Raw genomic sequence first — 72,089 nt, forward strand, 5'->3', positions numbered from 1 at the left:
ATTGTGTCCCCTTATTCTGGGAGTATCATCAATACGGGCGTGGGTAACCCAACCGCACCCATTGGTATGTTTTCTCGATCAAAGGCGAGTCCCAAACGGTCACGGGGAGGGCCCTTGGTATTCAACCTCTTATAAAGAGACCAAGGCCTTACTCCTTTCTTTCAATCTCAAACGAGTCCGCCCTTCGCCTCGAGTTCCAACACCCAAGGCTCCAGATTTCAGGCACTTCGGACCTTCGACAATGTCTGGTTCCGACCTTCGAGGCCGATGGATGCCCTCCTCCATCACGGAGGAGGACGTGCTGAAGTTGAGAGAGGCTAGGTTCTTGACCGGAGAAATCTGGCATAGGCTGCCTGCTCAAGGGCAGGTCATTCCCACTCCCAAGCCTGGTGAGAGTGTGGTGTTCATGTCTCACTTCCTTCGGGGGCTAGGCTTCCTGACGGATCCCTTCGTGAGGGGGCTCATGTTTTATTATGGGCTGGAATTTCATGACTTAGCTCCGCAGTCCATCCTCCATATTTCCTCATTCATCGTCGTGTGTGAAGCCTTCCTCCGTATTACTCCTCACTTCGGACTATGTCTCAAGACCTTCAAAGTAGAGCCGAAGATGATCGAGGGGCAGCACGCGGAGTGCGGAGGTGCTTTTATAAGCAAGAATGCTGGTGCTCCATGGCTCGAGGGCTCTTTTCAGGAGGAGTCCAGCTTATGGCAACGATAGTGGTTTTACATCACAGCTCCCAGGAGCACCAAGTGGGTGGTGCCACCTGCCTATCGCTCGGGTCCCCCACCACAGCTAGTGTCATGGGTCAATAAAGGACTGGACTGGGGGCCGTCCAAGGACGCACCCTTGTTGCAGGGCCGCATTCGAGATCTCCTAGAAAGAGATATCAGTCTGGTCGCGGTGACACAGGTTATGCTGATTCGGCGAGCTCTGCCCTGCAAACATCGCCCCCTCCGCCTGTGGGAGTTCAATCCGGAGGGACCACGAGCTCTCCAACATTTTATGGGCGCGACGCCTGTGGAGATGTACAAATTGTTCTTCGAATCACAAGCAATGTGTCCGGACTTGAACGAGGACGTAGGTCTGAGCTACAACCGCCCGGATACTCAAGTAAGTAGCCTTGTGCCCGGACTCGCAATCCGCATATTTATCATAAAATTGCCCTTAAAAGAGTTGTCCTTTAAACAGGAGTGGTGTCGGATTTCGGGTTCCGGCTGACCCTTGAGGTTCGAACACTGGGGTGCGCACGGAGATTTCGCCTTCTACCTACCAGCACCCCTCCGCCTCGCTAAGATCTAAGCTATGGAAAGAACAGCACAAGAGACACAGGGTTTATACTGGTTCGGGCCACCGTTGTGGTGTAATACCCTACTCCAGTGTGTGGTGTGGTGGATTGCCTCTTGGGCTGATGATGATGAGCAATACAAGGAAGAACAGCCTCGTGAGGGTCTGTTCTTGGCTAGGGGGATGAACTGCTAGGAGGAGTTCAGTCACCCTTCTCTCTCTCTCTCTCTCTCTCTCTCTCTCTCTCTCTCTCTTCTCGATTCTCTCTCCGATTTCGATCCGATCTCCCATCTCTCTTCTACCCTGTGGGTGGCTAGTCCAATTTATAGGCAAAGGCCCTGGGCCACTTCCCAAATATTGAGCGGGAAGAGCGCCAACAATTGGCCATTTTGAAGGGGAACATCTGGTACACTTATCCTGACTAAAGTTGGTCCTCGCCTGCCAAAGGCTCTGGTGGTGACGCTGGCTTGGGTTCCACAATGACTTCCTCCCTGCCGTTGGACTGGTCTTGGTCTCGTTGCACCGAAATGGGTGCCTTTGCTTGATGCTCTCGCCTGCGCTTGCTCCCTTTGCACCAAAGAGGAAAGGAGGACACTGCGCGGCTGGCGCCCGCCTGGCGCCTTTGGTCGTCATGGCTTGCGTCACGGGCACCTCGTGAGGTACCCCGCCTTGATCTCTCCGCCTCCTCGCGAGCCAGCCTGATGAGGCCGTGCCTGAGGAAGCTCCGTGTCGTCCGCCTCGCGAGGCTTGGCCCCTCGCGAGGGTCTTGGGTCTGTGTTGATGAAGACGGGCCATGCTGGGCCCCCTTTTGACCACGCCGTAGGCCGCAGGCAGGCAAGTCTGGGGACCCCCGTTCCCAGAACGCCGACAATAGCCCCCGGGCCCAAGGCGCTCCTGGACTTGGACGTGCAGGGAGGCGAAAGGGCAAGAGCGAAGCGCCGCGGGCCCTAACAGCCTGCGGCCTTGGGCGCCGCGTGGCGGTTGATTGGACGTGGGCGTCTCCACTTCCCCATGGTGCCTCGGCAACTGCACGGATTGGACAAGTCCCTGCATGCAAAGCGTGTCATGATGACCTGTGATCATGGAGGTCGGCGGTTGTTGCCCCGGGCGAGGTCTTCATGACTCGAGGCTGGAGCGAAATCGCCCGGGTTTGCAGGACAAGAGGCGCCCTCGCGATCCACTTGGAGTACGACGGTGCTTCGGTGATGTTCTTCAAGGTCTTCGATGCTAACGGGCGCCGGCTGGAGTGCTGCCCCGGGAGAGGTGGTCGGGACCCTGCTACGGCGAGGACTGGGCCCGCCGACCGCTCCCTTGGCGGCTCCTCGGGCGGCGGAGGCGTCGGAGGTCCCAGCGACTCCGGCAAGCTCTTCACGACTCCGGAGACGAGCGACGATAGCTACGAGCCCCCGAGCCGGCGCCGCTCCTGGAGCAGGGCGGGCTCGTCAGGCCATCGCCGACTCTGATCTGGATGGGGTTGGCGTCGGTGCTTGATGGCCCACTGTTGATGATGGCGTCTTTTGCAGGGGCGCGTGTAGTTAGCGTCCTTTTAGGACCTGTTCCCTGCGAGGAATCAAAGACGCGTCCCGTGGGGGCTTGTAAGGTGCCTGTGATCCTGTTTTGTTAATATAACCCTTGTCGTAGAATTGTGCGAGTTGCTCATTCCGTCTTAGCTCAGTTCTCCCTTTCGAACCTCACGAGGGCTTGGTGCTCTGCACCGACAGGTCCCAGTCCCAAGGCGGCTTCAGCCGTTGCTGGTATGCCCGGTCGCGATGCCGTGGTCAAGGCCAGGAGGTGAGCGACCCGGGGTCTGGTAAGAGCCCCTGAGTCGCGATGCTCAAGAGGTCCCCTTTGGCACTCAAGCAGCCGTTGTTCGGTGAGAAAGGAGAGCGGCGTCGCTAACACGGGATTGCATTAGGTGCGGGGATGGTGCCACGGTAGATGGTGCTTCCGGGTGGTGACTTATCTCGAGAATCAGGGGCCGCTCTCTGGTGTGTCGCCGGGTCCGTGCATCGGCAGGCGTGAGGTTGCTCGGCGAGGTCCTCGCGTGTCCCTCCCCTCTCGCCTTTGCTCCCCTTTCTGCTCTACGTCCTCGGGTCCCGGCCCTCGAGCGAGTGTCAGCCATCGCTGGTATGCCAGGTCGCGATGCCGTGGACAAGGCCAGAGGGTGAGGGCTGGAGAGCCAGTAGGATCCCTGAATCGTGATGCTCAGGCACCCCCCCTTTAACGTGTAAGCGGTTCGCGCGGATGAGAGTGAAGGAGACACCGCAAGGGCCTCGCCTGACGCATCTCCTTTAGGAGATCCTGTAGACCCATCATAGAAAGAACGAGGGGTTGCCATGACAATTGACAGTCAGCCGTTGGTTCCTTCCGAGGGGCGATGAGGCACTGAAGGCTTGACGAGGTGGCGCCATGCGGGGCTGCCACGGCCAGAGCTCAGCCATTCAGGTTTGTCGGCATTGCAGGGACGGACCCATGCGCAAGCATCATGCCGTTTGGGAGCAGCTCCGTCAGTTGGCGTCAGTTGAGCGGGCAACTAGGTCAAACACATTAGCCGCGAAGGAGTGGATTCATTCAAATAGATGCTGGGAAGGCGGACATCACTGGGTCAGGCCCGAGCGACTTGGGGATGATGCAGCCCGAGGGGCGCCCCCAACAAGGTAAGCTAACAACATAAAATAAAAGGGATACATGCCGCAGGGACGGACCCACGCGGCCTAGGAATAATGCAGCCCTGGGGGGCGCTCCCAGCTGGAAATGAAACTTTAAAGATGTCACCTGATGATGTTGAGGACGAAGGAGTGTTGGCGTAGCAGACTCGGTGGGCTGCGAAAGCCGATCCTCATGAGCCCCCAGGCCCAGGGGCCTCGGGAGGCTCCGGAGACACTGGTGGCTCCTCGCGAACCATCTCCATCTCCGCCAGGGCTGCGGAACGCCTGGCCTCTTGAGCCTCCATGATGCCCCTCATGAGGCGCTGGTACGTGGCAGCCGCGTTCGGCAAGTCGTAAGGCATGCGAACGTAGCTGTGGGGTGGACCTTCGCAGCGCCCCACTCGTGAGGGCCAGAGGCGCTCCAGAGAGGCGACTCGATTGAGCCCTGGTATGTCGATGCAGACGTGCAGCCCACCATCCTCGCCTGGATGGGGAGCCACAGCTGGTAGGCGGCGGCCGCCTCTCATAACTCTTGACTCCTGTAGCTCCTGAATGGCCTTGCTGACGAACTCCTGAGGGCCCGGCCCTCCTTGCCTTACTCCTTCTTGAGGGAAACGTGCTTCGAAACACGCCTCCATGTGGTGCCCAAGCGCCTCCCTCGTGACCTTAGCCAGGTCGGTGGCCCTCCAGGGGAGAGCCCCCGAGCCCTGCCTGAGGAGGGCGCCGGGCGCGCTTTCCTATGCGATGGAAGGAGGTTCCTCCTGGGCAGGCGCGGGCCCTGAGGGGCCTGCCTCCTGAGGGGTCGGGCCGGACGATGTCTTCTTCTTGGGGGCGGTCTCGGGAAGCCTCCTGCTTCCGCGATCCGGGTCTTCCAGCGATGCGGTCTAAAAGGCTCGTTCCAGGGAACACACCGCGTCCTTCTCTTCACAGGGCACCGTGATGACTCCACCACTTCCTGGCATCTTGAGGACGTTGTAGCCGTGGTGAGTTACGGCCATGAACTTGGCCAGCGCTGGGTACCCAAGGATGGAGTTTTACGGCAGGCGAATGTGAGCGACGTCGAAGTCGATGAGCTCAGTGCGGTAGTTGTCGCGTGCCCCGAAGGTGACAGGGAGGCGGACCTGCCCAATCGGGACCGTGGAGCCGTCGGTGACTCTGGAGAAAGGCTTGGTTGGCTGAAGCTGGTTGTAGGGCACTTGGAGATTGTTGAATGTTTCCATAGACAGGACATTGAGCCCTGCCCCGCCATCGATGAGGGTCCTGGTGACCACCACGTTGCTGATGATTGGGGAACAAAGCATCGGGAGGACTTTGGCTGTGGCCGCACACTTGAGCTGATCTGCTGAGCTGAACGTGATGGCGCATGCCGACCACCTGAGAGGGCGCGTGGCTTCGAGCCTGGGGAGGATTGCATTCACTTCGCGGGCGGACTGCTTGAAGATGCATTGAGAGGCTGGGGCTTGAGCCCCGCCCAGGATGCAGGCGATCGCGCGTGGCTCCTAGAAGCCCCCAGCCCCCTCGTCCTGATGGCGGTCCTCGTTTCTCCTTGGCTGCGGCGACAGTGAAGGGAGGCATGCGTTGCCTGGCGGGCGATCCTCGCGAGGCTGATCCCTCCAGTCTCCCTCGTGAGGCGGGTCTTGCCAGCGATCCTCGCGAGGTCGATCACGCCACCCTTGGCGCGGGCAGCGGTCTTCCCAGCGTCCTGCGTTCCTTCCTCCTCCTCGACCGTAGCCCCGGTCACCGTGGTCGAGGCGACAGCCGATCCTTCCTTCTCGCACGGCTCGGAGCTCTTGACATTCGTTGGTGTTGTGGGTGTGGAGGTCATGGTACACACAGTACTGACTGCCCTTGGAAGATTCGGGCTGGTCTCTGCCCCGCTTGGTGTCTGGTTCTGCCGCGAGCATGGCAGCCCCCTTGCGCTTCACATCCTTGGCCTTGGGTTTCTTCTCTTCTGGGTCTGCGGCAGGCAGCTCAAGGAGGGAGAGACACCCTTCCTCAGCCCTGGCGCACTTGGTTGCCAAGTTGAACAACTCCAAGGAAGTGCACAGGTCTTCATGCATCGCCAGCTCCTCCTTCATCTTGACATCGCACACGCTGTCGGAGAAGGCTGAGATGATGGCCTCCTCGGACACCTTGGGAATCTTGAGGCATGTGTTGTTGAAGCGCTGGATGTACTTATGCAGGGTCTCTCCGGGTTGTTGCTTGATGCGGCGCATGTCGCTCACGGCGGGTGGCCGGTCGCGAGTACCTTGGAAGTTGGCGATGAAGCGGGTGCGCATCTCGTCCCAGGAGGAGATCGTGCCTGGAGCCAGGTTCAGGAGCCAGGTGCGGGCCCCATCCTTGAGCGCCATGGGAAACCAGTTCACCATGACCTTCTCATCTCCGTTGGCAGCTTCGATGCCCAGCTCATAGAGCTGGAGGAACTCCGCAGGGTTGGCCGTGCCGTCGTAACGAGCAGGCAGGTCCGGCTTGAACTTGCTGGGCCACGCGACGCTGCGTAGCTCGGTGGTGAAGGCACGACAGCCTGCTGTGGCCACGGGAGGCCTTGGATGACGGAGAGCTTGGTCTTGCATGTCCCCACGCGCTGCAGCTGGGAGCATCGCGGGGTCTTGACGTGCGGGAGCAGGAGCATGGTCGCGACGTGCTGGAGCAGGGAGCGCCCGGGCAGCTTCTTGCGGGCGAGGGACTTCTTGGCAGCTCTGCTCTTGCCGCGCTGGCACCTGACGGAGCGGGTTCCGCCCAGGGGCCACGCGCCTTGGAGCCATGGCGCCTTCTTGAGGAGGAGGCGGCTGGGGCGCCCCTGGAGCTTCGTCGCCCGCGCGGGGCGGGGTGCGGTGCAGCGGAACGAACGGCACAGGAGAGCCCCCTGCGGCGCGGACAAGCTCGGCGACGTGGTCGAGCCATTCTTCGTAGACGTCGTCGACGGGACGGTAGCGCAGGAGCTCGTTTGCCGCGATGAGCGCAGCTCGAGCCTCCATGGGTGCGCGGAGCACACGGGACGAAGAACCAGCTGGGGTGAGCGAGGGAGTAGCGGTGCGGCCGTCTTGCCGCATGGACGGATGCTGAGATGATGCTTGCTGCTCGTCCCCACCGGGCCGGTGGCGGTGTTGACGGCAGGTGACGGGGAACGGCGAGGACGCCCGCCGACAGGAGCCGTCTGGGCGACGCGGGAAGCGAGAGCGGCCCGGCGCTCGGTGCGGGCCCGACGAGCGTCAGACATGGACGCGATGGTCGGAGGAGAACGGAGTGGTGGAAGACGAATTCCGGCGCACCCCTACCTGGCGCGCCAAATGTCGGATTTCGGGTTCCGGCAGACCCTTGAGGTTCGAACACTGGGGTGCGCACGGAGATTTCTCCTTCTACCTACATGCACCCCTTCGCCTCGCTAAGATCTAAGCTATGGAAAGAACACCACAAGAGACACAGGTTTATACTGGTTCGGGCCACCGTTGTGGTGTAATACCCTACTCCAGTGTGTGGTGTGGTGGATTGCCTCTTGGCTGATGATGATGAACATACAAGGAAGAACAGCCTCGCGAGGGTCTGTTCTTGGCTAGGGGGATGAACTGCTAGGAGGAGTTCAGTCACCCTTCTCTCTCTCTCCTCTTCTCGATTCTCTCTCCGATTTCGATCCGATCTCCCATCTCTCTTCTACCCTGTGGGTGGCTAGTCCTATTTATAGGCAAAGGCCCTGGGCCTCTTCCCAAATATTGAGCGGGAAGGGCGCCAACAATTGGCCATTTTGAAGGGGAACATCTGGTACACTTATCCTGACTAAAGTTGGTCCTCGCCTGCCAAAGGCTCTGGTGGTGATGCTGGCTTGGGCTCCACAATGACTTCCTCCCTGCCGTTGGACTGGTCTTGGTCTCGTTGCACCGAAACGGGTGCCTTTGCTTGATGCTCTCGCCTGCGCTTGCTCCCTTTGCACCAAAGAGGAAAGGAGGACACTGCGCGGCTAGTGCCCGCCTGGCGCCTTTGGTCGTCATGGCTTGCATCACGGGCACCTCGTGAGGTACCCCGGCCTTGATCTCTCCGCCTCCTCGCGAGCCAGCCTGATGAGGCCGTGCCTGAGGAAGCTCCGTGTCGTCCGCCCCGCGAGGCTTGGCCCCTCGCGAGGGTCTTGGGGATGTGTTGATGAAGATGGGCCGTGCTGGGCCCCCTTTTGAGCCACGCCGCAGGCCGCAGGCAGGCAAGTCTGGGGACCCCCGGTTCCCAGAACGCCGACAAGTGGATAGCGAAAGCAAAGCTAATCAGGTGTCCGGCCCCCTCCCCGAGACCACGCCGGGTCCCGTGCTAGTCAGGATGTTGGAGGTTGTGCCTTCGGAGGAAAGCGAGGGAGGGGAGAAGGAAGCTACGGCCTCCTCGAAGGAGGCTGTTTGGAAGGGAGGAATCGAAAATTCCTCTCCTTAGGGGAAGAAGAGGACCGCCTCTGAAGACCCGGAGACCATGGCCTCAAAGCGGGGGAAGAAATGTTTGTCAGAGGGTCCTGTGCTGGGGGATACTTCGGCCGAATTATGCCCTCAAGGGGATCAGCCCTCCACCGAGTCGTAAGTAGAGAGGAGTTTTATTTTTAGGAAATGAGAGAAATCCTTGCTTTATATCTGAGAAAAGTAATCAAAAATTTACCTTGTAGCTTGGACCTTAGCCCTTGTCAACAGAGCTCGTCTTCGGGGGATCTTCTTCTGGAGATGATGGAGAGCGGAACGCCTCCCCCTGCTGTACCGCCTTGCGAGGCGGGCGACCCTAAGGTATCGTCGCGGAGGGTTTCTCCGAATCCGGCAGGGCCGGAAGGTAGTCATATGGCCCCCCAAAGCCCTCCGCGTCCGTCCTTCGAAAAGGGCCATCGGACGAGTCCGGCACCGTCTGGTGCACGGTCGGAGGAGCTGAAGGATCCGCTAGGGCGAGCATCTATCTCAGAGGAGCACCGTGCATTGATGGGTACGGTGATTGAGAGGATTTCATCCGTGGAGAGCGGATTGCACGAGGCCGTCAGGAGTTTACTAACAGGTTTTGAGGTACGTGAAATAATGTACCCTTTTTGGACAGTTGCGCATAAATAAGATGCGCCTTGTGTAGATAGTAGCCCCTGAGACTCTGTGCGTTGTCAAAAGTGACGGTGCGTAGAGGATCATAATCCCAGGTATAATATGCCGCCTTCATACGTAGGTGGCGAAGTGTCGGGTGGCCAACCGGACTGATGAATTTGCCGAGCTAAAGCGGCAACTTGATGTGGCAGATGCCGACATCGCGCTTGTCAACAAGCGGTTTGACGAGGCACAAGGTATGTAATTACTCCGGCGGCACCTGGTAAGAGGAGCTTTATGCCAGTATCTTACAATGTGTGCGCTTGATGCAGATGGTGCTGCTGCCATGGAGAATCTTTGGGCGGAACTTGCCCAAGCCAAGGAGCAAGCCAGAAAAAGTGATGCGGCTTCCGGAAAGGCAATTGAAGAGCTGAAAGCCGAACAGGCTGCTCACTGCCGAAGCAAGAAGGAAATGGCTGAGATGGCTGTGAAGCTGAAGAGCGCTGCTGACCGTTGCAAGCTTCTTGAAAAAGAAGATCAGGCGGAACAGACGGACCTGGAGAAGGCCGTTGCCGATGCCAAGGATGATCGCTCTGCGATGAGAGCTATGAAGGAGGAGCTGCGTCAGGCCGGAGAGATCGCGGCTGGAAAGCCCTTTATGCTGCGGAGGAAGTTCTGTGATCCTAAACATGCTCCGTTAAACCGGATGTGGAGTACGGCGGACACCTATCTGGACTTGGCAGTGAGTGCCGCAGATGCGGCCGAACACTTCCGAGATCAAGAAGATCGCGAAGTGGAAAAGCTCTTTTGGTCGCAGTTCCACAATCCAGAGCGTCCACTGTCATTAGCCGATCGTTTGGCCGAATGGGCCGAGCTAAATAGGTTGTCCAGACTCGCCATGAAGTATGTCATGAGTCATGTGGCCAGAGAGGCCAGAGCCGAGAAGTTATTTCAACTTGGTGCAGCGGTTCCTTGGTGCGGTGCCGCATATCAATGCGTTGAAGAGGTCAGCGTGCATAGAGGGTGCGCAGATGGCTCTTGCCCGTGTCAAGACATACTGAGCGGAAATGGAGGCCACCGCTGTTGCATCCCCAGACTCGGATGGAAGCCGAGTACCTGCCAAGCACTATTTTCAGGAAGTTCTGCAAGGCGCTCGTTTAATAGAGACGCAGTGCTCGAAGGATACTATATTCGAATAGCATATATTATTGTAAAACAATATTTTGATAAATTGTAGAAGCTTTTTATACTTGTGCCTGCAAGTATTATAATACCTCTTGTGCGGCCGTTTAACATATATGTATATATAATCTGAAAGATGGCAGTCGTCGGCTTCAGCCCCCACGCACATAATGCGGGGGTGTTCGCAGAAGGCACATTTTCACACTTGATCCAACGTCTTGGTCCTACAAAGGAGGTGATAGCGCAGCGAACTAGGCAATCGGACTATGATGCTTTATCACTTTCACTTAGCCATAGGAGTTTGACAGTGAGGCTACTTATATAGCCCCTGGTGGCGCCTGCGCTCACCCGAACTCGGGGCGCGTATGTGCCTGGCCGGGAAACGGCCCTTCGTTAATGCGGAGGATTCCTAAAGATTCCGGTAAGTCATCGAGTGGTTGACCAGTCTCACGCTATATCATGACAGTCAGTTTTCAGCTTTCTCTACTGAGGTGCTCGCCTGGCCGAACCGGGGCACAATCGCAGTAGTTCTCCTGGTGCCGCCTTAGCCGATAGGGAGGAACGTAAGGCAGCAAAACACAGGAGCCGGGCAAACCGAACATTTGACCAAAGACATGATTCGGAGCTGATGCATATACGGCCAAACTCGCGACGCTGAACACTCCCTAAGGTATTCGGTCTTTATGAGGGCGGGCGGGATAGCGCCCTTAGTAATAAGCCCCTAGTGTCCAGGTACGCGCAAAAACTCTGACGTGGCCACATGCCAAAACGCCAGCCTCCTCCTTGGTTATACCAAGAAACCAGGGGATGTGTATCAACAAGAGACAGTAAAAAAGGTTTACGCAGGGTCTTACTCTGAAAAGAATCCTTGGAACGAGTCCCTGCTGCACGTCTGCGCATGTGTCTCCGTTGTGCCGTATCCTGGACGGGCGTAGCACGGTGTTCATCTGTAAAAGAGAGGAACTTAGTTAAAGAAATATCGTGCCGAACATGAGTTATACTGAATAAACAAAGTATAAATCAAAATGGGTAAAATTGAGCTTTATTGTCTCTTGTTTTATATGCGCGGAGCCCCTAGTACAGGGGTATACGGCTATTAAGCCTTTATCAATTGTATGTTTATGCCGGATTCGTCTAGCCGTGTCCATGGTCTTGACGACCTGTTTAGGTGCTTTGGCTGGTGAAGCCGCTTTATTGTGGGGCTGTCAAGGCAGCCGCACTGTCTTCAGCACGGGAGGAACACTCAATGTTTTCCCTTTAATGTGATGATGCCTCGTGGACTGGGCATCTTAAGCGTAAGAGATGCATAATGCGGTATTGCGTTAAAGCGGGCGAAAGCTTCGCGCCCCAGCAGTGCTTGATAGCTACTTGAGAATGGGGCGATGTGGAAAGTTAGCTGTTCGTGACGGAAGTTATCGGGGGAGCCGAACATAACTTCTAGCTGGAGAGAACCCATACAACGGGCATCCGGGTCTGGCATTACCCCTTGAAAGGAGGTTTTGCAATGGCGAATTTTTGTTGGGTCTATCCCCATGTTGCGGATTGTGTCCTGGTATAACAGGTTTAGACCACTGCCGCCGTCCATCAGGACATTTGTAAAGTGGAGTCCGCTGATTATTGGATCTAATACCAAGGCAGTCCAGCCTGCGTTCCGGATACTTCTAGAGTAATCCTGATGGTCAAAGGTGATTGGTTTTAACAACCATTGGTGAGACTCCTTTGGGATAGGCCGTATGGCGCATATCTCTGTTGGCGCCATTCTGTTCGTCACGTGAAGTAAGTTTACTGTTTTGACTTCTTGTGGAAAATCCTTTTGTTTCCTGGTGCTCTGCTTGTGGGGTTCTTCGTCGTCCTCACTTGGTGTGTCGAGCCCCTTGTGTTCGGCATTGAGTTTGCCGGATTGCTTGAAAACCCAACAATCTCTATGGGTATGGTTCGCAGGCTTCCCGGGAGTACTGTGTATTTGACATATCTTGTCCAAGATTTTGTTTAAGTTGGATAGCTCGTCCTTGTTATCCTTGAGGGGCGGCTTTCTCTGATTCTACCGCGAGCTTTTGAATCCGGCATTGACCGCCGTGCTCTTTGGGTTGTTTCTCTTATTCCGGCGCTGTTCCTTGCTGCGTCGGGGTTTTCCGTTTCCACCCCTAACTTCGGATGTACTTGGGTAGCTGGTGCTATATCTTGTCAACCAGCTATCCTCTCCTGCGCAAAAGCAGGTCATGAGGCTTGTTAATGCAGCCATTGTTCTTGGATTTTCTTGGCCGAGGTGTCTGGCGAGCCATTCGTCACGAACGTTATGCTTAAAAGCTGCTAGGGCTTCGACGTCCGGACAGTCGACTATCTGATTCTTTTTAGTAAGAAATCTGTTCCAGAATTTCCGGGCTGACTCTCCGGGCTATTGAGTTATGTGACTGAGATCGACTACATCCGGAGGGCGAACATAGGTCCCTTGAAAATTTTCCCGAAAAGCATCCTCAAGCTCTTCCCAACTTCCAATGGTGTTTTCGGGAAGGCTTTTGAGCCAACGCCGGGCTGGCCCTTTAAGCTTGAGGGGTAAGTATTTTATGGCGTGGAGGTCATCTCCTCTGGCCATGTGTATGTGGAGGATATAATCCTCGATCCAGACCCCAGGGTCTGTTGTTCCGTCGTACGCCTCTATGTTTACAGGCTTGAATCCCGCTGGAAATTCATGGTCCAGCACCTCATCGGTGAAACATAGGGGGTGTGCGGCACCCCTATATTTGGGTGTGCCGTGATGTTCGGATATTTGTTGTGTTGCATTGCTTACTAGAGCTTGCTTTCTTGTCCCGTAGATAGATCTGGCTGGGCCATCTTTTTGATGCGGATCCTTTGGTGGATCGCGTGCTGGCTTGTGTGCGGCGCCGCTTGCCGCTCCATGCTGGCCATGCGGTCGTCTATCCGACCGGGTGGCTTTCCTATTTTTTGACTGCGGGGGCTCTAAGGCCTCCTCGTCAAATTCAGGCAGTAGCTTTCGCTTTGGATAGCTTTTTGTGCGGCGACTGCCGCCATATTTGTCTGCGGTGTTGCGTACTTTGCTCCATCTGATTCTGAGTGCATCTTCCGCAGTTTTGAGCTCCCGCTTCTGCTTTTTCAGGCTACGCGCAGTGGCGACGAGCCTTTTGTGGAGGTTCTTCTGCTCCATGTGCCTATCCGGCGTAAGGTCGTCCGGACTGTTGTTTTCGCCGGGGATGTGGTGTTCGGTTTGTTTATCCAAGTTGCCCTATTCGGACGTTTGCTCGAAGGGATTTTCGTCGGCCGCCGGCTCGTTCTGCTCTATGGTTGGGTCTGTATGGCTGCTATCTCTGTTGAGGCGGGGCTTGGAGCGGCGCTTACGTCGCCGCTTTGATTGCTTTTTGAGTGAACGATCCCTCATTGCATCCCTTTGTTCCTCGTCGTCGCTTCCTTTGGGTGTGTCCACCATGTATACATCATGAGATGAGGTGGCTGCCCAGTGCCTTATAGGCGTTGGTTCATGTTCATCTCCTACATCGTCGTCCATACCGTCGATGTCTTCGGAGTCGAAGTCGAGCACGTCATTTGAATTATCGACAGTGGCTACGAAGTGGGTGGTGGGTGGGCATCGAATTTCTTCATCGTCCACATCCTAATCCTTCCGGTCATAATCCGGCCAGGACTCTCCTGACAAAGAGAGAGACCTGAGTGAATTCAGAATGTCGTTGAAGGGCGAGTGCTGAAAGATGTCTCCGGCGGTGAACTCCATGATCGGCACCCAATCGGATTCGATCGGTAGGGGCGTGGAGGGCTCGGAGTCCGGAGAGGTGTCCGGCACCTTGGAGTCACGGGCTTCGCAGAGGACAAGGCTGGTGTTCGGCTTGATCGCCGTAGAGATTGCAGCCCCCGAGGCGGTGTCTAACCACCCATCCTCGATTGGTGTGATCGGCTCCGAGCTAGGGGTCGGAGCAGACATAGGTGCGGCCTACAGGGCACTGTTCGGCGGCAGAGCTAGATCATGCCCATCGTGACAGTGCGGTGCGCTCGGCTGTGGCTCAAATCCATCGAAGATCAAGTCTCCGCGGATGTCGGCCGTGTAGTTCAAACTTCCAAATCTGACCTGATGGCCAGGGGCGTAGCTTTCGATCTGCTCCAGATGACCAAGCGAATTGGCCCGCAGTGCAAAGCCGCCGAATACGAAGATATGTCCGGGGAGAAAAGTCTCACCCTGGATCACATCGCTGTTGATGATCGGAGAAGCCATCGGGCCTAAAAGTGACGACACAGAGGAACTCTCAATGAAAGCACCAATGTCGTCAAAACCGGCGGATCTCGGGTAGGGAGTCCCGAACTGTGCATCTAGGCGGATGGTAACAGGAGGCAGGGGACATGATGTTTTACCCAGGTTCGGGCCCTCTTGATGGAGGTAAAACCCTACGTCCTGCTTGATTAATATTGATGATATGGGTAGTACAAGAGTAGATCTACCACGAGATCAGAGAGGCTAAACCATAGAAGCTAGCCTATGGTATGATTGTTGTCTGTCCTACGGACTAAAACCCTCCGGTTTATATAGACACCGGAGAGGGCTAGGGTTACACAGAGTCGGTTACAATGGTAGGAGATCTACATATCCGTATCACCAAGCTTGCCTTCCACGCCAAGGAAAGTCCCTTTCGGACATGGGACGAAGTCTTCAATCTTGTATCTTCATAGTCCAGGAGTCTGGCCGAAGGTATAGTCCGGCTATCCGGACACCCCCTAATCCAGGACTCCCTCAGGTAACATGCTACACTAGTCTAATGCAAGTAGTAGAGAAAAGGAATAGGCGATATCTAGTGATCAAGGGGGGGCTTGCCTGGAAGCTCTGTTGCACAAGAAGAAGGGTCGTCGGTGACATAGTCGTACTTGGTGGCATTAGCGCCGGTCTCGGGGTCTACCGGGAGAAGAGGGGGAAGAAACAATAAATATAATGCAAACATATGCATATCAATGCATGTCAAGATAAGTAACGGTGCCAGACGCGCCCTAACGCGGTAGGTGGTGATACCGACGAAAGGAGAAAACATCTGGGAAAGTGTTCCCGGTGTTCCGCATTTTCGGACAGATGAACTGGAGGGGGAAAGTTGCGAGTTCGATATGCTAGCGATGTGTGGAGGACGAACCGGCTGCGTATCCGGATTCATCTCGTCGTTCTGAGCAACTTTCATGTACAAAGTTTTTCCATCTGAGCTACGATTTATTTTATATTGATTTTAAAAGATTTAATCAATTTTAGCATTTAATTAATTAATTTAATTTAACATTATCCAGAACAGTGCACGCTAACGTCAGCAGTCAACAGAGGCGTTGACTCGTCAACTGACGTGTGGCTCCCGTTCGTCATTGACTGTTTAATTAATAGGTTAATTAAACAGAGTTAATTAGTTTACCTAATGATTAGGTTAATCTAAATAGAATTAATTAAGTTAATTAATTAATTAATTAGTTTTTTAAGATTTATTTTTTTATCTTTTTTTATAAAACGTTCTGGGGCGGTGGGGCCCCTTTGTCATAGGCCCCTGGGGGCCTTAACGGGCGCGGTTAGCGGGCGCTAACGCCTAGCCAGAAAGGGGTGCGCGGGGCGGGCGAACCTGGCCGGTGGCTGCGGCACGGCGACGCGAGACGAGCACGGAGGCCGTCGGGGCGTAGGCGAGTGGCGGAGGAAGGCAGCATGCGGGGCGGCGCGGCAGCGGCGGCGGAGCCGGAGCCGTAGCGTGCAGCATCGGGTGGCGCGGCGGATGCAGCAGCGAGGCGCGGTAGCAGCAGCGCGCATCAGGGGCCGCAGGGGGAGCGAGCGACGGCGAGCACGCAGGGGAGCAAGAGGTGGAGGCGGCAGGAGCATGGCCACGGCAGGTGACGCGGGCGCGCGCGGGAGGCGCGACCATGGCGGGGCGAGAGCGTGGCTGCAGATTGAGCGGGCGGACACGGACCGAAGCGAGGGGGCGGTCGGAGCGGGCGCGTGCACCAGCAGCCGTCGGCAGCTATGCGTGCAGCGGCAGAAGCAGCGGGAGGTAGCAGCGCAACTGGGGGCGGCAGCTTCAGCAGAAGCAGTAACGCGCAGACATCAGCAGTACATAGCAGCAGATGAGCGCGGGGCTTGCGGGCGCAGCAGGCGCGTGACGGTGGATGCGGTCAGGGCGCGAACGAGGGCAGGGGCCGGCGAGTGGGTAGCACGTGCGGGCGTGGATGCGTGCGTGCGCGGTGGACGGCCAACGGGCACGCGCGAGGGAGAGAGGAGGAGAGGGTGACCTCACGGGGGCCGTAGGGGTTAGGCAGTGGGCTCGGGGAAGAGTCGAGGTCGCGTCCGGCGAGGAGACAAGGACGACAGGGCGGCGCGAGATCCCGCCAGGTCCTGGCGAGGACAGCGGCGCAAGGACGGAGGTCGGGAGGTGCGGTGCTCGGCGCCGGCTGGCGGCGGCATTCAGGCGCGGGCGCGTCGAGAGGAGGGGGATCGAACAGATGCGACCCTCCCATGTGCGCATGTGTGTGTGTGTGTCGTGGGTGACGGCGCAAGGAGGGAACGAGGAGGAGTGGGGGATCATGCGAGAGAGAGTGTTTGGTTTTCGCTAGGGTTTGGGCCGGGGTGCCCTTGTAGGGCAGAGAGGGGCCGATTGGGCCGGCCAGTTGGATAGCTGGGCCGGTTGGCCCAGCGTGGGGGGGCGGTTATTTATTTTTTTTCTTTTTTTAATTTACTTTACCTTTTATGTTTTATTTTTGTTTCCTAATATTTTAGTTTTACTAAAAATATAGAGTTTTCATCTAAATTAGTATTCCAGCTTAGTCCATGGTCACAAAAAGTCTAGTCCTCAAATAAATCAGTTTGACATTTTATTAATTACACAAGGTATTTAAATAGTTGTTTTTGCTGCTGTTTTATTCATCTGATATTATTTAAACATTTTATAAAGGTGTGGTTTCAACACCAAAGTTAGTTAGGGATTATTTGCCACATGATGAGCATTTTAGTTTTCATGTTTGAGAAGTTTTGAATTTCACTTGTTATTTGAATTTGAATCCGAACAGGATTGAATCATCAGAGATTAACAACGGTAATCGTGGTGGCGTGACATTGTTAGCAGAGATTACTGTAGCTTAATTATCCGGGCGTCACATGGGCACTCCCCTTAGCAACTGCCAAGCTTGGGGGAGTGCCCCAGTATCGTATCACCATCACACTTTTATCTTTACCGTTTTTCTTAGTTCGATCCTTTTGGTAATATCTTGATTTAGTAGAATAAATTTTTAGTATGATCTAGTTTTGAGTTTTGCTTTATGATCCTTCTATGTAATCGAGTCCGTGAGCTACATATAATAAATATTAGTGTTGAGTCAAGGGCTTGATTATTTTGCTATGATCTCGAGGGAATAGAATAAAAGAAAAAGAAATAAAAATAAATAAAGAGATCAGATGGATCTTATGGAGAGTAATGACTTGACATATAAAGAGTATGATGAATAAAAGTTGTTGAGAGTTGACAAACATAGTTTCGGTCATCGTTGCAATTAATAGGAAGACATAAAGAAAGAGAGGTTTTCACATATAAATATACTATCTTGGACATCTTTTATGATTGTGAGCACTCATTAAAATATGACATGCTAAAGAGTTGATGTTGGACAAGGAAGACAACATAATGGGTTATGTTTTCTTACATCTGAGATAAATTATATTGTCATGGATCATCCAACATGTTGAGCTTGCCTTTCCCTCTCATGCTAGCCAAATTCTTTGCACCCAGTAGAGATACTACTTGTGCTTCCAAGTATCCTTAAACCCAGTTTTCCCATGAGAGTCCACCATATATACCTATGGATTGAGTAAGATCCTTCAAGTAAGTTGTCATCATTGCAAGCAATAAAAATTGCTCTCTAAATATGTATGATTTATTAGTGTGGAGAAAATAAGCTTTAGATGATCTTGTGATGTTGAAGAAATGAAAGCGACAGACTGCATAATAAAGGTCCATATCACTAGTGGCAATATAAAGTGACGTTCTTACGCACTAAGATTTTGTGCATCCAACCGTAAAAGCACATGACAACCTCTGCTTCCCTCTGCGAAGGGCCTATCTTTTATTCTTGTCTATTACTTTATATAAGAGTCACGGTGATCTTCACCTTTCCTTTCTACATTTTATCCTTTGGCAAGCACAATGTGTTGGAAAGATCCAGGTATATATAGCTAATTGCATGTGAGTTTTCATGAACTATTATTGTTGACATTACCCTTGAGGTAAAAAGTTGGGAGGCAAAACTATAAGCCCCTATCTTTCTCTATGTCCGATTAAAACTTTGTAACCATAAATATCGCGTGAGTGTCAGCAATTGTGAAAGAATAAATGATGGTTGAGTATGTGGACTTGCTGAGAAGCTCTTATATTGAGTCTTTCCTATGTTATGATAAATTGCAATTGCTTCAATGACCGAGATTATAGTTTGTTGGTTTTCAATGAAGTTTCTGATTCATACTTGAGTATGTGAATGAATTGTTACTTTAGCATAAGAGGTCATATGACAATATATATATATAAACGTTGTTGTTCTAAGACTGATTATGATGCCCTCATGTCTGTATTTTATTTTATCGACACCTCTATCTCTAAACTTGTGGACATATTTTTCGATTTCGGCTTTCGCTTGAGGACAAGCGGGGTCTAAGCTTGGGGGAGTTGATACGTCCATTTTGCATCATGCTTTTATATCGATATTTATTGCATTATGGGTTGCTATTACACATTATGTCACAATACTTATGCCTATTCTCTCTTATTTTACAAGGTTTACATGAAGAGGGAGAATGCCGACAGCTGGAATTCTGGGCTGGAAAAGGAGCAAATATTAGAGACCTATTCTGCACATCTCCAAAAGTCCTAAAACTCCACGAGAATTATTTTCAGAATATATAAAAAATATTGGGCGAAAGAAGTACCAGAGGGGGGCCACCCACCGTCCACGAGGGTGGGGGGCGCGCCCCCCTGCCGCGTGAGCCCCCTGGTGGCCCTCCGATGCTCATCTTTGGCTATATGGAGTCTTTGGTCGAGGAAAAAATCATAAGCTAGCTCACGGGACGAAACTCCGCCGCCACGAGGCGGAACCTTGGCGGAACCAATCTAGGGCTCCGGCGGAGCTGTTCTGCTGGGGAAACTTCCCTCCGAGAGGGGGAAATCATCACCAACGTCATCACCATCGACCCTTTCATCGGGAGGGGGTCAATCTCCATCAGCATCTTCGCTAGCACCATCTCATCTCAGACCCTAGTTCATCTCTTGTATCCAATCTTTGTCCCAAAGCCTGAGATTGGTACCTGTGAGTTGCTAGTAGTGTTGATTACTCTTTCTAGTTGATGCTAGTTGGTTTATTCGGTGGAAGATCATATGTTCAGATCCTTTAAGCATATTAATACCCCTCTTATTATGAACATGAATATGATTTGTGAGTAGTTACGTTTGTTCCTGAGGACATGGGAGAAGTCTTGCTATAAGTAGTCATGTGAATTTGGTATTCGTTCGATATTTTGATGAGATGTATGTTGTCTTTCCTCTAGTGGTGTCATGTGAACGTCGACTACATGACACTTCACCATTGTTTGGGCCTAGAGGAAGGCATTGGGAAGTAATAAGTAGATGGTGGGTTGCTAGAGTGACAGAAGCTTAAACTCTAGTTTATGCGTTGCTTCGTAAGGGGCTGATTTGGACCCATATGTTTCATGCTATGGTTAGGTTTACCTTAATACTTTTGTTGTAGTTGCGGATGCTTGCAATAGGGGTTAATCATAAGTGGGATGCTTGTCCAAGGAAGGACAGTACCCAAGCACCGGTCCACCCACATATCAAATTATCAAAGTACCGAACGCGAATCATATGAGCGTGATGAAAACTAGCTTGACGATAATTTCCATGTGTCCTCAGGAGCGCTTTCCTTTATATAAGAGTTTTTCCAGGCTTGTCCTTTGCTACAAAAAGGACTGGTCCATCTTGCTGCACCTTATTTACTTTTATTACTTGTTACCCGTTACAAATTATCTTATCACAAAACTATCTGTTACTGATAATTTCAGTGCTTGCAGAGAATACCTTACTGAAAACTGCTTGTCATTTCCTTCTGCTCCTCGTTGGGTTCGACACTCTTACTTATCGAAAGGACTACGATAGACCCCCTATACTTGTGGGTCATCAGCGGGGAAGCACGCCTCTCCCTTCGAGGAGGCAGAGGGGGTGGATCGTCGCCCTGTCGTTCAACTGCTCATGGGCAGCCGTCTTGGTCACTCTCGATGGTGATGCGAGTCCGGCTGCGGCTGGCAGCCGACTCCTTGTCTTGTCTGTCGCGGGCGCCGCCTATCGGCGTCCGAGAGTTTGCGCCATGTTCTTGGTGAAGGGGCGGGTTCTCAACCCGCTGGTTTAGCTCTTCCGCGCGACAGCCGGCTTCTTGCTGCGTGGCAGCCGCATCAATAAACTGCTGAACGTGTTCCGTCATGTAGCAACGCTTGCCGCCCTCCAGGTGGTCCAGCTCGTCTGCTGCCGCCTGGGCAGCGCATATGTTCTCCATAGGCGTGGGGTAGACTGGGCGGTCTACCCCAAACATGCTGGCGACGGCGCCGCCTCGCTGCCGGACCGTGCCAACGCAGCTGGGCCCAGCAGCAGTCGGCATGCCGCCAACAGCGCGGTCAACCTCGCGCTGGAAGGCCTCGAGAGGCGTCTCATGGTAGCCAGCTTCTTGGCGTTCTCCACGAGTGAGACGCGGCAAGCTTCCAGCGTCTCGGCATCCGCATCTGTCACAATGGGCCTGGACAGGTCTCGCATTGCCGCCTGTAATGGGTCCTAGCCGGCTCCTCCGGAAGCCCCATTGTGGCTGATGACAAGCACCTCTGTGACGGTGCTGCTGCCACTCTCCGCGCGAGGAAGCGGGTCGTCGATGACCACCACATTGGTGGGGAAGGAGTCGGAGGAAACCCTGTCGGTGTCGACAAGCATCGGATCGGTGGAACCAACCGACTCCAGGTCAGTGGCGGGCTCGTTGGCGATGTTAAGTTTGCCGAGAAGGTCAACAAAGCAACTCTCGGAGCTGGCTGCTCCCGCATCGGGTGCGGGCTTGGTGGAGAGGCAAAGCTCGCCAACGAGATCGGTGAGGCTGGCTATCGCGCATGCGACTTCTGCGCCATGCAGCGCGTCGGCGCAAACGCCATCGGGCGAGCCGGGCTGGCTGCGCTCGTGAGGGAGGAACAGGGTTCCCGTCTAGAACAGATCTCCGGACGATGGTGCACCTAGCCCCACGGTGGGCTCCAAATGTCGGGGGTGTCGTGCGACATATGCCAACGGATGGCTTATCATGGAGGGGGCTAATAATACGTCGCCAGTGCCAGGAAACAGGATAAGGCGCAAACATGGCCGCTGGCGAATCTTACACAGGTTCGGGACTCTCCTACGAGATAACACCCCTACTCCCGCTCTGCGGGGTCTCCGCATGATCACTTAAGCAACAATGGTGGATACAAGCTTGCTCCGTTAGCTGTTTCTCTAGAGGGGGAAGAAGAACAAGGCTAGCCCTGGCTTACTCCCTCTATATGTGTCTGTGGGTGTGCTAAGTTTCTATGAGGCTGAACCCTTTGCGTGGGTGCCCTGGGGGGGTTATATAGGCCTACCCCCCAGGGGTACAATGGTAATCCGACCAGGTGTAGGACCCGACTGTCAGTGTCTGTAGATGCCGGCTTCTCCGCCGACCACTGGGTCCCGCGCCTGGTGGGTCCCGCTGGCTGTCTCGCACTTCGCCGACAGGCCGCGCCCGCCACTTGCGGGTCTTGCCGGCTGCTCATTACTGTGGCTATGCTGCTGATGATGTGTGCTTCGTCGGGGGGAGCGTGGCTACAGTACCTGCCGCCTGGCGGGCGTTCACTATAGCCACTCCCCGTCTCTTCTGATTAATGGCACACAAACTCCGAGGGAAGGGGGAAGGCTGGCTGCTGGGAGTCGGCATCCCATTTGCCGGTTGGCGGATCCCGCCGCCTTCTGGCTTCTCACTGACAGGTAGGGCCCGCCACCTGGGGCCGTACCGGCAGCTCGTAGTGGGAGCATGGCCTTCTCTGCCATGGGTGATGGCACGAGCTGCGTGGCAACAGTGCTGCCAGACGAGGGATGTCCGCCCAGTACGCCGAACTGTAGCCACGCTCTGCCCTAGATTCGAGGGTGGCAGGTGTCGCTGTAGCCACGCCCCGTCTCGTCGTCATAATGTGGTGCATACTTTGAGGGCGATTGGGGCCGCTTGCTGGGAGCCGGCCTCTCTGGAGGCCGTCTGCGAGGAGCCGGCCCACTGTGGGGCCGCCCTCTGAGCCTTGCCGTCTTCTGGTGGCCGGCCGCTTGGACCAGCCGGCCGCAAAGAAAGCGACGCTTGGGTCTTTTTTTCTTGAGGGGCACAGCCGGCCCCTGATGTCTTGAAACACCATGGGGGGCTGATGAGGCTACCCGTGGTCATTTACTCCAACATATTCATTAGAGCCATCGGACCTGACAGTTACATTTTTGTTTTATTCTGAATTGGTATTGGCGAATCAAAGAGTGCCAAATAGCCAACCTTATCTGAAACATTATCTAGGACAATTCATTTTAATTTAAATAGCTCGCAATTTTGTAGAAAAGACCTTGGAACTTCAAAACATTGTAACTAATTATCTAGAAGTCCAAATTAGTTGATTCTTTTTGCAGAATGAACCTTACGGAATAAAAGCTTTATAGAATTTTTGGAAATGTAAATTTGAATTTCAAACAGAATGGTTTAGATCTTAAAATAGACATAACTTGAAGAATATTAATGCAAATTGATTGTTTCTTTTTGCAAACTAAAGCTAGCGTGATGTAGTTTAACTTAGCCCACTATTTGCTAATTTTTAAATAATTTAAAATATAAATATGAAGAGAACACAAACAAAACTAGTTTTCATTTAAATGTAAATCAAATAGGTTTTTAAAGGAGACCTAAAAGTAAATAGCTTGGATTGTAGACTAGTTTAGACACTTTAGCTAAGCACTTAGTAAATTTATTTGAACTTGCTTTTTAGAATTTAAACATAGTTCAAATTAATTCAAACATAGTTTGATATAATGTTGTAACCCTAGTTTTACTTGGACAAAATTCGTAAGTAGATACAGAAATGAGAAATACTTGGTTAAGTAATTTGTAAGTAGATATAGAAACGATAAATTTGGACTATGTTGACTTTAGGGAATTATATTTGAAACTTCAATTGAAACATAGTTCAAGTTGTATTCAAATAGGTGATCCACTTTTCAAATTCATTATTTTGTTAAATAAATTAAGATAATGAACTTAGTTAAGATTTCTTAAATAGTTTAAACTTGATACAAACAATTTGAAACTACTTTGGATGTTTAATACTATGTTTAAGTTTAACTTAAATTGAATTTAAACATGAGAACCTTAATGCAAATTAAGCTAAAGCTCAAAATTTGGTTAAGTAATTGCATGAAACCAAACCCAAACTATACCAACACCTTATGATGAGTGATTGCTTCTTAAAGAGCTTTCATGCTTGTATTCCCTTTGCATGAATCCTGTTCTTATGACTGTTGTGTGCTATTTCTTTTAACGTTAGATTACGAGGAGTGCAACCCTTGTGAGTGTGAGGAGTGCACTAGGGATAACAACAACTAAGACAAGTTTCACTTTGACCATGTTACGTAGCATTTGCAATGCATTGTAGAAATGCCATGATAGGAGTGTGAGTTTAAGCTTGCTAAATTCTACATCAACCCAGTAGTTGAAAACTTAGGTCCATCTACCCTGACCTTATGACCATCGAGTAGTTGCTTAGCTGCTATTACGTTGATTGGGATCAACATTCAAAAAGTTACTTTACGGATGACTACTTAATAACAACTTAATTAATGAATCATCTGGGTGGTAGTTCGATATTGCTTTGGTGGTAAACCAGGGGTGACTCCCGTAGGTCCATGTCTATGGTTTACCTGCAGGAGGAGATCACCAGTGGGCGACCGCCCAGGCTCAAAGGGATTGTACAAGTTCAAAATCAGTAGCTTCCATGTGTAATCGTGAGTCAATATGGGCTCTATCTTGACCAAGTAAGTCGTGGAAACCCCTCAGGCATGACCAGCAGATGTAGGTGTGTAGGTTGGACTGGGTCTGCCATTGGGCATGGCCTACTACTTCCCCAAAAGTCTCGTCTTAGTCTACCTAGCTACTTCACAAGTGAAGTTTAGTAGTAGCAGGGTGTGGCTGGGAATCACGGGTAAGGTACACAGATCTCTCTAGAGTGTAAAAACTAAACACGATTAACCATGTCCTCGGTTATGGACAACTTTTGAGCAACTCTTATGAGAATTGTCAGCTTGATCTCATCACTTCTTAATTAAATTTTGATGGGTTTAACAATGGAATAATGACTAACCTAGTTGCTTGGTGAGATCATGGCTAACTTGTGGAGTTGGTCTAGGGCAGCCGTGTCAGACGGTGGCCCATATATATGTGCATTATGGATGACTGTTTGAGATGGTTTTTCTAGGACTATTGTGTGAGATGGTATGTCTAGCTATTAGAGTAGACCACCTACTACAAAAGTTGGATAAAACTATTTTGTTGCAAAGAGCCTTGAACTCCACCAACCAAAGTGCATGTAGGTGAATAGGACTTCCATATCAACTGTGGAACTTTCCAATACATTCAATGTATTTACCGTAGTGGCTGCAATGTATCATGTTGCGGGTGAATACTACGAGGACTGACTTACGTAGCATTTCATGCCTTTGGTCTATTGGGAGACGTAGCAGAAAACAAAAAATTGCTCTACAATCACCCACGAACAATATGAAGATGCATATAGGGTTTGGCTCAACGATCATTACTGACATTGGAGTGCATTAGAAGTAGACGAGTCGGTGTAGATCATACTTGGAGTCCCTCGAACCATTGATGACAATCTCGTGAATCGCTCTCGAACGATCCCTCGAATGGAAGACCGAAAGCATGGCCTCTCTACTTGGTTGCAAGCTTACAATCTTCATGATCCAGCAGCCCTTTGCCATCCAGAGCCAATCGTCGCCGGAGAATTAGAGGGAGGAGATTATAACTACATCGGGCTTCTAATCACGAGGATCATAGGAACTAGGTCTAGCTCTAATTAGTCAACTAGGACCAACTAGAACTAGAACTAGATGAACTAGAGGAGGCTCCAAAATTGTGTGTTCAAAAGGTCCAAATCATCTAGTATATATAGGTTGGAGAGGGGAGAGGAGGTGCCAAACAAGGGGGGAAATTCCCCCCTTTGTCCGGCCAAGAGGAGGGGGAAACCCCCTCCAATTCGGCCTCCCCTTTCCAACCTAAGGGGGAAGGGGAGCCACCTCCTAATTGGGCCCAAGTAGCTTTCCACCACTTGGCCTTTTAAGGCGCATTTATATGAAATTAAATATAAAAGCCTCCTAATAACTACTATAGTCTTTTATTATTAATTTAGCACTTATTGTTAATACCCGGTATTGCCCAATAAACTCAGAAACCCTTCCGGTGACCCCGGAACGCTTCCGCTGACTCTTGAAACTATTATGAATATTAATGAAACAATTCCATAAATAAATCCTTCATACTCTCATCCTAATAACACTCAGTAGATCATGATTACCTTAAGCTTGTGACCCTATAGGTTCGGCAAAACATAGACATTAACAAAACTCCTTCGTCCAATGACCAATAGCGGAACCATGGACGTCCATATCGATCCCTATGATTACACGAATGACATTTGAGTGAACCTTTGGTTATCATGTGATGTCGATACTTTACAAAAACCCAAGGAGCATCGGTATCCTTCTGAGTCACGCACATGCTCACTATACCATCACCCTCGTTACCGATTTTCTTCTTCTTTCTCGTTAAAGTGTTCCAGCATCCCGTGACTTAGTCACCTATGTCTGGCCAGACGATGATTGATGCCATCACACCAAGAGGGCCATAAGAATATCTCTTCGTTGTCGGAGGAGCAAATTCTACTATCGAGCTATCTAGTCCCTTGTCAAACTTTTTGATGAACCTATAGGTTGTCATTACGATCACATGTTACAGATTACGTTTGAGCAACCCGAAAGTCCACTGTATGCTAGGAAATGACTATGATACTCTCATGGTCTGACAACTAAAACACACGCTTCTGCCCCAGACCTTGTATTGGTCCTGGATGTTGACAAGATTCTGTCATTTCAAGCCTGAAACCTTGAGCGCTTTTACATCGTTGGTGGTGTCCACCGTAGCGACACTATAGTTGGAGCTATTGATAAACCTGGAGAAACGCTCGCAAGGCCTTGTGGCCAGGTGGTAGTTGATACGTCTCCAATGTATCTATAATTTATGAAATATTCACGCCATGTTTACAACAATTTTATATGGTTTTGTATGATTTGCATGGAACTAACCCGGACTAACGCTGTTTTCAGCAGAACTGATGTGGTGTTGTTTTTTCTGTAGAAATGAAAATTCTCCAAATGAGCTGAAACTTTTTGACGATTTTTTTGTAACAAAAGAGACCCCCGAAGCTTCATGGAAGGACCAGAAGGGGAAGGAGTAGGGCACAAGACACCGGGGCGCGCCTGAACCCCTACCCGTGCCTCGGTGGGTTGTGCTAACCTCGAGGCCCATATTCGCGTGAAACCGATGTAAAAAATCCTATAAATAGAGAAACCATCAGAAATAACCCTAGATCAGAAGTTCCACTGCTGCAAGGCTCTGTAGCCACCGAAAACCAATCTAGACCCTTTCCGGCACCCTGCCGGAGAGGGGAATCATCTCCGGTGGCCATCTTCATCATCCCGACGGCTACCACGATGAGGAGGGAGTAGTCCACCCTCGGGACTGAGGGTTTTTACCAGTAGCTATGTTTTTAATCTCTCTCTCTCTCTCGTGTTCTTGAGATTTCACGATCCTGATGTATCGCGGGCTTTGTTAATATAGTCGGATCATATGGTGTTTTCCCCTCTCTATCTGGTTGTGATGAATTGAGTTTTTCCCTTTGAGATTTCGATGTTATCGGATTGAACACTTTTATGGATTTGAGAACACTTGATATATGTCTTGCAATTGAATACTCGTGGTGAGAATGGGGTATCGTATTGATTCACTTGATATATGTTTTGGCACTCAACTCACGGATTCCCGAGGTGACATTGGGGTAATCTATGCATAGGGGTTGATGCACGTTCTTGTCTTTGTTTCTTTGGTAGAAATCTTGGGGCACTCTTTGAAGTTCTTTGTGTTGGATTGAATATTATGAATCTGAATTTGCTTTGATGTTATTTTAGTACAAACTCTTGGTTAGATCGATTGGAAAGAATAGCTTCGTGTTATTTTAGTATGAACTCTAGGATAGATTGATCGGAAATAATAGCTTTGAGGTGGTTTCGTACGCTACAAACAATTCCATCTTATGTTCTCCGCTAGATAGGAACTTTGGAGTGATTCTTCATTGCACATTGAGGGACGGTTATATGATCCAATTATATTAGCACTGTTGAGAGATTGCACTAGTGAAAGTACGGACCCTATGCCTTGTTTTTAAGCATTGCAATTCCTTTTTTGTGCCCGTTTACTATTTGCTACCTTGCTGTTTTTATTTATTCAGGTTATAAAAATACATTTCTACCATCCATATTACACTTTTATCACCATCTCTTCGCCGAACTAGTGCACCTATACAATTTGCCATTGTATTGGGTGTGTTGGAGACACAAGAGATTTCTTGTATTTGGTTGCAGGGTCGTTCGAGAGAGACTATCTTCATCCTATGCCTCTCACGAATTGATAAACCTTAGGTCATCAACTTGAGGGAAAATTGCTACTGTCCTACAAAACTCTACGCTTGAGGCCCAACACGAGTCTACAAGAATAAAGTTGCATAGTAGACATCAAGCTCTTTTCTGGTGCCGTTGCTGGGGAGGTTAGGCAAGCGGCACTCACATCCTGTCAACGAAGCTCTTTTCTAGCGCTGTTGCCGGGGAGGTGAGTGCTTGAAGGTATATCTTTAGATCTTGCAATTGAATCTTTTACTTTCTTGTTTTATCACTAGTTTGGCTTATAAAAATAAAACTACAAAAAAATGGAATTGAGGTTGAATCATATTATTCATCATTATAATGTATTTCGTGAAAATGATGGAAAGGAAAATTGTGCTCAATTGATAGAAGAAGAATTCAATAGAATGTTTGGTATAAATAATGAGCATGATTGCAATGTTGTTAGTATGAATCCTTTGAATATCAATGATGCTAATGATATGCAAAGCCATAACTTGGGGATGCTATGTTAGATGAAGATGATATTTTTAGTCCCCCAAGATTTGATGTGCAATTTTTTTTATAATGATTGCATGCCTCCTATTTATGATGATTATAATGATGAAAGTGGATTTGGAGAGGTCGTGACTTTATTTAGTGATGAATCCACCATTTTGGATGAGGCTTCAATTGACTATGATAACAAAGTTGCTATCCATGATGATTATGGTGATGACAAATATGATATATTGAATAATGATAACCATGAAACTTGTCATCATGATTTTAATTTTCACTGACATGATAGTTATTTCGTTGAGTTTGCTTCCACTACTATTCATGAGAATAAATTTGCTTATGTGGAGAGTAATAAAATTTCTCTGCTTATGTATCATGAAAAGAATGTGTTATGTGATGGCTATATTTTTGAATTCATTCATGATGCTACTGAAAATTATTATGAGAGAGGAACATATACTTGTAGGTATTACAATAATATCAAGTTTCCGCTCTATGTGTTGAAAATCTTGAAGTCTTGCTTGTTTTACCTTCCTATGCTAGTTGATTCTTTTTCCCATAATTTGTTTGCTCACAAAATCCCTATGCATAGGAAGTGGGTTAGACTTAAATGTGCTAGTCATATGCTTCATGATGCTCTCTTTGTGTTTCAATTTTTATCTTTTATGCGAGCATCATTGAACTCATCATGCCTAGCTAAAAGGCATTCAAGAAAAGCGCTTGTTGGGAGACAACCCAACATTTACCCCTACTTTTTTTTGTGTTCACATAATTAGGCTACTGTATTAATAATGTCTTATAGCTTTTGTTTCAATAAAGTGCCAAGTAAGACCTTTGGGATGGTCTGTGGTGATAGTTGATTTGATCTTGCTGAAAAACAGAAACTTTTGCGCTCAGGAAACTAATTCTCATTTTTAACAGAAAGCGTGATAAAATGCTGATTCTTTTTGAATAAGATCAATAGACAAATTTCCCAGGTTCCCTAATTTTTCAAAAAAATTGGAGCAGTAGAAGTATGGTTGGAGTACAGATTACTACAGACTGTTCTGTTTTTTGACAGATTCTGTTTTTAATGCATAGTTTGCTTGTTTTCTAGTTTCTATGGCTTATATTGATCAATATAAATTGTGGAAATGATAAGGTATAGTAGGAATTATGTGAGAACAATTATGAATCTTGTCTTTGACAGTACAAAAGTGAAATGGTTTGCTCTTTATCATACTAACCTATCTCACAAAGTTCCGTTAAGTTTTATGTGATTGAAGTTTTCAAGTTTTGGGTGAGATGTCGATATGAGTAGAGTAAGGAGTGACAAGACCCTATGCTTGGGTATTCTCAAGGCACCCCAAGTTAATATCCAAGGAAGATCCAAGAAACTAAGCTTGGGGATGCCCCGGAAGGCATCCCCTCTTTCGTCTCCAACATTATCGGTAACCGCACTTGGAGCTACATTTTTATTCGTCACATGATATGTGTTTTGCTTGGAGAGTCATTTTATTTTGTTAGTATTTGCCTGATGTTATTTATAATAATGTTTTGCATCTTTATTTTCAATAAAAATCTCAAGGATAGCCTTTACCATGCTTATTTTGCAAGTCTACATGTTGCTGTTTCAAAACAGAAAGTTTGTCGCTGTTGCAAAAATTCTATAGAAAAGTCAGAATGTGATAAAATGTTGAAACTTTTTTCGTAGTAAGATACAATAAATTTTCTACAGTGTGGTCATTTTTCATAACTTTTGGAGTTAGGGAAGTATTGATACTCTTGCATTCTTTACAGACTATACTGTTTTGGCAGATTGCTGTTATGTTTGCATTGTTTGCATATGTTTGCTTGTTTAATGATTCTATTTGAGGATAAGAGTATTAAATATGCATAGGAATTTAGTATGCAATGTTGAATAATAATTTTAGTAATTTTCTACAGTAGAGAATGATAAGGTTTTTGCATTTTGATACTAACTTATCTCACGAGTTCTTGTTGAGTTTTGTGTGTATGAAGCTTTTGAGATTTAGGAAAACCGTGATATAAAAGGAATTAAGGAGACACAAAATCTCAAGCTCAGGGATGCACAAGGCATCCCAAGATAATATTTCAAGAAGTCTCAAGCATCTAAGCTTGGGGATGACCCGGTAGGCATCTCACCTTTCTTCTTCAACAATTATAGGTTAGTATCGGTTGAGCCTAAGTTTTTGCTTCTTCACATGATGTGTGCTATTCTTGGAATGTCATTTTACTTTGTTTTGATTGTTTTTTTAATAAAATGCTTAGATATGAAATTTTTTGAATAAGAGAGAGTCCTCAAATAGCTACCTATTTACTTAACTACTCGCTTGATCTTCACTTGTATCTTTTTTGGAGTAGCCTGTCATTTGCTCTAGTGCTTCACTTATATCTTTTTGAGCATGGTGTGCTTTAGTATTTTTGAAGAAATTATCTCTTGATTCACTTAAATTAATTTGAGCGGAAGAAATATTATGCTCATGATCTTCACTTATATTTGTTTGAGCTTATCAAAAGCAACACATGAAAATTAGTCCCAAAGTGATAGATATGCAAGAAGGATATTGAAAACTTTCATGAAGATCATTGGACAAAATAAACTTGATTCTTAGTAATAGTTTTGAGATATGATGATGTGATATGTGAGTCATCTTTATGAGTAATTATGCTTTAGTAAGACTATTGGTGTTAAGGTTTGTGATTCCTTATGCAAGCATGAAAGTCAATAGTTGTGCAATGAAATTACATCCTACTTGTGGTGCATTATTCGGTGTTAATTATGCTCAATGCTCACTTATGAGATTATTCCTTTCTTGGTTGGTTGCATCTCAATCTTTTGCTAGCCTTCATTTTGCAGTAAGTATGATCACTACTTGTGCATCCAAAATCCTTTAAACCAGTTTTGCCACATGAGTCCACTATACCTACCTATATGCGGTATTCTCTTGCCGTTCTAAGCAAATTTGTGTGTGCCATCTATAATTTTCAAAATAAATTTCTCTTTTGTGTGCTCATACCGCTCGCGAGGCGGTGAGGGGTGGCCAATATTTTCCATGCTAGATGTGTTATTCTTACGATGAGTGTTTATTCACTTGTCATTGCACGAGAGTAAGGCAGAGGTATTAGGGATGCCCAGTCCCGAAATGAAAAATGAATTTACTTTACGTTGTCAAATAGTAAATTCCTTAGAAAGTGTTGGTATGGGGCGTACCCATGGATACGGTTAGCCATGGAAAGTGAAAGTATGGTGGAAAAAGGAATAAACTTTATTTTCTGTTTGGGAATCGCCTATGATATATCTAGCATGGAAAGTGTTGGGAGCTCTGAGTCATTTTCGTTGGTGGGAAAAGTATGTCTCTCAAAATGTTTTTATCTCTCAATTCTCGCTTTGAGCTCTGGCACCTCTACAAATCCCTACTACCCTCTGTGAAGGGCCTTTCTTTTACTTTATGCATTTTTTATTTTTTATTTGAGTCTCCATCTTCTGAAATAAAGCACCAACTAGGAGGCACTATGATCATACTTGAGCATTGGGTGTAGCTAATATACGAGTGTGTTTCATGAATGGATCAATTGAGCATGATGGGCTAGGGATAACTTATTTTAGCTTTGATATTTTGAAAGACATGGTTGCTTATTGATATGCTTGAGTATTGAAATCTTCATGTCAAAACTAGACTATTGCTTTGAACCAGATAAAAGTCCAAATGTCCATACTACAAAAGAAAAGAATATGTGAGGAATATGATAGGTAGCTTTCCACAACAAATATTCCATTCTCAATTGCTACTTTATCATGATAAGTTTTATGAGAAAGAGTTGTTGTTATGATGCTAGGAGAAGTGACTGAAATTATCATTGATCAAACTCGTGCACTTTGCTAGCATTCACACTTCATAAATTATTCCTTTTATCATTTACCTACTCGAGGACGAGTAGGAATTAAGCTTGGGGATGCTGATACATCTCCAACGTATCTACAATTTATGAAGTATTCATGCCATGTTTACAGTAATTTTATATGGTTTTGGTATGATTTGCATGGAACTAACCTGGACTAACGTTGTTTTCAGCACAACTATCGTGGTGTTGTTTTTTGTGCAGAAATCAAAGTTATCCAAATGAGCTGAAACTTTTTGATGATTTTTTTGGAACAAAAGAGACCCCCGAAGCTTTGTGGAAGGACCAGAAGGTGAAGGAGTAGGGAACAAGACACCGGGGCGCGCCTGGGCCCCTACCCGTGCCCCGGTGGGTTGTGCTCACCTCAAGGCCCATCTTCGCATGAAACCGACACCAAAAAATTCTATAGATAGGGAAACCAACAGAAATAACCCTAGATCAGAAGTTTCGCCGCTGCAAGGCTTTGTAGCCACCGAAAACCAATCTAGACCCTTTCCGGCACCCTGCCGGAGGGGGGAATCATCTCCGGTCGCCATCTTCATCATCCCGGCGTCCACCATGATGAGGAGGGAGTAGTCCACCCTCGGGGCTGAGGGTTTGTACCAGTAACTATGTGTTTAATTTCTCTCTCTCTCTCGTGTTCTTGAGATGTGACGATCTTGATGTATCGCGGGCATTGTTAATATAGTTGGATCATATGGTGTTTTCCCCTGTCTATCTTGTTGTGATGAATTGATTTTTTTCCCTTTGAGATTTCGTTGTTATCGGATTGAATACTTTTATGGATTTGAGAACACTTTATATATGTCTTGCAATTGAATACTCGTGGTGACAATGGGGTATCGTATTGATTCACTTGATATATGTTTTGGCACTCAACTCGCGGATTCTCGAGGTGACATTGGGGTAATCTATGCATAGGGGTTGATGCACGTTCTTTTCTTTGTTTCTCCGGTAGAAAACTTGGGGCACTCTTTGAAGTTCTTTGTGTTGGATTGAATATTATGAGTCTGAATTTTCTTTTATGTTATTTTAGTACGAACTCTTGGTTAGATCAATTGAAAAGAATAGCTTCGTGTTATTTTAGTACAAACTCTAGGATAGATTGATCGGAAAGAATAGCTTTGAGGTGGTTTCGTACCCTACAAACAATTCTGTCTTATGTTCTCCGCTAGATAGGAACTTTGAAGTGATTCTTCGTTGCATGTTGAGGGACGGTTATATGATCCAATTATATTAGCACTGTTGAGAGATTGCACTAGTGAAAGTACAGACCCTAGGCCTTGTTTTTAAGCATTGCAATACTGTCTTTGTGCCCGTTTACTATTTGCTACCTTACTGTATTTATTTATTCAGATTATAAAAATACATTTCTACCATCCATATTACACTTTTATCACCATCTCTTCGCCTAACTAGTGCACCTGTACAATTTGCCATTGTATTGGGTGTGTTGGGCCACAAGAGATTTCTTGTATTTGGTTGTAGGGTCGTTTGAGAGAGACTATCTTCATCCTACGCCTCCCACGGATTGATAAACCTTAGGTCATCCACTTGAGGGAAAATTGCTACTATCCTACAAAACTCCTTGCTTGGAGGCCCAACACGAGTCTACAATAATAAAGTTGTGTAGTAGCCATCAGTAGTGGTAGACGAGGATGTCATGTCGCACGCACAACTGGGCAACGACAACCTTCTCATCATGCCCGACACGACCGATCGTGCCGACCACTTGGTTCTTGTCCTTGGCAAGCAATTGCTCCCTAGTTTGGATGGAGCTCTCCACCGAGACCGACTCATTCATGTACACCACCGAGAGGGCCTTCGCCCTCACGTGGGTGTCCACTACGTGATGCGTGGTGAACTGCCCCCCATTGTCGTCGTCTACCACTAGGAGCGCCATTGGAGCCACGGGGAGCGCCATTGGAACCGCTGGATGTCCTCTCTGTATGTGTCGTCGTGGGTGTGCTTATTGTGTTGTGTGGCGCGAGAGATGAAGGTAAATAGTCACAGGAATAAATGGGGGCCGGGTGGCCTGGATTCTCGGCGCCGCATGACAGTTTTTGCAGCGGGTAACTACATCGTCGCACCGTGCCCGGCACAACCGCATGCACACGAACATGCGTGATCGTGCGCCCGCCCCAAACACTGGCAGCGCACGTGGAGGGACGAGGGCAGAGCGCCCGGAGGGACGCGAGAGCAGAGCGCGTGTGGCAGGACGCGAGCAAAGCGTGCCGCGGCCGCCTCAACCGCAAGCAACCATGCGCATAGAGCTGTTGAACACGCAGGAAATGGCCGTCTACAAGCCGGACGACAGTTGCGTCGTTGTGTAGAGAGCGGCCGTGTGCTACTACCGCCGTCTTGGTCTATTAGTCCCTTTTATATTCTATGCCATATTTTGACCTTAAATTTAACCAACAAAATGTTAATGCATGTTACAAAAATTATATAATTGAAAACTATGTTCAAATACGAATCCAACGATGTAATCTCTGGTGACATGTATTCGTATTTTATTAGTTAAATCTAGTCAAAATTTGGCACAAAAATACATAGACGACTTATAAACCAGGACGTGGGTAGTAGGTAATTTAATTGCAAATGTTTTTATTTTATTAACCGTATGTGTATGTGTCCTTTCGTTCTCCTTTCGCACATCTTGTCACCCCGCTGCCGCAGACGGCTCAGAGCGCAAGCTTGAGCAGCGTGCGGGGGCGTTCTTTGGCCAAACGGTGGTGAGCCCGTTCCCGCGCAACCGCGCAGGTTCCCATTCCGTCACCCCACCGTCCGCCGCCATGGCCGCCACACCACCGACGAAAACCAAGGCCATCGCCCGCTCCGCCGCCGCGGCCCGAAGGCGAGAGGTGGCCGTCGTGGCCGCCACCCCACTACCGACCATCATGGCAATCACCCGCTCCGCCGCCGCGGCCCGAAGGCAGGAAGGGGTGGTCGTGGCCACCACCCCATCGTTGGCCGCCATGGCCGCTAGCCCACCGTCGACCGCCGGGGTCATCACCCTCTCCGCCAATGCCGCCTGAAGGCGGGAGGCGGAGGTGGACGTCCGCACGTTCGTCAGCGACCTTGCGTGCTACATCGAGTTCCTGCAAGGGGAGGAGGAGCGCCTCGTCGAGCACGCAAAGAGCCTTATCGCCGTCGTGGCCGTAGCACACGCCGCCGCAGAGGCAAGGAATCAGGAGATCTACGAGGAGAACCACCGCTTCGAGATGGGTCGTCTGGAGCGGCAGAGGACGTTCGAGGTGTGCGTCGCTGAAGGTGCAGCAGGGGCACGCACCATATTGCAGTTGTCCAGCTCGTTAGTAGGTTCCTCCTCCTCTGCCTCTTACCGAGTGTGCTCAGCAGAGGAGAGGCTGCCGGAACTAGTACAAAGCCCCTCCGTAGTAGTATTTAGGCGCTATTTTGTTCAGTTCATCTGACTATATGTCGGTGTACAAAAAGAGGGGTACACTTTTTGTACCCCTATAACTGTGCACGGGCAGTCTGAGCCGCGGACACCACCACACCAAGCAAGGCAAGGGAGGTGAGCCAGGGTAAGACCGAAGCTCAAGAGAACTAGAACGACGCCAAGGCCAAGACCACAAAGAGCAAAGGGGACGAAGCGAACTCCCCCGGCAAGATCCCTGCCGGGAGATAGTTCTGGAAGCCCCGGCAAGACCCTTGCCGCGGCAACTCGCCCCGCGCCTACGGAGCAAATCACCCTTGAGTCCACCGCCCCCAAAGGGCAAGGATTCGGGAGACATCCCCGTGGCGACATGTAGATCATCGTGAAGACATCCAAGATCAGATACGCACTAAGGAGACGACAACCCTTGGCGGGATCCCAACCGAGGAAGACCACAAGGCCCCCGGCAAGTGCCTTGCCGGGGATGACAGCAGGCGCCTCGGCAAGACCCTTGCCGGGGCCCCGGCAAGGCCCTTGCCGAGGACACCCGCAGGGCCACCATCAGGCCCATGCCAACTAAACCTCCACCACCGCATGCATGCAGCTGCCGACCCAACCAGCTGGGCAGGCACCTGCGTGGCGGCATGCGGATCTTCATGAAGACCCACCACTGCGCCACCTCAGCTGCCTGCCTACCTACGTGGCATCGCAGGCGTCGCTGGCCAGGGCGCGTGTCAACACAAGAAGGAGCGGCGACGGACGAGACATGTCTCTCCCCCGTCCCCGATAAAGCAAGGACACCTAAGCAAGACGCATTAAATGTGCCTTGTCATGTAATGCGAGGGATAACCTCGCATCACTGTACCCTTTCCACCTCCTGTGTGCCACTGTGGCAACCCCTTTTTCTATAAAAGGAGGCCCGAGGCGACCAGGAGAGGGATTCGGCTCTTTGGAGCTCCTCACGCCCCATAGCTAGCTCAAGAACACAGATATACAATCCACCCAAGAAGGAGTAGGGTTTTATGCATCCTCGCGGCCCGAACATGGATAAACAAACTATGTGCTACCTGTTAGATCCGCTCTTCCCACGACCCCACGCCCCGCTAACCGTAGTAGGGATTCTTGTGATCCCATAGGTGTCGTTCCGCACCGACATCCTTGGCGCGCCAGTTAGGGGGCGCAGTTGTGAGAATCGGCTCTAGCAATCAGCCCAGCACTCCTTCATCTTCGTGGATCTTGGAGAGGGAAGGAGGCCGGAAGATCAGTGCTCGAGCGATTGCAAACAGAAGCTAAGTTGCACTGAACCCTTATTTGTTCTATCCTTCTTATATGAGGTTATTCCCCCCGGAGATGTCACGCCTTTGTATGAGAAACCTGCACGCCAGGGGGCTCTCCCACGATCGGCGACGCCCTTGCCCTATTTCGAGTCTGCTCAACAGCTCAAGCGGCTGCGTCGAGAATGGCAGAGTAGCCTTCCGCGATCAACAACACCCTCGATTCTGACTTGAGTCAAGCTTGACAGTTTGAGCGGCCGCGTTCAGAACGGAAAGGTGGCTCGTTCGGCAGCACACGTACCCAGCAGGCCCATGAGGATCCGTCCCCAAAATGCCGCTAGGGGCTTCCGCGCCGGCGAGCCTACCCAATCGACGTAGGGTGCGCATACAAAGAGGAATTGAATGGGGAAATAACATGCATGAAATTAAAAGTATTGCGAAGTTATATTACATCACATCATTGCTGCGGTTCTAACTAAAGATGAAATTTGTCTTGGTCGTGAACCTGCAGCGGCGGTGAAGAACGGGATGCCTAATCCCAGCGCTGGCCTTCCAGCCTCTTAATTTCGTCGATGCTGCTGATGACGGGCTTGAAGCGCTCCTTGAGCACAGTGAGGTCAGTACCCTCCGGCAAGCTATCCATCGTGGCACCGAAGTCGAGGTCGGGATTCCAGTATGCCATCTTAGTGAGGACCTTGGTCATGACCCCCCGGCAAAGTCGCCGGGCTTCCCCGGCCAACGTGGCCGCTCGGTTGGAGTGAAGATAAGCCAAGGCTCCGAGGACACCCTCGAAGAACAGGGTCAGCTTGGTGTTGACGGTCCCGCTGCGCTCAGGGGCGTACCTCACGTTTGGCATCCCCATGGTGGCCAACTGCGAGGTGACCCTGCCAGCGACCTCCTCCAGACGGATGATCCATCTGTTCTCGCCCACCACGTATTCCTGGTGGGGGGCGGCCTCGTTCACCCGCAGCTGCTTCTCCTCCTCCAGGCTCCTGGTCAAGGTCTCCTCCCGAGCCCTGCTCTCCGACAACATCTTCTCGAGATTCTCTAGCTTCAGCTTGAGATCTCTGATGGAGTTTTGCGCTTCAGAGAGCTCCCCAGCCCTGCTGATGACCGCTCCTTGCGCCTCCACCAAGGTGCTATTGAGCGTGCTCTTCTCGTTGGACAGCTTGAGGGCCTGTTCCTTCAGCTTGTCCCGCTCCGCCTCCAACTCCCTGACGTTGCCAGCATGGGCCAGAGCCTAGGCATCGAGTGCCTCCTTATGCCTCTGCTCCAGCTCACGAGTCTGTCGCGCGACAAGGGCCTCGAGCTCCTCATCCTTGCCATGGAGCGCTGCAGCAAGCTTCGCCTCACGCATGGTGAGGTCCTCTTCCTAGGAATCCAGGGCGGCTTGATGCTGGTTCCGGATGGCCTCGGCCGCGGCAGCCAAGTTCGCCGCCTTTTCCTGGGCCTTCTTGATGTCAGCCATCTTCATGGTGAGCTCGACATTGCGCTTGGCCAATTCCTCCTGGAAGGCCCTCTGCTCCTCGCGAGTCTGGTGGAACCAGGTCTGCGTCTCAGCAACGCATCCCTTGAAATCCACCTCCGCCTGGTCCACCGTTGACGTCCTGGACATAACCTTGTCCAGGCGGACACGGTAGAGCGCCTGGAGTTTTCGGAAGTTGGCCCCCATAGCGTGGAAAAGCTGCTCTTCTGGAGAACCATCACCGCCAACGCCCAGCTCATCGACAACCTCGAGCCCGGTGGCGGCTAGCACCTCGCCGTCAAAGACTTCCCCTTCGGCGGGCGCCCGGGAACTTGACGCCCCTGGGAGATGGACGAAAAGATCGTCGCCCACCTTCAGATATCTGCCGGGGCCCGAGGTTGAGGAGGAGGGAGGCTGATCATCAACCACCTCTTCCTCGGCAGTGGCCTTGCCGGCTTCCCCGGCAGGCCCGCCGCTGGCACCCTCGGCAGAAGCCTCGCCGGTCGCCTTGGCGGCCCCTGCAGCGGTGTCCTTGGCAGCATCCTTGGCGGCCTCCTTGGCGGCAATCCTGTCGGCCCCTGCCGCGGCCTCCTCAGCAACATTCCCAGCAACGGCATCCACGTCCTCCATACCTATTGAAGGAGGGCCTGGGTAGTAATGGGAGCATTGAAGCCAAGAAAAAGAATAAGGGAAAAACAGAGACGGAGGACAGGCGACTCACCAGTGTCGGGCTATGAAGCAGAAGCCCCCTCCCCGCCAGCATTTGGCGTCGTGGCAGAGTCACCAACGCCCAAGTTCCCCTCTTCCTCCATGGGTGTGGGCTCCGTGCTTGATGCCCTTGCCGGGGACGCCCCTCGTGGCGGTGTAGTCGATGGGGGTGGTGTGTTGGGGGTAGCCCTCTGCGGCTCCTCCTGCTGCCGCTCCCCTCCTGCAAACCCGGCAAGGTCGACACCATAGCATCGAATGCCTACCACATGTCGAGTAAGAGGAGGGTGACGAACTTACGCTGGGGGCTGTGTGCCGGGGGCTGCTGTCCGAGCTACTCAGCACCACCAGTGGCGACTCTGAAGCACTGGTCGGGGGCTGGCCGCCCGCCAAGGCTTTAGCCCTCTTCACCCTCTGGGCCAACGTCTCTGCATCCCTGCAAAAGCAAAAACGGATCAAGATGGGTGACTTAATTCAGAGGAATGGAAATGGCAGTAAGGAACGGAGTACTTACTCGTCATCTATCTCCTCTTCCTCCGCCACTTTCCTTTTCCTCTTCGGGCTGAGAGGCCCGAGATCAAAAGTGACCTCCGCGTCAACATCCGAGTCGACATCTGCCGGAGGAGGCGAAGACGGAGGGGTTTGTGCGCACCCAGATGAGGAAGGGGTTGTTGTCTTCTTCTTCTCAGCGGCATTCATCAGCCTCTTGGCTGCCGTGGCCCTCGTGTGGTGCCCAGAGCCCTCCAGGGTCAATTGAGGCCGCGTAGCCCTGCCGGGCCGGACCGGCTCACTGAAGTCAGCCCGCCGTAGGACTCGCCCTCCTCCCCTGGTTGGCGTTGAGCCCGCCGCCACATCCTCCTCCTCCGACGACTCGTCGGCCGCGTCTTCGACAAGCGGAGCTCCAGTGTCGGTGCTGCTGACCTCCTCGGAGGCCGTCGCCCATCGGGTGAGCTCCTCTTCCTCCGCAGCCATTGCGGCCTTGTCCTCCACACCCCCGGTGCTGCCGGCCTCCATGGCAAGCTATGCCTCCCTCGCCCTAGTGGCGATGTAGTCCAGCTCTGCCTAGGTGGTGTCCATGACAAGCCACCGCTCGGCATCAGCATTGACATACATCTCGATCAGGGTATCAAAGAATTGCTGCACATCAGCATCCTTCGGCTCCTTCCAGCTTGGGACAGGGCCGTGCGCGTTACAGTCCGGCATCATGGCGATGATCTCGGACCGACGTGAATTGTTGCACAACGGGACCACCCCCGCTGGCAACTTGAAAAACGGCCCCTTGATGGCCTTGCCAACCTTTGCGGCAGCCCTCGCGGCCTTGCCGGTCCGTTCGACCTTGCTGTCGCGACCCACATCAAGCTAGAAAAGCCGCTGGCAGAAGTGGGCATGCACCAACACCGTGAAATTGTGGTCGAGGCCGGGGCAGAGTCGCATAATGTCAGCCGGATTCGTGAAAAGCCAGGCTGGCCTCCCCTTGTTGTGCAACGGGGCGATCCGGCGACGAATGAAGTCCGCCCCGATCATCTCAAGGGTGAGTCTAGCCCGGGTGAGCCGGAGAATCCTGGTGGTGGCGACAGTGAGCCTCCCGTCGGCGACATCGACATCGCTCCAATCGCTGCCGCGGACCGGCGGCACTCGGCGGACCTTGCAGAATTCCGGCGGGTCTTCATCCTCAATCCAGCACCACCGGCCACGCCATTCCTCCCACCTCTCCTTCATGGCACCGTCCGGGTACGCCCCCTTGGATCTTGGGATCCAGGTGACGCAACCAGAGACGGCACCTCCCGGCTGGATCCGAGGGAAGAAATAATGGCGGAAGAGCGTCGTGTTGGGCTGCACCCCGGCAAAGCCTTCGCAAAGATGCGCGAAGAAAGCCATGCACGCCACCGTATTCGGAGTAAAATCCAAGAGGTGACAGCCGAAGGTGTGCATGATGTCGCAGAAGAAATCGGAGAAAGGGGGGCATAACCCGCAAGAAAGATAATCGACGAAAAAGGGATACCGATTTGGAGCAGGATCGGTGCAAGCAGCAGGAATGACGCGCGTCGCCGGGTGTCCCGAATTCTCTCCCCCCGTCTTCGCTCCCCATAGAGGCCTGAAGGAGGCCCGGAGCTCATGGACATCAACCGTCGAGGGGAAGAAAAAGGTGGACTTCGTCCGGTCCCCCGACAGCGCGCTCTCCGGCGGCTCCACAGTCCCAGCGCCCTTAGCCACCCCTTGCCCTTGACGGATTTGGGCGCCAGGGCGGCCAAGAAGTTTAGAGGGCTGAGGAAGGGGGATGGCGAGGCAACGACGGCGGGCGACGGCGGAAGCTTAGGAAGGAAGGAAGAGAGGAAACGGCGGCTCTGAGATTGGAAAAGGCACGAGGGAAGAGGAGAAAGTGAGCAGCGCGCCCGCGATTATTCCTTTTTCATGGGGGAAAACATGGGCCGCCTCCTTTCACATTAACTGTGGTGTGACGCATGCCCGCGGGAACCAACCCCACGCATGCTGCCCACATCACACGCACCCCCCATGCCGCGCCACGCGCGGGAGTCGTGGGAAGCACAGCGCGAGAAGAACCTTACCGCGGTAAAAACCGCCCCGCCTACCCGCGCACCGTTTTTGGGCCTAGCCCAACAACACGTTGCGCTTATGTGTGGCCCAGGCCCGGGGGCTCCTGTCGGTGTACAAAAAGAGGGGTACACTTTTTGTACCCCTATAACTGTGCACGGGCAGTCTGAGCCGCGGACACCACCACACCAAGCAAGGCAAGGGAGGTGAGCCAGGGTAAGACCGAAGCTCAAGAGAACTAGAACGACGCCAAGGCCAAGACCACGAAGAGCAAAGGGGACGAAGCGAACTCCCCCAGCAAGATCCTTGCCGGGAGACAGTTCTGGCAGCCCCGGCAAGACCCTTGCCGCGGCAACTCGCCCCGTGTCTACGGAGCAAATCACCCTTGAGTCCACCGCCCCAAAGGGCAAGGATTCGGGAGACATCCCCGTGGCGACATGCAGATCTTCGTGAAGACATCCAAGATCAGATACGCACTAAGGAGACGACAACCCTTGGCGGGATCCCAGCCGAGGAAGACCACAAGGCCCCCGGCAAGCGCCTTGCCGGGGATGATAGCAGGTGCCTCGGCAAGACCCTTGCCGGGGCCCCGGCAAGGCCCTTGCCGAGGACACCCGCAGGGCCACCATCAGGCCCACGCCAACTAAATCTCCACCACTGCATGCATGTAGCTACCGACCCAACCAGCTGGGCAGGCACCTGCGTGGCGGCATGCGGATCTTCGTGAAGACCCACCATTGCGCCACCTCAGCTGCCTGCCTACCTACGTGGCATCGCAGGCGTCGCTGGCCAGGGCGCGTGTCGACACAAGAAGGAGCGGCGACGGACGAGACAGGTCTCTCCCCCGTCCCCGATAAAGCAAGGACACCTAAGTAAGACGCATTAAATGCGCCTTGTCATGTAATGCGAGGGATAACCTCGCATCACTGTACCCTTTCCACCTCCTATGTGCCACTATGGCAACCCCTTTTTCTATAAAAGGAGGCCCGAGGCGACCAGGAGAGGGATTCGGCTCTTTGGAGCTCCTCACGCCCCATAGCTAGCTCAAGAACACAGATATACAATCCACCAAAGCAGGAGTAGGGTTTTACGCATCCTCGCGGCCCGAACCTGGATAAACGAACTGTGTGCTACCTGTTAGATCCGCTCTTCCCACGACCCCGCGCCCCACTAACCGTAGTAGGGATTCTTGTGATCCCATAGGTGTTGTTCCCACTGACACTATAGATGTGGTGAAACTGTACAACGTACTTAAAATTAGCTAGTATATATAGTTGAACTAGCTATTTCAGTACGTGGTTGGCAACAATTGGGGAAAAGTTTGGTCGGTTAAGCTGTCGAGTTGAACTGTTTGTATAAAGAATGACTGCTTAATCTATGAATGAAATATATGCTTAATTACTAAATTTTAGTTGCAAAAATTAGACAGTGCTAGTGATTTTTAGCTGCATATTTTGACAAATCGTAGTGTTACAATGTTGACAAATGGCAATGTTACTAGATCAACAAATGTCAATCTTTCCAGTTTGACAAATCGTAATATACCCAATATGACAGATGCAAAGCTTACCAAATTATCTGTACGTGGTTGCACATGGGTCATCCAAAACAACCGTTTGCGTTGAAGGGATGTACAAATCATGCTCGACACATTTATTTTTGTCTTAGCGCCGAAGTCTGGCTTTGCATACCGTATTCAATCTTAACCATTTGTGTTGAAGATATGCACAAGTATACGAGTGTTCTATCTAAAACGTTTGCGATCAAGAGCTGCATAGATCCTGCTCGGCACATTTTCCCTTGGCTTCCTGCAGAAGCTATCGGTTTGCATACGGGTGTTCTAACTAAAATGTTTGTGATGAGTTTTTTATATTTAAAAATCAATGACGTTTTTCAAAAGAAACTCGTTTGATAAGTCTGTACATTAAGAAAGAAAACGCAAGTTCGTTCAAACCATATATTTCATTCAGTCACACTACGAATTTATATTCATATGATCGAGATACAGTAGGAAACCCAAAAAAACTATTTCCGGCGGCGGCGGAGGAGGCGGCGTGCCGCGCCGGCATTGTCGTTGTCGTCCTCCAGGATGCTGTTGTTGAAGTCTCCAAGGTAGCACAAAATGTTCTTCAAATGGAAATCGAACATCATTTCATCACGCGATCGGCGGGCGGGCGTGGGAGGACGATAACTGGCGGCACTGCGTGTTGGGAAACGCAGTAATTTCAAAAAAATTCCTACGCACACGCAAGATCTATCATGGTGATGCATAGCTAAGATAGGGAAGAGTGTTGTCCACGTACCCTGGTAGACCGTAAGCGGAAGCGTTATGACAACGCGGTTGATGTAGTCATACGTCTTCATGATCCGACCGATCCTAATACCGAAAGTACGACACCTCTCGGTGACGTACCACGAACTCTCGATCCAACTGAGTGTCGAGGGAGAGCTTCGTAAGCACAACGGCGTGATGACGGTGATGATGAAGCTACCGGCGCAGGGCTTCGCCTAAGCACTACGACAATATGACCAAGGTGGATTATGGTGGAGGGGGGCACCGCACACGGCTAAGAGAATGATCAACTTGTGAGTCTATGGGGTGCCCCCTCCCTCGTAAATAAAGGAGTAGGATTCCCCCCTTCCACGTAGTAGGAGTAGGAGAGAAGGAAGGGGAGGAGAGGGGGGAGGAAAGGGGGGCACCCAATTCGGATTGGGCTAGGGGGCGCGCCTCCCACCTTTTCCCTTCCTCTCCTCTATTCCACTAAGGCCCAATAAGGCCCATATACTCCCCGGGGGGTTCTGGTAACCTCCCGGTACTCCGGTAAATGCCCGAACTCACCCGAAACCATTTCGATGTCCAAACATAGTCATCCAATATATCGATCTTTATGTCTCGACCATTTCGAGACTCCTCGTCATATTTGTGATCATATCCGGGACTCCGAACTACCTTCGGTACATCAAAACACATAAATTCATAACACCGATCATCAACGAACGTTTAGCATGCGGACCATACGAGTTCGAGAACTATGTATACATGAACGAGACTCATCTCTAGTCAATAACCAATAGCGGAACCTGGATGCTCATATTGGTTCCTATGTATTCTATGAAGATCTTTATCGGTCAAACCGCATAACAACATACGTTGTTCCCTTTGTCATCGGTTTGTTACTTGCCCGAGATTCGATCGTCGGTATCTCAATACCTAGTTCAATCTTGTTACCGGCAAGTCTCTTTACTCGTTCTTTAATGCATCATCCCGCAACTAACTCATTAGTCACATTGCTTGCAAGTCTTATAGTGATGTGCATTACCGAGAGGGCCCAGAGATACCTCTCCGATACTCGGAGTGACAAATCCCAATCTCGATCTATGCCAACTCAACAAACACCATCGGAGACACCTGTAGAGCATCTTTATAGTCACCCAGTTACGTTGTGACATTTGATAGCACACTAAGTGTTCCTCCGGTATTCGGGAGTTGCATGATCTCATAGTCATAGGAACATGTATAAGTCATGAAGAAAGCAATAGCAACAAACTAAATGATCATCGTGCTAAGCTAACGGATGGGTCAAGTCAATCACATCATTCTCTAATGATGTGATCCCATTAATCAAATGACAACTCATGTCTATGGTCAGGAAACATAACCATCATTGATTCAACGAGCTAGTCAAGTAGAGGCATACTAGTGACACTCTATTTGTTTATGTATTCACACATGTACTAAGTTTTCGTTTAATACAATTCTAGCATGAATAATAAACATTTATCATGATATAAGGAAATATAAACAACTTTATTATTGCCTCTAGGGCATATTTCCTTCATTCTCCCACTTGCACTAGAGTCAATAATCTATATTACATTGTAATGATTCTAACACCCATGGAGTTTTGGTGTTGTTCATGTTTATTATTGTATCAAGAGACGCTTCAATTCCATACTAGTGACACTCTGTTTGTTTATGTATTCACACATGTACTAAGTTTCCGTTTAATACAATTCTAGCATGAATAATAAACATTTATCATGATATAAGGAAATATAAACAACTTTATTATTGCCTCTAGGGCATATTTCCTTCAATCTCCCACTTGCACTAGAGTCAATAATCTATATTACATTGTAATGATTCTAACACCCATGGAGTTTTGGTGTTGTTCATGTTTTGCTCGTGAGAGAGATTTAGTAAACGGGTATGCAACATTCAGATCCGTATGTATCTTGCAAATCTCTACGTCTCCTTCCTTGACTTGATCGCGGATGGAATTGAAGCGTCTCTTGATGTGCTTGGTTCTCTTGTGAAATCTGGATTCCTTTTCCAAGGCAATTGCACCAGTATTGTCACAAAATATTTTCATTGGACCCGATGCACTAGGTATTACACCTAGATCGGATATGAACTCCTTCATTCGGACTCCTTCATTTGCTGCTTCCAAAGCAGCTATGTACTCCGCTTCACACGTAGATCCCGCCATGATGCTATGCTTGGAACTGCGCCAACCGACAGCTCCACCATTTAATAAAAATACTGATACGTCTCCGGTGTATCTACTTTTCCAAACACATTTGCCCTTGTTTTGGACTCTAACTTGCATGATTTGAATGGAACTAACCCGGACTGACGCTGTTTTCAGCAGAATTGCCATGGTGTTATTTATGTGCAGAAAAAAAAGTTCTCGGAATGACCTAAAACTCCATGGAGAGTATTTTTGGAAATAATAAAAAGTACTGGCAAAGAATCAAGGCCAGGGGGCCCACACCCTAGCCACAAGGGTGGGGCGCGCCCCCTCCCTCGTGTGCCCCCTGGAGCTCCACCGACCTCAACCTTGACTCCATATATTCGTGTTCAGGGAGAAAAAAAATAAAGAAGAAGGATTCGTCGCGTTTTACGATACGGAGCCGCCGCCAAGCCCTAAACTCTCTCGGGAGGGCTGATCTCGAGTCCGTTCGGGGCTTCGGAGAGGGGAATCCGTCTCCATCGTCATCATCAACCATCCTCCATCACCAATTTCATGATGCTCACCGCCGTGCGTGAGTAATTCCATCGTAGGCTTGCTGGACGGTGATGGGTTGGCTGAGAATTATCATGTAATCAATTTTGTTTTGTTAGGGTTTGATCCCTATTATCCACTATTTTTTGAGATTGATCGATTTTGCTATGACTTTGCTATGCTTAATGCTTGTCACTAGGGCCCAAGTGCCGTGATTTCAGATCTGAACCTATTATGTTTTCATGAATATATGTGAGTTCTTGATCCTATCTTGCAAGTCTATAGTCACCTACTATGTGTTATGATCCGGCAACCCCGAATTGACAATAATCGGGACCACTCTCGATGATGACCGTAGTTTGAGGAGTTCATGTATTCACTATGTGTTAATGCTTTGGTCTGGTACTCTATTGAAAGGAGGCCTTAATATCCCTTAGTTTCCACTAGGACCCCGCTGCCACGGGAGGGTAGGACAAAAGATGTCATGCAAGTTCTTTTCCATAAGCACGTATGACTATATTCGGAATACATGCCTACATTACATTGATGAATTGGAGCTAGTTCTGTGTCACGCCATGTTATGACTGTTACATGATGAACCACATCCGGCATAATTCTCCATCACCGATCCATTGCCAACGAGCTTTCCATATATTGTTCTTCGCTTATTTACTTCTCCGTTGCTATTGCTATCATCACTACAAAACACCAAAAATATTACTTTTGCTATCGTTTCCTTTTGCTATCGTTACCACTACTATCATATTACTTTGCTACTAAATACTTTTCTGCAGATATTAAGTTTCCAGGTGTGGTTGAATTGACAACTCAGCTGCTAATACTTGAGAATATTCTTTGGCTCCCCTTGTGTCGAATCAATAAAGTTGGGTTGAATACTCTACCCTCGAAAACTGTTGCGATCCCCTATACTTGTGGGTTATCAAATACGTATCCAGTTTGTGACTTAGAGTCATCCGGATCAGTGTCAAAGCTTGCATCAACGTAATCATTTATGATGAGCTTTTTGTCAGCTCCATAAACGAGGAACATATCCTTAGTCATTTTCAGGTATTTCAGGATGTTCTTGACCACTGTCCAGTGATCCACTCCTGGATTACTTTGGTACCTCCCTGCTAAACTAACAGCAAGGCACACATCACATCTAGTACACAACATTGCATACATGATAGAACCTATGGCTGAAGCAAAGGGAATGACTTTCATTTTCTCTCTATCTTCTGCAGTGGTCGGGCATTGAGTCTGACTCAACTTCACACCTTGTAACACAGGCAAGAAACCTTTCTTTGCTTGATCCATTTTGAACTTCCTCAAAACTTTATCAAGGTATGTGCTTTGTGAAAGTCCAATTAAGCGTCTTGATCTATCTCTATAGATCTTGAAACCTAATATATAACCAGCTTCACCGAGGTCTTCCATTGAAAAATTCTTATTCAAGTATCCTTTTATGCTATTCAGAAATTCAGTATCATTTCTGATCAACAATATGTCATCTACATATAATATCAGAAATGCTACAGACCTCCCACCCACTTTCTTCTAAATACAGGCTTCTCCAAAAAGTCTGGATAAAACCATATGCTTTGATCGCACTATCAAAGTGTATATTCCATCTCCGAGAGGCTTGCACCAGTCCATAAATGGATCGCTGGAGCTTGCACACTTTGTTAGCACCTTTTGGATCGAAAAAACCTTTTGGTTGCATCATATATAACTCTTCTTTAAGATATCCATTAAGGAATGCAGTTTTGACATCCATTTGCCAAATTTCATAATCATAAAATGCGGCAATTGATAACATGATTCTGTCGGACTTAAGACTCGCTATGGGTGAGAAGGTCTCATCGTAGTCAACTCCTTGAACTTGTCGAAAATCTTATGCAACAAGTAGAGCTTTGTAGATAGTAACATTACCGTCAGCGTCAGTCTTCTTCTTGAAGATCCATTTATTCTATATGGCTTGCCGATCATCGGGCAAGTCAACCAAAGTCCACACTTTGTTCTCATACATGGATCCCATCTCAGATTTCATGCCCTCAAGCCATTTTGCGGAATCTGGGCTCATCATCGCTTCCTCATATTTTGTAGGTTCGTCATGGTCAAGTAACATGACCTCTAGAATAGGATTACCGTACCACTCTGGTGCGGATCATACTCTGGTTGACCTACGAGGTTCGGTAGTAACTTGATCAGAAGCTTCATGATCATCATAATTAGCTTCCTCACTTACTAGTGTAGGAATCACTAGAACTGATTTCAGTGATGAACTACTTTCCAATAAGGGAGCAGGTACAATTACCACATCAAATTCTACAATCCTCCCACTCACTTCTTTCGAGAGAAACTCCTCTAGAAAGGATCCATTCTTAGCAACGAATATCTTGAATTCGGATCTGTGATAGAAGGTGTACCCAACAGTTTCCTTTGGGTATCCTATGAAGACACATTTCTCCAATTTGGGTTCGAGCTTATCAGGTTGAAGCTTTTTCACATAAGCATCGCAGTACCAAACTTTAAGAAACGACAACTTGGGTTTCCTGACAAACCACAGTTCATAAGGTGTCGTCTCAACAGATTTTGATGGTGCCCTATTTAATGTGAATGCAGCTGTCTCTAAAGCATAACCCCAAAACGATAGCGGTAAATCAATAAGAGACATCATAGATCGCACCATATCTAGTAAAGTACGATTACGATGTTCGGACACACCATTACGCTGTGGTGTTCCGGGTGGCGTGAGTTGCGAAACTATTCCGCATTGTTTCAAATGAAGACCAAACTCGTAACTCAAATATTCTCCTCCACGATCAGATCGTAGAAACTTTATTTTCTTGTTACGATGATTTTCCACTTCAGTCTGAAATTCTTTGAACTTTTCAAATGTTTCAGACTTGTGTTTCATTAAATAGATATACCCATATCTGCTCAAATCATTTGTGAAGGTGAGAAAATAACGATATCCGCCGTGAGCCTCAATATTCATTGGACCACATACATTAGTATGTATGATTTCCAATAACTCTGTTGCACGCTCTATTGTTTCGAAGAACATATATTTAGTCATCTTGCCCATGAGGCATGGTTCGCAAGTACCAACTGATTCATAATCAAGTGATTCCAAAAGTCCATCAGAATGGAGTTTCTTCATGCGCTTTACACCAATATGACCCAAACGGCAGTGCCACCAATAAGTTGCACTATCATTATCAACTCTGCATCTTTTGGCTTCAGTACTATGAACATGTGTATCACTACTATCAATATTTAGTAAAAATATACCACTCATCAAGGGTGCATGACCATAAAAGATATTACTCATATAAATAGAACAACCATTATTCTCTGATCTAAATGAATAACCGTCTCGCATCAAACAAGATCCAGATATAATGTTCATGCTCAACGCTGGCACCAAATAACAATTATTTAGGTCTAAAACTAATCCCGAAGGTAGATGTAGAGGTAGCGTGCCGACGGTGATCATATCGACTTTGGAACCATTTCCCACGCGCATCGTCACCTCGTCCTTATCCAATCTTCACTTAATTTGTAGCCCCTGTTTCGAGTTGCAAATATTAGCAACAGAACCAGTATCAAATACCCGGGCGCTACTGTGAGCATTAGTAAGGTACACATCAATAACATGTATATCAAATATACCATCCTTCTTCTCCGCCATATACTTGGGGCAGTTCCGCTTCCAGTGACCAGTCCCTTTGCAGTAGAAGCACTCAGTTTCAGGCTTAGGTCCAGACTTGGGTTTCTTCACTTGCGCAGCACCTAGCTTGCTGTTCTTCTTGAAGTACCCCTTCTTCCATTTACCCTTTTTCTTGAAACTAGTGGTCTTGCTGGCCATCAACACTTGATGCTCCTTCTTCATTTCTACCTCCGCAGCCTTTAGCATTGCGAAGAGCTCGGGAATAGTCTTATTCATCCCTTGCATATTATAGTTCATCACGAAGCTTGTCGTGGATATGGGACACGGGTATCCTCATGGAGGTAGGCCGCGGCCCATCATGGGAGGTGGCCCAACATGCCGACTTAAACAGTTTGAATAAGACCTGGATTGCTATCTGTCTTGTAATAGAAAAGAGACTAGTCCTAATCCTAATAGGACTCTACATGTGACCCGCCCCTCCAACAAATATAAGGAGGGGCAAGGCTCCCCAAAAGGGACAAGATTCACAACTTCCAGGAGTTGGACAAGTTAGGTTTAGACAATAGCTCTCAAGATAGAGCACTCTTGTAACCGTGATCATTATCATCATCAATATCAATGAAGCAGGACGTAGGCTTTTACCTCCACCGTGAGGGGCCGAACCTGGGTAAAACCTCGCGTCTCTCGTCCCACTCAACCCCTCTCAAGCTACCACATAGATGCGCTGGCCTCGCGACTAAGTCCTGACACTAAGGACATCTACCGTGACAATTCCACGACAGTTGGCGCCCACCGTGGGGCAATCGCACGATGGTTTCCGGGTCTTGGAGGGCCGCTTTGAAGGAATCAAGGGCTACGCTGTAGGCCGGATGACTAAGAGTCGACGCGGCAAGCTTTACATCAACGACGCAGGCTGGGGCCCCGAGGCCGGCTCAATTGAGTACGGGTACCGGGTCCCCTTTGGTAGCATTCACGTTTTCATTGGTAAGATTGGTGAACCAGGCCCTGAGCCGGACATCTGCACCGACCTCATCGAGACGGCTCAGCGTGCACGATCCACCCGGGTTAAACCGGCCATGAAGCGTGCCTTCGTGGGAGTCATTCATGGAGGAAGTTATGAGGATGGATCGGAATCTCACGGCGATGCCGTCGTTTGTTCCGATGACGAGTCATCGACCGGAGAAACCGAATCTCTTTATCAGCTATAAGACGGCCGGATTGGGGGCTATTCCGATGGCGATAGTATTCCGGACCCCTCTGATCTGCCCAACCGGGTTGGAATATTCATGACTGGCACACAAGCAGTGCTTCATTCTTCGACCGTTGCGGCAACGACCTCCGGTTCAGCAGCGGCAACGGCTGCCGGGGCAGGAGGCCCTGTGCGCCCGCCGGCTCAGGTTCTATCAGAACTATTTGATGGTTGGTTGTGCTTATGGCGGAAGTTAATCCGCCGGATCAGGACATTCACAATGCGGAGATTGCAAAGGTAAAGGAACAGATCACCCAGGCCAAGGCGGATCTGGCGGCTGTAGGATCTAGAAGTAGATGTGTCTAGAGGGGGGTGATTAGACACATAATGCTCAAGTTGCAATTTTTAAGCTTTTTCGGTTTAAGTGGAGTTTAGGCACAATTTCAATACACACAATACATATCAAGCAAGCATGCAAAGAGTATATGAGCAGTGGAATGTAATGCATGCAACTTGCGAGAATGTAAAGAGAAGGGTTTGGAGAATTCAAACACAATTGGAGACACGGATGTTTTTCCCGTGGTTCGGATAGGTGGTGCTATCCTACATCCACGTTGATGGAGAATTCAACCCATGAAGGGTAACAGTTGCGCGAGTCCACACAGGGCTCCACCCAAGGGTAACGGTTGCGCGAGTCCACACAGGGCTCCACCCATGAAGGGTCCACGAAGAAGCAACCACCCACAAAGGGTCCACGAAGAAGCAACCTTGTCTATCCCACCATGGCCATCGCCCACACAGGACTTGCCTCACTAGCGGTAGATCTTCACGAAGTAGGCGATCTCCTTGCCCTTACAAACTCGTTGGTTCAACTCCACAATCTTGTCGGAGGCTCCCAAGTGACACCTAGCTAATCTAGGAAACACCACTCTCCAAGAAGTAACAAATGGTGTGTAGGTAATGAACTCCTTGCTCTTGTGCTTCAAATGATAGTCTCCCCAACACTCAACTCTCTCTCACAGGATTTGGATTTGGTTGAAAGAGAATTTGAGTGGAAAGCAACTTAGGAAGGCTAGAGATCAATATTCATATGGTAGGAATGGAATATCTTGGTCTCAACACATGAGTAGGTGGTTCTCTCTCAGAACATATGAGTTGGAATGGTGTATGCGTTCTGATGGCTCTCTCTTCGAATGAGAAGAAGGTGGAGGGGTATATATAGCCTCCACACAAAATCCAACCGTTACACAGTTTTCCAATCTCGGTGGGACCGAATCAATAAACTCGGTCGGACCGAAAATGTAAACCTAGTGACCGTTAGAGATTTCGGTGGGACCGACTGGATCAACTCGGTGGGACCGATGTGCTGGGGTTAGGGTAAATCCAAAACTCGGTTTGACCGATTACTCAAACTCGGTGGGACCGATTTGGGTAATAAGTGAAACTGAGATTTGGCCAAGCAAACTCGGTGGAACCGATTGCATATCTCGGTGGGACCGAGAATATTGCAATGGGTAACAGAGAGTTTGCAAGCCCATCTCGGTGAGACCGAGATCCCATCGGTGAGACCGAAATGATTAGGGTTTGGCAGTGGCTTATGACAATTGGAACTCGGTGGCGCCGGATAGGAAAAATCGGTAGGACCGAGTTTGGCTTAGGGTTTAGGTCATATGTGGAAGTGGGAAAGTAGCTGAGGGTTTTGGAGCATATCACTAAGCACATGAAGCAAGAGGCTCATTAAGCAACACCTCATCCCTCCTTAATAGTATTGGCTTTTCCTAAAGACTCAATGTGATCTTGGATCACTAAAATATAAAATGAAGAGTCTTGACCTTTTGAGCTTGAGCCAATCCTTTGTCCTTAGCATTTTGAGGGTTCCACTTTCACATCCATGCCATGCTACTCCATTGTTGAACTTATCTGAAACATGCTAGATTGAGATGTTAGTCCAACAAGAGATATGTTGTCATCAATTATCAAAACCACCTAGGGAGCACTTGTGCTTTCAATCTCCCCCTTTTTGGTAATTGATGGCAACATACATTAAAGCTTTAGATAAAGATATAAAGAACAGCAAGTAAAGCTTTGGAAGGAAATGTAACCTACATGTATGTACTCATGTAAATATGAAATAGAGAGGCATGTGAGAGCATAATCATGACAGAGTAGGCAAAGTGTTACATGTATCTTGGACATATGCATCAGAGAAAAAGATTTATCAAGGAAAATACCTTCATGCTCATGAGTCCTTCTTGCAAACAGTATGTACATAAGCAAGAACTCCTCATACTCATGATTTTGATGCATATACTTACCTTGTGGTCTTGAGTTGGCTTAGGATGGAATGAACCTGCACAAACAAGGTTAGATAACATAGGTACCTCCACTAGCCAGAGCAAACAAAAGAAACCACAAGAATACCAAGATTGGGATGACATGTAGAGAGTGAGTACAAGGTACCATATTGAATTCAACATGTCCCCAAGTATAAAGATATGCAATGAATTTGACTGATTTCTTTCCCTTAGGTGTCTTGCTCCCCCTAAATCTTACATGGGATATTGGGAGAAGATAGGAAACAGAAAATCAGAGCTGAAGGATATGAATAGAACTAAATTCAAATGAGTTCATATGAACATGTCTTTCCCCCAAAAAGACATGTGGCATCTCTCCTCTTGAACATCAAGCATCTGGGATCCTTGAGTATTCTCTCCCCCTTGGAGATTTCTTTCTCCCCCTTAATATATGGGATCCTTGAGTATTCTCTCCCCCTTAGGTGATAAGCTTTTGATGTGATCTCTCTCTCCCTGATGATAAGCTTTGATGTGATCTCTCTCTCCCCCTTTGACATCAATTTCCAAGAAGGTTGTTCCTGGAATCCATCGAATAGGTTTGGTCCTTGAGATTTAGTACAAAGCAGGGAATAAAACTGTGATGCTTGTAGAGGACAAGATTCATTGAGTGGAGCTGGATTAGAAGAAATATAGAATATGTGGCAAACTGTTTTTCCTGTTGCGAAATCGGTGGCACCGAGTGGCATGTTTCGGTAGTACCGAAGGGATTCGGTTGGACCGAAAATGGCTATTCGGTGAAACCGAGTTCATCACAGAGAAAAACACTTGTCACCTCAGCTCACTAGTCAAGTAAGATCTCACAAAGATTTGCAATGAATTAGCTGAAAGATATGCGAGGAATTTGATGCAGAAATATGCAGAACAAAAATCAAAAAGAAAAGGGTAAAAGGTTTCTAGATGAAGTTTTTTTTAATTGAAAAAGAAAGAAACAAATATGCAAGGGACAAATGCAATAACTCAGAAAGGAACACAAGAGAACTTCATCTAGAATTGGACGGTGACATAGTCAGCTATGTTAGAGTATATTGACTTAGGAGTCAAGTTAGAACACTTGATCATAGGTCATACTCATCGTTTAAGCTCAAAAAATGGGGTTACCATTTTTCGTTTAAGCATCTTGATATATTCACATCTTTTTGAGTTACTTTGGCTCATGTCTTGGAGTAAAGCTTCTCTAAGATGGAATAACATACCTTGGGTGGTGATGTGGTTCTTGCTCATGTAGTTGAACTTGTGTGGGTGCTCAAGGTTGATGTAGTTCATCAAGAGTTGGGAGCACCACTTGGAGTTTGAGTTCATCTACCTACATGGGTTAGTTCTTGCAAGGAAGAACACTTGTGTATCCAAACATGACAATCATGAAGCTTAATCATAGAGTTTGTCAAAGGATATGTTTCATGGTTTTGTGCTTCCTTGTCTTCAACCACTATTGTGTAGAGTCTTGGTGATGTAGAGATCGCTCAGGGTATGAGTGAGTTGCAATCTCATGGAATTAGATTCAACCAAGCACCTACATGGGATAGACAACATGCAAGGTGCAAATATATGCAAGACATAAGATAGTTATCATAAGAGATATATCATGGATTAGTCATAAGCTCATGTCTTGCATGTATCCAGTGGAGTTTCTACTCCAAGTTCGAAGCATCAATGATGTTCAATTCTCCTCTCAACCTGCAAAACACTTTCTCATCAAGTGGTTTAGTAAATATATCCACCAATTTCTTGTCGGTGCGAACATGCTTAAGATTGATGTCACCCTTAGCAACATGATCTCGAATGAAATGATGACGAACTTCAATATGCTTAGTCCGAGAATGTTGTACAGGATTATGACCAATTTTGATAGCACTTTCATTGTCACAAAGCAGTGGAACATGTTTCACATAAATCCCATAATCTTTAAGAGTTTGGGTCATCCAAAGTAATTGAGCGCAACATGAACCAGCGGCAATGTATTCCGCTTCGGCGGTGGATAAGGATACCGAGTTTTGTTTCTTGGAAGACCAAGACACAAGAGATCTACCAAGAAATTGACAAGTACCCGAAGTGGACTTTCTATCAACCTTGTCTCTGGCATAATCCGAGTTGGAATAGCCAACAAGATCAAAAGAAGACCTCTTAGGATACCAAATGCCAAAATTTGGTGTATGGATTAAATATCTCACTATCCTTTTCACAGCCTTAAGATGACAATCTTTAGGAGCAGCTTGATATCGTGCACACATGCACACACTTAGCATAATATCGGGACGTGAAGCACATAGGTATAACAATGAACCAATCATAGAGCGATAAACCTTTTGATCAACAGGTTCACCATCTTTGGTCAAATCATTATGTCCACTAGTAGGAATGGGTGTAGACATACCTTTGCATTCTTGCATATTGAACTTCTTGAATAAGTCCTTGGTGTACTTTGTTTGAGAGACAAATGTACCTTCCTTAGTTTGCTTGATTTGCAACCCAAGAAAGAATTTGAGTTCACTCATCATAGACATCTCAAACTTCTCTGACATTAGCTTTCCAAACTTTTCACTAAAGAGAGGGTTAGTTGAACCAAATATGATATCATCGACATAAATTTGGCATACAAATAGTTCTCCATTAACCCTTTTAGTAAAAAGAGTAGAATCAATTTTACCAATTTCAAAACCACTTGTAGTAAGGAACTTGGTCAGGCATTTATACCATGCTCTAGGAGCTTGTTTAAGACCGTAAAGAGCTTTGTGAAGTTTGTAAACATGATTTGGTTTCTTAGGATTGACAAAGCTGGGAGGTTGTTTGACATAAACTTCCTCCTCTATTTCACCATTTAGAAAAGCACTTTTAATGTCCATTTGGTACAAGGTGATATTATGGTGATTAGCATAGGCAAGTAAGATGCGAATGGACTCAAGTCTAGCAACGGGAGCATACGTCTCACCATAGTCCATACCTTCGACTTGTGTGTACCCTTGGGCGACGAGACGTGCTTTGTTGCGAACCACTTGTCCATCTTCATCTTGCTTGTTGCGAAACACCCATTTGGTACCAATGATGTTGTGGTTGTTGTCGGGCTTCTCAACCAATGTCCAAACTTGGTTTCTCTCAAAATTATGTAGCTCTTCATGCATAGTGTTTATCCAATCCAGATCTTCCAATGCTTCTTCAACCTTCATTGGTTCAATGCTAGAGATGAATGAATAATTTTCACAAAAGTTAGCTAAACGAGTTTTTGAGCGAGTGATTCTCCCGGTTTGTATATCATTGAGGATTTGCTCGACGGGATGATCTTTGGCAATTCTTGCTCGAACTTGTGAGAGCTTTTGCTTGGGTCTTTGTTGAACATCTTCTTCATCTTGTTCTTCTTCTTGGCCTTCTTCATTGTTGACGTCGTCGTTCTCTTGTCGTGGTGGAGAAGGAGGTTGTTGATGTTCGTCTTGACGTATTTCCTCGTTTTCTTCATCTTGATGTGTCCCACTTGTGGATGCTTCCATGTCAATTCTTGGTTCACCTTGTCGTGAAGTAGAAGCTTCCACTTGGATGGATGAAGTACTCTCCTTCACCTTCGTTGGACGAATTTTGCCAATGGACAAGTCTTGAATTGCTTCTGAAGAGTCTTTGTCTCCTACATCAATTGGCAATTGCTCTACTTGCGAGCCATTAGATTCATCAAACTTCACATCTACCGTCTCTTCAACCTTTCGGGTGAAATTGTTGTAGACACGGTAAGTGTGAGAGTTTGAGCCATAACCAAGTAGAAAACCTTCATGAGATTTAGGAGCAAACTTTGAACGATGATGCTTATCAAGAATGTAGCACTTTGAGCCGAATACTCGAAAGTATCCAACTTGAGGCTTGTTACCGGTGAGGAGCTCGTATGCCGTCTTGCCGAGTAGCTTGTGAAGATATAAGCGATTTGTTGCGTGAAAAGCTGTCTCAACCGCTTCTGCCCAAAAGTGCTTTGGCGTCTTGTATTCATCAAGCATCGTTCTTGCCATTTCGATGAGCGTCCGGTTCTTCCTCTCAACAACTCCATTTTGTTGAGGTGTGTACGTAGCCGAGAACTCGTGTGAAATCCCTTCTTCGTCAAGAAAGGTGTCCACATTTTCGTTCTTGAACTCCGTTCCGTTGTCACTCTGAACCTTCTTGATCTTCACATCAAACTGATTTTGGGCTTTCCTAGCGAAGTTTCTGAAGATCTTCTGGACCTGCGACTTGTCATTAAGAAAGAACACCCACGTAAATCTTGAAAAGTCATCAACTATAAATAGACCAAAAGAATTTCCACCGAGACTCTTGTAGGAGTTGGGACCAAAAAGATCCATGTGAAGTAGCTCGAGTGGCCTCCTTGTGGTCATGATGTTCTTCACGGGATGTCTTCCTCCAACCTGTTTACCTTCTTGACAAGCACTGCAAAGTCTATCCTTATCAAATATGACATCGTTAACTCCAAGGATGTGATTTCCTTTAATAAGATTGTCAAGGTTTCTCATGCCAACGTGACCTAGTCGTCTATGCCACAACCAACCTTTTGAGGATTTAGCAACAAAGCAAGTTTTAGGTTGTGCCTTTTTAGAGAAATCGACAATGTAAAGATCACCTCTACGCATACCCGTAAAGACCATTTTATGATTGTCTCGATGAAATACTTGGCAATCTACCTCAGTAAATAGGACATTCAAACCGAAATCAGCAAGTCTAGATACTGAAAGTAAGTTGTAGCCAAGAGATTCAACGAGCATGACATTTTGGATGGAACTATCATGTGAGATGGCCACCTTACCAAGGCCAACCACTTTACCCTTTGAATTATCACCAAAGGTGACATATTTTCGAGGGCCGTCATTTTCAGCAAGCTCACGAAACATCTCTTCATCTCCGGTCATATGATCAGTGCATCCACTATCAAGAACCCATTCCTTTCCTCCTGATTCATATCCCCGAAGATTTGCCATAAGACCAAAATGTCTCATTGCATCATCAAGATCGAAGTCACTATCATCCTCATCGTAATATTCATGTTCATCATGATCTTGTGATTCATCATTTCCTAGAGAGGGTAATTCATCAGATAAATGATCATCAAAGTGGTCACTTTTATGAATTCTTATAGCTTTGAGTATGATATCATTAATGATTCCAACATCTCCTTTAGCATGCTTAAGATTGGCAAGTTCAAGAAGACATTTACCAAAACTAGGATCACTAGAGTTCATCTTACTCAAGGCAATAGATTTATGGAGAATTTCATCCAAAGTTTTCAAGGAATGATTGGGAAACCGTTCCTCAAGAAATTTCCATATAGTATAGGCGCAATTTTGAGTAGGCAAACTAGCAATCAAATTTTTGGGCAATCCTCTAATGATGAGCTCAATAGTTCTAAGATTGCGAATCATGTCAATATCTTCATATAGGGTAGGATGCAAGGGATCAATATGAGGTGCACAAGGGCTAGCAATGTACTTGTTCAAATGATATTGATTGAAGATTACAAGCATCTCATTTTTCCACTCATGAAAGTACTCTCCATCAAGAATAGGCACTCTATGCCTAAGACTCCCTAGAGTAGACACATCCATCTTCCTCCAATGGTGATTAAACCAAGGCAATGGAGACCAAAGCTCTGATACCACTTGTAGGATCTAGAAGTAGATGTGTCTAGAGGGGGGTGATTAGACACATAATGCTCAAGTTGCAATTTTTAAGCTTTTTCGGTTTAAGTGGAGTTTAGGCACAATTTCAATACACACAATACATATCAAGCAAGCATGCAAAGAGTATATGAGCAGCGGAATGTAAAGCATGCAACTTGCGAGAATGTAAAGAGAAGGGTTTGGAGAATTCAAACGCAATTGGAGACACGGATGTTTTTCCCGTGGTTCGGATAGGTGGTGCTATCCTACATCCACGTTGATGGAGACTTCAACCCACGAAGGGTAATGGTTGCGCGAGTCCACACAAGGCTCCACCCAAGGGTAACGGTTGCATGAGTCCACACAGGTCTCCACCCACGAAGGGTCCATGAAGAAGCAACCACCCACAAAGGGTCCACGAAGAAGCAACCTTGTCTATCCCACCATGGCCATCGCCCACACAGGACTTGCCTCACTAGCGGTAGATCTTCACGAAGTAGGCGATCTCCTTGCCCTTACAAACTCCTTGGTTCAACTCCACAATCTTGTCAGAGGCTCCCAAGTGACACCTAGCCAATCTAGGAGACACCACTCTCCAAGAAGTAACAAATGGTGTGTAGGTAATGAACTCCTTGCTCTTGTGCTTCAAATGATAGTCTCCCCAACACTCAACTCTCTCTCATAGGATTTGGATTTGGTTGAAAGAGGATTTGAGTGGAAAGCAACTTGCGAAGGGTAGAGATCAAGATTCATATGGTAGGAATGGAATATCTTGGTCTCAACACATGAGTAGGTGGTTCTCTCTCAGAACATATGAGTTGGAATGGTGTATGCGTCCTGATGGCTCTCTCCTCCAATGAGAAGAAGGTGGAGGGGTATATATAGCCTCCACACAAAATCCAACCGTTACACAATTTTCCAATCTCGGTGGGACCGAATCAATAAACTCGGTCGGACCGAAAATGTAAACCTAGTGACCGTTGGAGATTTCGGTGGGACCGACTGGATCAACTCGGTGGGACCGATGTGCTGGGGTTAGGGTAAATCCAAAACTTGGTTTGACTGATTAATCAAACTCGGTGGGACCGATTTGGGTAATAAGTGAAACTGAGATTTGGCCAAGCAAACTCGGTGGAACCGATTGCATATCTCGGTGGGACCGAGAATATTGCAATGGGTAACAGAGAGTTTGCAAGCCCATCTCGGTGAGACCGAGATCCCATCGGTGAGACCGAAATGATTAGGGTTTGGCAGTGGCTTATGACAATTGGAACTCGGTGGCGCCGGATAGGAAAAATCGGTAGGACCGAGTTTGGCTTAGGGTTTAGGTCATATGTGGAAGTGGGAAAGTAGCTGAGGGTTTTGGAGCATATCACTAAGCACATGAAGCAAGAGGCTCATTAAGCAACACCTCATCCCTCCTTAATAGTATTGGCTTTTCCTAAAGACTCAATGTGATCTTGGATCACTAAAATATAAAATGAAGAGTCTTGACCTTTTGAGCTTGAGCCAATCCTTTGTCCTTAGCATTTTGAGGATTCCACTTTCACATCCATGCCATGCCACTCCATTGTTGAACTTATCTGAAACATGCTAGATTGAGATGTTAGTCCAACAAGAGATATGTTGTCATCAATTATCAAAACCACCTAGGGAGCACTTGTGCTTTCTGTGGCTGAGGACACCAAGATGGCCGCAGAGCGGGCCGCTTTAGACGCACAGGCCTACAGGCTTATGTTGGACCAGAGTGCGTCGCATGAAGTCATGAGGAGGAAGCACCGATCCCGCTTACCTCCAGTTTTCGAGGCCAGAGACCTTTTCAACACTCCAGGACCAAGAGCCGGCAATCCGCTGGAGGGAAACCGGGCAGAAGCTCCTGGGACCGGTGCACCGGTTCAGCCTCGTCAGATGGACCCGCCTCGTCAAAACACCGTTATACCTCAGGATGCTTTAACACCTCTGGGTCACTACTCCAACCCAATGGACAATCTTGTTGCCGCTGCTGCACGGCTGGAGGCCATTCCAATTGAAGGTGACCCGCCGCAGGCAGTAGAGACGCAACGGGTCAAGGAACTTCTGAGGACAGCTTTGGCCCAACAGGAAGTGTACTCGTACAGCCGCGACCGGATCCACTCGACCCCTCGTCCAAGCCGGAGCTATAGCAGACATATGGATGAACCAGCAGTGTCGAGTAATGAACGACGTGGAGCACCCCGTGGCAACAACCTGAAGGGTGGTGCTGATGACGCTCAGGAAGTGGTGAACCGGGCCCGAGCGCGCAGGGAGGCTGAGTTAGCCGCACAGCATCAGGCTCGGCAGCTCACACCGGTTCGTCCAACTGTCTCGATCGAAACTGGTGTTACTTCTAGTTCTTTGGGGGTGCCTTGCCTTATCCCCGCTTTACGCAACGTGCGCCTGCCCAACGATTTCAAAGGCCCGCGCAAGGTACCAAATTACACGGCGGATCAACCTCCAGAGACATGGGTGGAGAGCTATGAGATGGCCATGGAGATGCTTGATGTGGATGACGCGGCGTGTGCGAAATACTTCACCATGATGCTTGAAGGAACGGCCCGTACTTGGTTAAAAAGCTTGCCGGCTAATTCTATCAGCTCATGGGCCCAATTACGAGCCCAGTTTATCAGCAATTTCAAGGATACCTGTAAACAGCCTATGTCGATAGTGGACTTAGCTGCATGCGTCCAGGAGGAAGGAGAGTCAACACAACTCATTGGGTGCGCCGGTTTTCACAAGTGTTGCACCTCATCAGACCGCATCAACGCTGACACCGCAGTATTACCCTAGAAGGCAACTGCCGGTTTGGGCCCCTGAAGCTGAGTTGGGACGGGATGAAGCGTCATTGCAACCGACATGGGACCCTCATGGCCGCTTTGGTGAAATATGCTGATTCTGATAGTACCAAGGATCCCGAATCTGGATGAGGACAAGACAGGGAAAGGGAAGAAGAACAGCAGCTCCAAGGTCAGCAGCCATCACTGGGCAGGGCAATGGTGGTGGAGGCAAGCGTAAAGCGGATGGTAACATGGATTTTGTGGCTAATACCAACGCACAGGACAATGGCCAGCGACGCAAGGGTAGGCCGAAAAATCATAGTGGAGCACCCAACCCTAACCCAAACCGCCTGAACTATCTGCTAAGCCAGCCCTGTTCAAGACATGGGACGAAGGAGGAGCCAGCAAACCACCTTTGGAAGAATTGCTTTATTATGCAGGAGTTCAAGAATTCTAATAATTTCCGGTATGATCACGAATCTGGGTGGCTCAGATCCGGCCGTTACAGTGGAGGAAGTTCCGGTCAGGATTTATGGTAATCCGGGGGACAATAATTGTCAAATAGTCAGAACAACCAGGGGTGTTAAAACCAAGCAGCAACAGTCAGGGTACCAGAGCAACCCAAAGCAGTTGAGTAGTGGCCAGTTACCATGTCTTCACCACTAGCTGGACAGCGAAGACCCGAAGGTTCAGAGGCGGGCAGTCAACTCTGTTGAACCGGCCATACCCCGTTATCTACGTTGGTCGAACAGCCAATCATATGGAGCAGAAGAGGATCACCACCCCAGGTCGATAATCCGGGTCAGTTGGCTCTGGTGGTGGCGCCTCAGGTGGGAGGTTATAAGTTCACCAAGGTGCTCATGGATGGAGGAGCAGCATTAACATCCTGTACTATGAGACCTTCCGTCGTATGGGACTAACAGATAAAATCTCAAACCGTCTATACAGTGTTTCCACGGTGTAGTGCCTGGCAGATCAGCATATCCCGTTGGTAAGATAGCTCTGGAAGTGGCCTTTGGGGATGATCATGATTCCAGGTCGAAGACATTGACGTTTGAAGTGGTGAAAATCCAAAGTCCATATCACGCCCTGTTGGGCGACCGGCCTACGCCAAGTTTATGCGGCGGCCCTGTTATGTGTATTTGCAGCTCAAGATGCCGGGTCAGGGGGACAATAACGGTTCACGGAAGCCGCAAAATCGCTTTGGAATGCGAGAAGGAGATGCGGCCTATGCAGAGTCGGTTTGTGCCACCGAGGAGTTGAAGTACTATAAAGACAATGTTGATCCGGCGGACATGACTCCGTTGAAGAAGCCAACTACGGAGCATGATCCGGCCCTGAAGTTCAAATCGGCAGCAGAAACTAAGCTTGTTGACTTCGTACCTGGCGATTCGTCCAAGCAGTTCAGCATCAGTGCCAACTTGGATCCGAAATAGGAAAGCGCGCTCATCGAGTTCATCCGTGAGAATCGGGACATTTTTGCATGGAAGCCCTCTGACATGCCAGGTGTACCGAGGCAACTCGCTGAGCACACCACTTAATGTGGATCCCTAATATAAACCGGTGAAACAGTTCCTCCGCCGGTTTAACGAAGAAAGACGCAAGGCGATTGGAGAAGAGGTAGCCAGGCTCTTAGCAGCTGGCTTTATTGTTGAAGTTTTCACCCTGAGTGGCTTGCCAATCCGGTGCTGGTCCTCAAGAAAAACGGCACCTAGCGCATGTGTGTGGATTACACAGATCTTAATAAGGCTTGTCCAGCAGATCCTTTTGCCCTCCCCGTATTGATCAAATTATTGATGCTACGGCGGGGTTGTGAGCGTTTAAGTTTTTTGGATGCATATTCTGGCTATCATCAGATCAAAATGGCAGTTAAGGACCAGGAGAAACAGGCATTTATAACTCCCTTTGGAGCCTTCTGCTATGTGTCTATGGCCCTTCGGGCTCAAGAGTGCCCAGGCAACTTATCAACGGTGTGTACAAAATTGTCTTCACAAGCAGATTGGCCGTAATGTAGTACGTGGATGATATCGTGGTTAACCAGGGAGAAGGAGACTCTGATTGATGATTTGAAGGAAACCTTTGATAACCTGAGGACATACAAGATGATGCTTAATCCGGACAAGTGTGTCTTTGGTGTACCGGCGGGCAATTTTGCTTCTTGGGTGTCCAATAGGGGAATTGAGGCTAATCCGGAGAAGATACAGCCATCACCTCCCTTCGCTAAACCGAAGTGTATCAATGATGTTCAGCGCCTGGCAGGCCGGATTGCTGCGTTAAGCCGGTTTATCAGTCGCCTCGGTGAGAAGGCAATCCCTTTGTATCAGATGTTGAAAAAGACGGATCAGTTTGTCTGGAGTTCTGCTGCTGATGAAGCATTTGAGACTTAAAACGGCAATTGGCCAATCCGCTGTGCTCGCGCTCCCATTGACAAGGAGCCGTTACTGCTATATGTTGCTGCTAATGCTCGGGCGTCAGCGTGGCTATTGTGGTAGAGTGAAAGGAGGCAGGTAAGAGCATCCGGTTCAACGTCGGTCTATTATATCAGCGAGGTGCTAATTGAGTCCAAGCAAAGGTATCCGCATTGGCAGAAGCTGGTGTATGGAGTTTTTATGGCAAGCCGAAGCTTAAACAATACTTCCAAGGGCACCAATTACGGTGGTCAGTTCTGCTCCTTTGGGAGATATCATCCAGAACCGGGAAGCAACTGGCCGGATTGCAAAGTGGGCTATAGAGCTGGGGCCGTACGGTTTGAATTATGTGCCTCGGACAGCGGTTAAGTCTCAAGCACTTGTTGATTTCATCAATGATTGGATGGAAATGCAAGCACCTGAAGAAAAGCCGGATCATACGTATTGGACCATCCATTTGACGGATCCAGGCAATTGGAAGGCTCGGGGGCTGGAGTCGTATTAACTTCCCCACGAGGTGATAAGTTTTGTTATGTTCTCCTTAATGTTCCCGTGTACTAACAATGCGGCTGAGTATGAAGCCTTGCTCCATGGTCTTCCGGATTGGCTAAGGAGATGAATAGTCGAGTTAAGTGCTTCGGTGACTCGGACCTTGTGGCTCAGCAGGTGTCTGGCACTTGGGATTCCAAGGACCCACTCATGGCAGCATATCGTCGTGAGGTGGATATTGTTGCAGATTATTTCAAAGGCTATCAGGTGGACCACGTGGACCGGCGGAAAAATGAAGCGGCGGACGCTTAAGCCGGCTGGGCTCTTAGCGCAAACCGGTCCCCCAATGTTTTTCTGGATGTGCTGCACAACCCGTCGGTGAAGATCCCTGGTGAAGAGGATTTGGCTATTCCTGATCCGGAGGCTCAATTGGTGGCAGTTCTTCATGTTATTCCGGATTGGACGCTTCCTTACCTGGCGTACAAGAACCGGGGCGAGTTGCCAGAGGATGAGATCTGGCCCGACAGATAATTCGGCGATCCAAGTCATGCTATTCATCAACGGCGAGTTGCATCATTGCAGTGTATCAGGAGCTTTCAACGCTGTGTGTCTCCTGAAGAAGGCCGTGAAATTTTGCGTGAGATCCACGAAGGAGATTGTGGTCACCACGCCGGTTCAAAATCTCTGGTAGGCTAAAGCGTTTCGCCATGGCTTCTATTGGTTAACTGCTCATGCTGATGCGGAGGATCTGGTCAGACGATGTGATGGTTGCCAAAGGTTTTCAAGACGTTGCTCATGTACCGGCTCAAGAATTGAGAATGATTCCAATTACTCGGCCGTTTGCGACTTGAGGGCTGGATATGGTTGGGCCTTTCAAAAGGTCCAAAGATAAGAAGACCCACCTCCTGGTGGCGGTTGAGAAGTTTACAAAGTGGGTGGAGGCAGAACCTGTTAGCAAGTGTGATGCGGCCACGGCGGTTCAGTTCATCAAAAAAGGTGATTTTCCAGTTTGGCTTTCCGCACAGTATTATCACAGATAATGGTACCAATTTGTCCAAAGGTGCCTATGAAGGGAGTTCTGCGAACGGGAGCACATCCGGCTCGACGTTTATCAGTGGCACACCCACAGTCCAATGGTCAAGCAGAAAGGGCTAATCAAGAGATCTTGAGAGGCATCAAAGCCCCGGCTCATGTTCCTTTGCAGAGAACGCCGGGTTGTTGGGTAGAAGAATTACCATATGTGTTATGGAGCATCAATACAACACCCAACAGATCAATAGGATACACACCGTTCTTCATGGTTTATGGAGCGGAGGCGGTTCTCCCCAGTGATATCCGTCATGATTCACCTCGTGTAACGGCTTATATTGAAGCGGACAACGAGACAGCACGGCAAGATGCTTTGGACCGTTGGATGAAGAGCGTGACATCGCAGCCGCCCATCGGCGATTTACCAACAGGATCTTCGTCTTTATCACAGTCGCCGAGTCAGAACCAGAACCTTCAGGAAGGAGATTTGGTGCTTCGCTCATCCAAGATCAGACTGATATGCATAAGTTATCCCCACCTTGGGAGGGGCCTTTCGTGGTCAGCAAGAATCTGCACAACGGGTCATACTATCTGATCGATATTCGAGAGCATAAGGACTCACGTACATTCAGAGGAGGAGACCAACAGGCCGTGGAACATAGCTCATCTTCGGCCTTATTATACCTGAGCCATTGGTTCTACTTATGTACATATTACACGATGTATATATTAATATAATAAACCAGAACCTCAGCTAAAGCGGGGTATCTGTTCTTTTACATCATGTGTGGTTACACGGAGTTGTTTAAAGCGGCCTCCGGTTTACCCCTTGAGTTCGCTTTTTAAAAGCATCATGTTATATCACTTGGAGGTTTGGTCGTGTCCGAACCAATACCATGCCTCTTGATAGGCGAGAGCCACCAGATCACTTGGGGACTTGGTCATGTCTGAACCAGTCATGCCTCTTGATCGGCCTAAGGCCACAGAATCACTTGGGGGCTTGGTCGAACCCGAACCATGCCATTGCCACTTGGTCGGCAATAAATGCCACGGTTTCATTTGGGGACCTGGCTGACTAGAACCATAGTTACACCTAACGGGAGCTTGGTCGTGTTTGGCCATGGTAACGCCATTTGATCAGCTCAAATAAACCTTTTTTGCAAACGGTTTTGTCATTGCTTTTGCTTCACTTTTCTTTGCAAGATACCTTTTTCTTTTTTATTGCGTTTTTTAACCGACAAAGTTTTTAACCAATCAATTGACGGAACACAGTTCACGTCAATCCGGAGACTATTTGCCCGGTTTGATCCTTGTTGTTAACATCCTCTTATGGAGTAACACGGTGTTTATATAACCCGGCACGGTTTACATGGTAAACCAGCGTCATATATATACGGGAGCTGTTATCTTCCTCCAATAGTGTGGGTTTGCAAAACTCCGCTTCAAGATTGGCCAAGCCAACTTCAGCTCAACGATGGCAGGTATTATGTATCTCAAAATTTGGATCATATACTTAAAAATTTTGGATGTTTTGACTTCATATATGAGACATCATATTCCGCCCTGACGGTACAACCGCGGTGGTACTTGACGAGATTTCTTTTCAGAAAGTGCTTTGGAAAGTTCATCACCACAGGAAGAACAAATTATGCACGAAGGCATATCAACATCAAAGTATCAGCTAGCCTATTACAAGGCAACATGGTGCCCATAATAATATATTGTTTTTCGCAAAGGAGAGGCAGTTTTAAAACCGGCTTCCGGTTCAAGCTTGGTTCACCAGCCTGGCCTGATGGTTGTGGGTCATCCTGCGCCGCTTCAGCCTCCGTTTCTCTACCCAGTGGCTGGAAATCAACAGTTGTCCAGTCGATTCCCATTAATGCTTGAAAAACAGCTTCATCATGGATCAGCAATGACGGGTCAATATCGGGAGCGTAAGTATGCTTACGGATTGGAGGGATCAGATTTTCCGATTCATGGATTGGTGCAGCTATTCGCTTGTTCTGATTGTCATATTGGGCTTGATAATGAGACAAGTCTGCTTCTTCAGCCAATTGACAAGCTAGCGGACGTACCTTCCGGTTTATTGCTCGCAGATCCGCTTCACCAAATCTGACCCGTCTTCCTTCAAGCTGGGATAGCCCTGAGCCGCTTCAATAGGATCAAAATCCGGCACCCAGGCTTTTGCCCGGATTAAGGCATTGATCGCACCGGTTTCGAGCAGCAGATTTCTTCACCTCTTCAACCCAGGCAGGAAGCACCGACAGTTTCATCAATGTGTCTTGAATCAAAGTGGGCGCCGGTTTGTTATGGGATGCGGTACAGATGATCCGCTGGGCACCAGTATACAATTGTTCAACCAATGTATAGGCGGCTTTCAATTTCTTCCGCACATCTGACCCCAAGTGACCAATGCGTGTCCCTGAAATATCATAAAGGGTTAATAAACCGGCAGCTTTGTAAGAAGGCAGAGTCAATTCAGAAGTCAAACTGGCTTACCAAAGATAGAAGTGGTCATGGTATGCACGTGCCGCTTTATGGTGGTCAGTTCATCCGCCACCGGTTTTAGTGCAGCCTCGGCATCCTCTGCTCGTTTGATTAAAGCAGACTTTTCAGTGGCCCAATCCGCCCGCTTCTTCTTGAAGCTCTCCTTAAGCTGTTCCATGGCGCTTAAAGCGCTGGCTAATTCCTCCTTTGCTTTGGAGGTTTCAGCTTGTTGGGTTTTCAGGTTTTCTTGGAGATCGGCGAATTGGCTTTCTTTCGCCTTCAGCTCAGCCTGGATGCAGACAATTATAGGCTTCAACAAGACGGTACAAGGATTGAAGTACCAACCACATAACAAGTTATGCACTTGTCACTTGGGGGCTAATGCATATTCAATCTTCATCGTTCAATTGCTTACAAAGTCCCAAGATCAATACAAGTATTCAACTTGGCACTTGGGGGCTAATGGCTATTTGATCATATATATTCTGATGCGGCAGTTTCAATTACTTAAAGTACCGGTTTAACTACGCTAAGTTGAACCGGCCCTTGGGGGCTACATCAGCAAATTTCAAAGCATCAAGATTTATATTATTAAGTCCCGGTTTGAAAGAATATTTCAAACCGGCCCTTGGGGGCTAGGAGAGTCAGCAAGAATGGAAGCATACAAGCAGGAAGGAGCATATGGAAGTTACCTCATATTTATCTTTCATCATATTAACCAGACCGGCTTCATAGTCGCGACTGGTATACAGCCGGTTCAGATAGCCGGAATGGATATCTTGGGCGTTCAGAGCAGCGTAAGTCGTCAGATCAGCGTTCCACTTGCCTTTGCCAAAGGCAGCAAATTCTTCCTTGGCAGAATGTTTGGATAAAGCGACAGGATTGCTTGGCTCAGTATGGCCAGTGCCAGTAATGACAACCTCATCATCCTGGTACCGCCGGTTTGCACTGGAGCTGTTGGCTTGTCAGTAGGTTTTGCTGGACCGGTGGAGCTTTCAATCCGGATGGAGCCTGTGGGCTGATTGACAGGATTTGAGGTATCAATAGGTATTTCTTCAGCAATAAGATCGTCGTCTTGCTGCGGTGGATCATTGGGTATATCCTCAGGAATAGTCGCTTCAAGATCTGGGTCTTGCCTGGTTCAAGAAGGCATCTTCTTCGGCCTGCTTTGTCCAGGCGGCCTTCTTGCTTGGCCTAGGTTTGGCCCTGAAAGAATAACAAAATCAAATACAGCATATGTTCCAAGGCGATGTACTGCAAATATAATAAGTATAGCTTACCCAAGCACCGTTTTAGCGGCGGCGCTGAGTAGCCGATGACTCGCCAGAAGATGAGTGGGAAGTAACCTGGTAATCGGAGTTAGACGGATTAAGAGGTTGACGAAAGCAGCCCGCTTTAGGACAAGCACTGACAAGCAAATTAGAGACCTCTGAACGTTTCCGAACCGGACTGTTCGGTAAACCGGCGGACGTAACTACCTGGCCGCTGTGCCGGGTTGTGCGATGACTTCGTGTTGTTGGGTCTTCATAAGAAATCTAGGATCCAAATAAGCAAGAGGATGAGAAAATTTAACTTCCGGTTTGCCTGCGGATTCTTTTGTGAAGGCAAAGGTTCTGAATCGGAAGAGAGAATAATTACCTCTGCAGCATCCGCATGGCTGGCTTCGGCATCATCCTGACAAATATCATCATCAATAAGACGCATGAAAAATAAAGCCAAGTGAGTCAAGCTCTACCTCAAGGTCCGGATTATCCACATCATCATCAGGGGCCGGATTAGAGGATGCGTGGTTCTTTCCTGTGGGTAGTCTCTTCACAGCTTTAGTCTTTTGCCGAGTTGCTCTTTCCGGTTTGTCTGGTTTTTCTGGTTTCTCCAGCGCAGTTTTTGCTCCAAAACGGATCATTGCCCTGATTACACAGACACTGATATTAAACAATGACCACACATATCAATAACAGATTTCAGCAAAAAGAAAAATCAAAATCTTACAGCTGGCAGTTTGTTGGTGGCACAGAAGGGAAGCAGGCCGGTTCTAGCGCAGATGTGTTCCGGTTCATTCAGCATCTTATTCATAGCCTCTGTGATTTCTTCATCGGAAGCTGGATTTTGAATGTCGCAGCAGGTCATCAACACTGCAGTATACTCGCACATCAAACCGGAGCGCTGACTAAGGGGCAGTATGCTCCATGATATCCAACAGCGAGCGAGATCAACCCCTGTTAAACCGTTGTCCATAAAGGCTCTAGCTTTGACAGTTGAGGAGCATATTTGCTTCTCTCCTGGGCAGTCAATCTTTGAGGAAAAGGGTGTGTATTGCTGAGCCACTCCGGACGAAAGCCAGGCAAGGGATTCTCACCAGCAGGGGAGGTGTCTTTGCAATAGAACCATGTCTGATTCCACTCTTTGGGGTGGACTTGTGCAGTTTGGCGTGAGGGTATGTGACCTCTTTCCTTTTCTGGAATCGCCACGCCACCCAACTCCGTATTAGAGTCCATCAGTAAACTCAGTACGGCGGTTTAGATGGAAAAGGTCTCTGAACAATTCCATGTGGGCTCCTCTTGAAAAACACCTCACAGAGCACTTGGAAGTGACACATATTTGTGACAGAGTTGGGGCCAGTGTCTTGTGGATGGAGTTGGAAATCGGCTAAAACATCCCGGTAAAATTTAGAACCGGGCGGTTTAAAGCCCCGGGCTAAGTGATCTACGAAAACAACAACCTCTCCTTCTCGAGGTGTGGGAGGGCATTCTTTGCCAGGAGCCCTCCAATGGATGGTATCTTTGCTGCCTAAAGTGCCATCAGGACTAAATCATCCAGTGAGACTCTGTGACGCGAGAAGGAACCCAATTGCACTCATATACTTGCTTGGCCATGATAATCTACAAGGTAGAAGATCCGGTTCAAAAACGCATTGATCAGGTACGTTGATATGTGCACTGTTAAACCGGAGACAGACTATCTGAACCGGAGTTTATGAAGCAACCAACATCTGGCGGTTCAACAAGGGCACTAATGGCATATGCCGGTTTGGCAATTTTCCTATAAGGTTAAACCGCCTGATCTAAAGCATTGAAAAGCTGAGATGCGGATGGACAAGTACGCAGAAACAGGTTTCACATGATTTTTTACAGGCATTGGATCTGAAGCAAGTTCAGAAAAGAGATAAATACTTTAGAGGTTCAAAAGGAGCAGTACCTGAACCTATGAGCAAAACGTTCATATAGATCTATGGTTTTGAGATGCATAAGTGAAGGCAAAGGTTAAACAACTATCATTGCACAGTAA

The sequence above is a fragment of the Triticum urartu genome, chromosome 3 (genome assembly GCF_003073215.2).
Source record: "Triticum urartu cultivar G1812 chromosome 3, Tu2.1, whole genome shotgun sequence".
Taxonomy (NCBI): Eukaryota; Viridiplantae; Streptophyta; class Magnoliopsida; order Poales; family Poaceae; genus Triticum; species Triticum urartu.